The sequence below is a fragment of the Megascapheus bottae genome, chromosome 23 (assembly GCF_031878675.1).
Source record: "Megascapheus bottae isolate mThoBot1 chromosome 23, mThoBot2.hap1, whole genome shotgun sequence".
Lineage (NCBI taxonomy): Eukaryota > Metazoa > Chordata > Mammalia > Rodentia > Geomyidae > Megascapheus > Megascapheus bottae.
The window spans coordinates 5,994,664-6,066,752 of NC_143531.1; the positions used below are offsets into that span (position 1 = coordinate 5,994,664).

Below are 72,089 nucleotides of genomic sequence, written 5' to 3' on the forward strand. Positions count from 1 at the left end.
TATATTTTTATTGTAATTAAGAGAAGGGTTACATGATATTTGCCAGATAGAAGGTGCATTAATTCACATATATTGATACCCTTTATTCCTTATTAATTCTCGTTGACTTCTTTTTAAATTTTCTTCTTGCTTTAATACAAAGTTCATATTATAATATTAGTGTACAGATTTGGGATCATTTCTTTTACAATTACTCTACATAATTGCCTATTCTATATTTCAAGAGTGAATTTTAGATTTCATACACTAAATACATTTAAACTAAATGCATTAAAAGTATCTACTTTATTTCCTTCCTTCCTCCCTTCCTCCTTCCTTCTCTCCCTCCCTCTCTCCCTTCCTTTCTCTTTCTCTAAATTTCTCTCTCTTTTCTTTGTTTTGTGCTGAGCCTAGGGCTTAAACTCAAGGCTTAGGCACTGACCCTGAGCTTTTTACCTCACTACTGGGTTTTTGGTGGTTAATTGAAGATAAGAATCTCATAGACTCTTTAGTCTGAGTTGGCTTTCAACTGCAATCCTCCGCCTCCTGAGTAGTTAAGATTACAGTTATTAGCCACAAGTGCCTGACTTTTTATTTTTCTGGTGGGTTGGAGATAAGAGTCTCACAGACTTTAGGCTGACTTTGAACAGTGAACCTCAGATCTCAGCCTCTTTATTTTCTATGTATGTGGTACCGAGGAATCGAATCCATGTCTTCTTGCATGTTAGGCAAGAACTCTACCAATAGGCCAAATTCCCGGCCCGACTTTTTATTTTTTCCTGATTTTTTTAAAAGAATTTATTAATGTTGATTTTTACATCATATTTTAAATGACAAGTTTAACAAACAAGTGTTCAAGGAGGGAATCACTATTTACAATCACTGGGACTTAGTATTTAGAACTTAATCAAAATTAGGCTAAGGGTTTGTATGTCATAGAAACATATCAATTTAAGAAATAAAACATTATGTCTATAGAGTCATAGGTTTTTATGCCTATATAGTTATGTTTATATTTCCATTACCATGTCCACAGCTTTGGGTATGCAGTTATTGAGTCCTTGCTCTTGTACTCTTTCGATTTAATAGCCACATATTAAGGATACCATGCGCCTTTTGTTCCTTAGGTCTTGACTTGTCTCACTCAACATGATTCACTCTAGATTCATCCACTTCCCTGCGAATGCCATTATTTTATCTTGTCTGTTGGCTATGTAGAATTCCATTGTGTATATATACCACATTTTCTGTATCCACTCATCTGCAGTAGGGCATCTGGCTATTGTGAATAGTGCAGAGATGAACATAGCTGAGCAGGTGTCCTTATAATATCTTGGGTCATAATATTTAGGATAGATGCCCAGAAGTGGTATGGTGGATCGTAGGGAAGGTCTATTTTCAGTTCTTTAAGAAACCTCCAGACTGCTTTCCAGAGTGGCTGAACTAGTTTACATTCCCACAAGCAGTGTATTAGGGTTCCTTTTTCTCCACAACCCCGCTAGCGACTGTCATTGTCTGAGTTCAAATCTTGGCCATTCTTGTTGGGGTAAGGTGGTATCTTAGCGTTGTTTTATTTGTATTTCCTTTATGACCATGGATTATCAACATTTTCTCATATGCTTTTCTGCCATTTTAATCTCTTCTTCTGATAAGTCTCTCTTTAGTTCCCTTGCCCATTTAGTGAGTGGTATATTGGGTTTTCGAGGTTTCTTGAGTTCCCTGTAGATACTGGATATGAAGCATTTGTCAGATGTATTGTTGGTGAATATCTTTTCCCAGTTGGTTGGCTGTCTCTCTACTTTTGTGACTTTGTTTTTATCTGTACAGAAACTTTTTATTTTTAGGTAGTCCCATTTATCGAGTCTTTCTCCAATCTGTTGTGACCCTGGGATTCTGTTCAGGAGTCTTTTGCCTGTGCCTAGGAGTTCCAATGTCTCTCCTACTTTATCATGTAGCAGTTCCACGGTTTCCGGTCGGACGTTGAGGTCTTTGATCCACTTTGAGTTAATGTTGTGCATGGCAAAAGGCAAGGGTCAATTTTTAGTTTTCTGCATGTGGCTGCCCACTTTTGCCAGCAACAATAATTGAATAGGCTGTGTTTGTTCCATTGTATATCTTTGGCTCCTTTGTCAAATACAAGTTGACTATAGGTATGTGGTTCTATTTCTGGGTCTTCTATTCTGTTCCACTGATCTTCTGGTCTGTTTTTGTGCCAATACCAAGCAGTTTTTGTTATTATGGCTCTATAGTAGAGTTTGAAGTCTGGTATTGTAATACCACCAGCATTGCTCTTTTTGCCTAGAATTGTTTTGGCTATTCTAGGTCTTTTCTTGTTCCATATGAATCTTTGGATTATATCCTCCATTTCCATAAAGAATGTCTTTGGGATTTTGATGGGGATTGCATTGAATTTGTATATCAATTTTGGCAGGATAGCCATTTTCACTATGTTGGTTCTCCCTAGCCATGAGCATGGGATGTCTTTCCATTTCCTAGTGTCCTCTTTAATTTCTTTCATTAGGCTTTTATAGTTTTCATTGAATAATTCCTTTACATCTTTGGTTAAGTATATTCTAAGTATTTTATTCTTTTGGGGGCTATTGCGAATGGGATCATTTTCTTGATTTGGCCTTCTGTTTGTGTATTGTTGGTGTACAAGAAGGCTACTGACTTCTGAAGATTGATTTTGTATCCTGCCACTTTGCTAAAGTGATTTATTAATTCTAGAATTTTGGGAGTGGAGATTGTTGGGCCGCTCACGTAGAGGATCATGTCATCTGCAAATAGGGATAGTTTAATTTCTTCTTTCCCTATGCGGATCCCTTTGATGTCCTTTTCTTGCCTTATTGCTCTGGCTAAGGGTTCCAGCACTATATTGAAGAGAAGTGGAGAGAGTGGGCATCCCTGTCTAGTTCCTGATTTTAAGGTGAATGGTTCCAGTCTTTCACCATTTAGTATAATACTTGCTGTAGGTTTTTCATATATGGCTTTCACTATTTTGAGGAATGTACCTGTTATTCCTATTTTTTCTAGTGCTTTCTACATGAATGGATGTTGTATTTTGTCAACTGCCTTCTCCGCATCCAGAGAAATTATCATATGATTCTTATCCTTAGCTCTATTGATGTGATGTATTACATTGATTGATTTGCAAATGTTAATCCAGCCTTGCATCTATGGGATGAAGCCCACTTGATCATAGTGTATGATTTTTTAAATTTGATTCTGCATTCTGTTGGCCAATATTTTATTGAGGAGTTTTGCGTCTGTGTTCATTAGAGAGATAGGTCTGTTGTTTTCTTTTTTTGTTGGGTCTTTCCCTGGTTTGGGGATGACAGTAATATTAGCTTCATAAAATGTGTTTGGCATTGCTCCTTCTGTTTCTATTTCTCAGAAGAGTTTCAAGAGTATAGGTGTTATTTCATCTTTAAATGTCTTGTAGAATTCCACAGTGAATCCATCCAGACCTGGGCTCTTTTTGGTTGGCATTTCCCTGATTGCTTCCACAATTTCATTGTAAGAGATTGGTTTGTTCAATTTGTTTACCTCATCGTTGTTCATTTTGGGTAGCCTATATTTATTTAAGAAATCATCCATTTCTACTAGATTTTCTTGTTTCTTTGAATATAGGTCCTGGTAGTACCTATTCATTATGGAGGGAATTTCTTGGGAATCAGTTGTAATTGTTCCCGTGGGGTCTCTAATCTTGTTTATTTGAGTCTCCCCTTTCCTTTTTTTGATTAGTCTTGCCAGGGGTCTGTCTATTTGGTTGACTCTTTCAAAGAACCAACTTTTTGATTTATCCATTTTGTGTATAGTAGATCTTATTTCAATCTCTGATATTTCTGATTTTATTTTTGTTATTACTGTCCTTCTAGCTGTTTTAGAATTAACTTTTTCTTGCTCCTCTAGGTGTTTCAGTTTTTTTTAAGTTATTTACGTGCTCTTCTTCTGTCTTTTTAATATTTGCTCCTAGTGTTATAAATTTGCCTCTTAGAACTGCCTTTGCTGTGTCCCATAAGTTCCTTTGTGCTGTCTCTTGATTATCATTACATTCAAGGAAGTTTTTAATTTCTTTTCTGATCTGATCTGTTACCCAGGAGTTATTCAGAAGTGTGTTGTTCAGTTTCCAAGTGATTGAATGCTTTTTGACTTTGACTGCATTATTCAGAATTGGTCTGACTCCACTGTGGTCTGATAGAATGCATGGGATTATATCAGTCCTATATCTGCTTAAGTTTTCTGTATGAATGATTATATGATCTATTTTGGAGTGTGTTCCATGCGCTGCTGAGAAAAGTGTAAAAAGTTTCACCGTTGGGTGGAAGACTCTGCGTATATCTGTTAAGCCCTTGGGCTATGGTGTCATTTAAGTCGATGGTATCTTTGCTTCACTTTTGTTGAGTTGATCTGTCATTTGTTGAGAGTAGTGTATTGAGGTCTCCCACTATGATTGTGTTTGAGTTTATCTTGTTCTGTAATTCTACGAGAGTTTGGTTGACGAATGTGGATGCTCTCGTGTTGGGGGAGTAAATGTTTATAACTCTAATATTATGGGCATGGATTGTACCCTTTACTAATATGTAATGGCCATCTCTATCTTTAGGTACTGAATTTACTGAGAAGTTAATTTTGTCGGAGATTAAGATTGCTACTCCTGCTTTTTTGCTTGGTGCATTGGAGTGGAAAATTTGTTTCAATCCTTTCACTTGGAATTTGTTTCTGTCTTTGGCAGTGAGGTGGGTCTCTTGGAGGCAACATATGGATGGGTGGTGTTTCTTAATCCAGTCTGCTGCTCTGTGTCTTTTGATTGGATTGTTCAGCCCATTCACATTTAGGAAAATTATAGAGAAGTGGTCAGTGTCCATTGTCATTATTTATTTTTACTTCTAAGTTTCTTTCTCTCTCTTTTTTCTTCCTTTTGTGTTTAGTGAGTTATAGATATTCGCTTCTCTATGGGGGTTCTTGATGTTCTACAATTTGTTCTCTATTAATTAATATTTTTTGTAATGCTGCTTTATTGTGCACGTATTCATAAAGCTTCTCTTTGGAGTGAACTATTCTTGTTTCTCCCTCAAATGTAAATGCTAGTTTTGCTGGATATATCAGTCTGGGTTGGCAGTTGTTGGTCTTCAGGAAATCAATGATGTTTTCCAAGCTTTTCTTGCATTTAGAGTTTGCGTGGAGAGATCTGCTGTGATAAGAATTTTTTTCCCATTGTAGTATAGCTCTTTCTTTTTTTGCAGCATTTAAGATCAATTCCTTGGTATTCGGGTCTAGTGTCTTTACTATGATATATCTAGGTGAGTTCCTTCTAGGATCTTGCCTGTTTGGGGTTCTGAAACCTTCAATAATGTGAGTATTTTCCCTTTTGAGGTTGGGGAAGTTCTCTGCTATTATTTTGGTGAATTGGGGTTGCATTCCTTTGTCCTGAAATTCTGTGCCCTCCTCAATCCCTTTATACGAAGATTAGACTTCTCTGCTGCATCTGCCCGGTCCTGGAGTTCTCTCTGGTGGATTCTGACTGATTTTTCCAAGGTGGTGATTCTCTGTTCCAGCTCTTGTGTTTATCTTCCGTTCCTGATGTTCTGTTCTCTATTTCATCAATCTGCTGCTTAATGCCTCCATTTTTGCTTGAAGTGTAGACACTGAGCTGATCATGTCTGCTGAGAGGGTATTGAACTTTTCTTCCACTTCTCTTTTGAATTTGAAGAGTTCCTTGGAAATTTCTTGCTTTTGTTTTTGGAATTCAGCCTTCATTTCCAAAATCAGCTCCTTGATTTGGGTCATATTTCGTGTCTCTTCAGGTGTCATTTCTTGGGATGGTGACATCTCTCTCATCCCTTCGCTCTTGTTTCCCTTTGGGCTTTGTGTGGGACTTTGATTATTTATGTATGTTGTAATTCGTCTTTGTGCTCTTCTAGACATCGAGAACTGTTGTAGTTCTCTCTGGGGTCGGAAGGCGGTGGTCTTTACTTGGCTTTGGTCCGGTGGTTCTCAGCCAAATTGATTCGGCTCCTGACTAGGTCTGTTTGCAGTTTTTGCAGGTGTTAGGGCGGCTCCCAGAGTCTGTGTGCTGCTGCACAACTAGCTCTCAGCCCAATCAGTGGCCTCACAGTGGACTGTGGGATGGGTCTGTGCGCTTCACTTTCAAGGCACTGGGTGGATGGTTGGTTTTCCTGTGCTGCTTCCAGTGGTGGGCCCCCGGCCAAGGGTCTAGAGTTTGGGAATTTCCAGGGGCTCTCAGGTAGGCCAGTTGGTGTCCTCTCTAGTCCCATGGGCGGGGCCCAGTTGAGGACCTGGGCTCCAAGGGCGGAGCCACGGCTTTCTGGTTCTAGGAAGGTGAGCTTTGCTGCTGTCAGCCCTTCATTTCCCTGTTGTGTTTCCACAGCTTTGGCCAAGAGTCTGTGACAGTGGGGGGGCCCTTTGGTGCTGTCTTGCTAGGGATTTCCAGCTGGAGATGCCTGGCTGAAGATTTCAGGGGGATAGATGCTGGTTCCCAGATTCCTGCAGACCCCACCCGCTGTTGGAAGGCAGGGTCTCAGCCCCCCCCCCACTCTCCAGACCCAGTGGCCTGGGAAAGGAATCTTTTGGGCGGGTGAGCTGGGACACATCCGCCCCCTTTGGTTGGGTGCTGGGTCTTAGTGCCCACCCGCCTGTCAGTCTCGAGTCCTCCAGTCCGAGGCCTGGGGGAGGAGGCTGTTGGGAGTGTGGGGGCTGGGACACCTCTGCCTCCCTTGGTGGGGTGCTGGGTCTTAGCGCCCCACCGCCTGTCAGTCTCCAGTCAATGGCCTGGGGGAGGGGACTGTTGGAGGAAGGGACAGGATTCTATATTCCTTGCCCGCCCTGCTCCTGACAGTCTTTCTCAGGTGGGGTGGAGGGGTCTGAGTTAAGTTCTATTGCTTGGCACCAGCTCTGCTTTCCCGATGGGTTTGGGGACCCACTCGGCTACTCACTTCTCTGCGTTTGGCTGTGGGTGCTGCAAGGTGTTGGAGAATCCTTCACTCCCTTCGGATCTCCGCTGCCGCCTGTGGTCCGCATCTGGGTTCTGCTGCTTGCTGGTTTGGTCTGTGCTGGTTCCTGCATCTGGTTTCTGCTGCTGGTTCCTTAGGTGGTTGGGGCTGCCCGGCCCAGCGCCCTCCGCCTCAGCTTTTTGCGGCTCAGAGCCAGTGGCAAGGGGTGGGGGAGGGGTACTCGCGTTTGGAATTCTTTGAGAAGGTTGCATATAAGCTTTATCTGGATTTCTTTTCAGTTTCAGTCCTTCTCTGTTGCTTCTTGAGTTTGTTGTTGTGGATTTCTTAAAGTAGTTGGCTCATGGGATTCCCTGGTTCTCTCTTTTTGTGGGAGAGAGCTAGGCAGCGTCACTATTGTCTCAGTGCCATCTTCCGTCTCTCTCATTGACTTTTTTTGCAAACTTTATCATTAAAACTAATTTCAATCCATAAAATGTAGGAAAACAGCCTAGACTGATTGATTTGGTTGTTTCTTGTGTTATGTGGATTGGTTTATTCTGTTTTTTTTGTTGTTGTTTTATTTTGGGTTCTTTTGTTAGGTTTATTTCTTCAATAAATAATCATTTTGGGATTTGAAAGATATTGCATCTGAAAAATTTAGCCTTGTTAAGGAATTATAAACCAGACTACCTATAAAATAAAACTTCATATTTTTTGTGGGGATTACACCTAATGAAAACATTTTAACTAAATTGAGTTACGTTGAAATTAAGTGGCACCAAAGAAAATATATCCATCTAAAGTAATAACAAACAAAAACAACTGCTTTTGTTGTATTAGAAAAGCTATTGTTACCAATTCCTTAACATATACTTAATATTCCAAAACAAAAAAATGCCAGTTTGTCTTTTTTAGCAGTTATCACAACCTGAGACAACATAGTAATGTTTAGTAGTTATGTTTAATGATTTGCAATTGCCTAAATTTATTTTTAAGGGTCATTGATTATAAAAATTCTCCTCTGTAAAGAATTTAGTTAAATTGTCTGAAACACAGAATATTTTAGAGATCCTTTAAAGATGATCAGATTTGGAAAATGTTCAGGATAATGAGTTTCTGACTTGACAATTATTTCAGATAAAGATCTATTCTAAGAACTATCTAGGCTAAGGGTCTTGAGCTCTCATTTGTCTTTCATAATCAAGTATGACACTTTACAACTTGAGACACAATCCACTTTTAGATTTTTGCCGGTTAATTGAAGTAAAAGGAGTCTTAACAACTTTTTGGTCTCCACACCTTGATCCTTAGATCTCAGCCTCCTGAGAAACTGGAATTACAGGCGAGTCACTAGCATCTGGCTAAAATCATATATTCTGAAAACAAAAACAGAATATTCTGATAAGATAGTTGAAGTTTTCAAAGTGTGCAATTCCACATATTTGATTTTTAGCTTAATAAGGCAATATGTTAATTACTCATATGTCAAGAGCAATGTTCATTTTAGGGGCTTGTTTATTTCAATGTTTTCTGAAATGATTAAATTGGTTTGTTTTAAAAGAGGTACACCCCTTGATTTTTTAAGTTGAACCATTGTGGGCTTTATCTAATAAGGAACAACTCATTTACTTTCTTTGTGCCTTTTCAGGCTCAAATTCTTTACATTGTCAACCTGTAAAATGTTCTTCTCATCAGACAATGGTTCCATAAATGACTGAATGTCCTGCAATTGGAAGGTTTGCCTTGTCACAAATGAATGGCAGGTTCCTATTGTCAATGAATGAAATACTGCCTGTTGCCTAGTTCTCATAATAAGTACACAAAATGCCTTTCATTTCTGTTGTCCTTATGTAAAAAACAAATCTTCATTTTTATTTTTCAATGAATTTTATTGTGTAGGTAATGTACTGAGGGATTATAGTGAGATACAGGAGGTAACGAGAACATTTCTTGTCATTGTTATCTTTCCCTCATGCTTTCTCCCATTTTCCCTTTCTTCCCACCTCCTCCCCTATGTTGTAAAATTCATTTCCAACAAATATTTATTTTTATAAGAAAAGAATAATATTTAGAAATATATACAGTAATGAATAACCTTTGAAATGAGTTTTCAGTGGAAATAGGCTTGTTGTGAAAGATTTTTAAGTTTAGGTGCATAAAAGGGATTTAATTCATAAATAATTTGAAAATACACTGAAGTTATGTGCCACAGTCACTCTGAACAAGAGTTTTTATAATTTCTAGAGTGAACTACTATAAAACCCTGCTGATTTTATATACCGGTGAAAGATATGTATTGATAGATATATGAGCCTTGACTTTAAAAATATTTACACTCATCCTGGCCAGGAGTTTGGCCTAGTGGTAGAGTGCTTGACTAGCATGCATGAAGACCCAGGTTCGATTCCTTGGTACCACATACATAGAAAAACCTGGAAGTGGTGCTGAAGCTCAAGTGGTAGAGCTCTAGCCTTGAGAAAGTCGAAGGACAGTACTCAGGCCCTGAGATCAAGCCTGGGACTGGCAAAAAAAACAAAAATAAAAAAAAATATTTACACTCAGGCTCAGAGTTTAAGCTCCATAACCAACAAAAATACAATATAATAAGATAAAATAAATATTTAAGTGAAGTATAAATAAGTACAAAGCATTTTTTCTTGTTTTGTTTTTTTGTGAGCTGGTACTGAGTTTAGAACTGAGACCTTGTCACTCAGCTTGTGCTAGTTGAAATGAAGTCTCTCTCCAGTTAAAATGGCCACTGTCAACAATACAGACACTAAGAGAGTCAGGTGCAAATGTAGGTGAAAAGCTATCTATTAAAAGTTGGTGGGAATGTAAATGTGCTGAACCATTATGGAAAGCAGTGGGGGTCCCTCAAAAGAATGTGGTGGCTTTTTATTTATTTATTTTTTAGTCCGGACTGCACTTCAATTATGCTCCTCCTAGTTTTCCTCCTCAAGCAGGCTGGCCCCAAGGCAGAGGCCACCCTACCTGGTATTGATTTAGATGGAGTTTCACATGGATGCTGTTTTTCTCCTGATTTCATACTTCCAAGGAACTCAGATTTTATGTGGGAGTCACCAATTGTTTGTGTGCAAAATTATATACATATATATAATATTTTGTTTGTATAATATATTTATATATATATTGCCAGTACTGGGGCTTGAACTCAGGCCTGAACACTGTCCTTGTGCTTTCTCAAGGCTAGAGCCCTACCATTTGAGCCACAGCACCACTTGCAACTTTTTCTGTGTATGTGGCACTGAGGGATTGAATCTGGGTCTTGGTGCGTGCTAGGCAAGCACTCTACCACTAGGCCAAACTCCCAGCCCATAAATTATATTTTTAACTTCTAAAATTATGTTCACTTTTTTTGTGAATTCAAGGGAAAGTGCATGTTTGGAAATCTCAGAGAGGTGACCCAGTTATGGCAAGTCTGTATTGAACTCAGCAGTGACATGCAATTGTGTGAAAACAGGATCTTCTGCAGGGCCTGGCCAAGTACTATTGTCTCCATGAATTAATCCTTTCCATTTCACAATCCTCCCTTGAATGTCAGGCACTTTCATTTTTCTCCATATCAAATTTCAAAAGAAAATCTGTTGTTCTTATGTAAATAAACAGAGGAGGATGGCAGCTTTCAGAATCTGGAACAAGGTCTTCAAAATAGTGGAGAGTTTTTATAAACAGTTCAAAATTTCAGAGACAGAAGAAATATATTTGGAGATCTCATACACAGTATCATTAATATAACTAATAATAATGTCGTCTGGATATTAAAGGAGTAAATTTCAAACCTTCTACCAATTAAAAAATATCAAATTAATGAGATAATGGGATATTAATTAGTTCAGTTTAATGTCCTGCATTGTATTAGGATATCCAAATGTTGCATTTCACCTTTTAAGTATAGTACCATTGTTTTTTAATTAAAACGAACTAGAAAGAATAATGGTTCAATGAATAGGATGGTAGGATTTTTTAGAATAGGGTGAATTTCTTTTGACCAATACATTTCTTTGTACTGATACTCTTTGATTCTGAGAAGAATGCAGTCTTTATTTCACTTTTTAAATTGTTTCCACTATTGTCTTATCCTGAGCACCTTCAGTGTCCTCAAAATTTCACAATCTTTTCAGTGGCAATGAATTTCACTGTTGTTTTCTTCAGTGAACTACACTTCAGCTTTCAGCTAGGATTTACTTTCTCCCTGAACTGAATAGCACTCTTAAGACATTCATTTCAAATCCATTTATCTTATAACAAGCACTTACCTCCATTAAATATATTCTTCTTCATTCACTCCAGTCTCCCACTCCTCCATATATTTTTGGATTTCCTTTTGCAACTATACTTCCCCATCAAGATTCATCATCATGGCTGATCATTGCACATATACTTATCTCCAGTGCACTCCTCATACTCTTCCATTTCCACATGCTCTCATACTGGATTTCTCTAATCAAAAGGTTTCCTTGTCTCCTGAGTTCAGAAGGAAAAAAGTCCATAACTCTGCCAGGTGGGACAGATTTATGCATTGCAATTTCTGGTGGATTCTAATAATATTCCTGGTCTAGTCCATTATTTCTTCACTCAAATGACTCCTGGCTTGCTAGCACTACCCCTAGCTAACTGTGTGCACACAGTTTTCCCTTCATGGCATTGTGAACTTATTTCTGGCTTCTCAAGGGAGCTTTCCCCACTTACTTATTTGTGAGTTTATGAGCCAAGGTTCCCAGTCTGAATTCTTCAGGTAGCAATCTTCCCTCAGGTTGAACCCATCCACAGCCTCATCTCTAGCTGTGACTTGTATTGTCCAGAGTAACTCAGTGTCATGGAATGTCACCCAGGAAGTCATCATCAATATTCCCAGTATTCTTTTCCCTGGAAAGGGCAGAATGCTGCAGAAACCTCTTCTGAAGGAACATATTGCTCTCTTCGTGCCTCATGCATTTAGCCAAACACCGTGTAGGCATCCAAAGGCTACTTTTGAGGCTGGGAGATCTGGGTCCCATTCATAAAGCTTAGCAGTCCATTTAAACTTATAGTGCCATGAAGTGAATGGATAATTACCTTACCCATATTTATTCCTTTTTCCTCTTATCCCTTTCCTAAATCAAAATCTCTTCTCTAAGTCTAGTTACAAAAACCTTGATTTTATTTGAATTTTCGTAAGGCAAAATAAGTACAAAATACAAAGCAATTGAGCACATAGAAAAGTTGTCAGATCTATAAAAGTAATGACAACAGCAGCAATAAACATTGTTTGTTATATGTACTTGTCTATTGACATTTTTATCTTACTTTGAATCTGTATTTTAATTATTGGAGTTCCGGTTAAGCCTTTCAATTGCTGATATCCGTTCATTGCTTTGCACATTACATGAGAAAATATAATTTCACCATTTATTAAATATTCTATTATTCAACACACAAACAGCTTGTTATTTTAAAATAAGTATTTTGTAATTCTTTTTCAATATCCAAGGAATGAACAGTAAAAAAAAGCATATGTCTCTTGAATTGTAATCTTGACTTTGATGTTTATTTCATGGAAGTTAAATAAAATATATATATAATTATTTATAAGCGTAAAAATGATTTCTGAGAATGTTATTAGTTCTTGGAGCTTTTCTCCGAAAATAAACAGTAATCAATGAGATATGAAACTTCTTGAGTGTTATTCACTAGGAACAAATATCCTAATAGAGACTACAGAAAACACAATAATTAGCCGTAGGATAATATTTGTTTGGACACTGTTTCAATACTAAGATTAGTTATCAATTTTCCTTCAAATCTTTTTTGAACTCTGAGCAGAACATTCCTGGCTTTTCCTGGATGGAGGTCTCTTTGAAATCACGCATCCACAGATTGCATAAATGTTCTGTATTTCAGGGAACCTGGAAATTCACATTGAAGAATGGTGCAAATCATTAGCTTTGTCATAAGATGAAGGTTGATGTTCATAGTGAGTTTATGTTCACAGTGATGAAACAATGGCTCTCCTCATACATCCTGAAAACTCTTGCACACAGACGTGGGCACCCCTTTGGAAGCCTCAAGTCTCCTTGACCTTATTAGCTATTTTTGTCTATCCCTTTTATTATTCTAAAGAGTTGCAAATACGCCTAGTAGAAGTCACTGGATATTTAGAGACAACATTGCTCCCCTAAAAATTATCTAGATAATATTAAAATAAAATTTCATTCATACATTGAATAACCACAAATATTCCTATGTTAACTATGAATAATTTTTCTTTTTAAATTCCCTAATTTTTATGAATCTGTAGTTCCTAATTCTGCCTGATTGGACATAGATAGTCACTATATTTAGAAAGTATGAGTGGATTTCTTTTGAAATAAATTTAAAAATATTATATGTGACATTCTTATTGCTGTGAATTCTTTAAAAGATACAACATAGGGGCCGGGAGTTTGGCTTGTGGTAGAGTGCTTGCCTGCATGCACGAAGACCAAGGTTTGATTCCTTAGTACCACATAAATAGAAAAAAACAAAACAAATCAGAATTGGTGCTGTAGCTCAAGTGGTAGAACTTGAGCCTTGAGAAAGCCCATGGACAGTGCCCGGGCTCTAAGTTCAAGCATTAGGACTGGCAAAAAAAATAAATAAACAAACAAATATAAATACAACAATGCCAGGCTTTGGATCAAGTTTATAATCATAGCTACTCGGGAGGCTGAGATCTGAGGATCAAGGTTCAAAGCCAACTCTGGGAACAAAAGGACATGAGACTCTTATCTCCAATTAACCTCTAGAAAATGGGAAGTGGGGCTTGGCTCCAGGGTAGGGTGGTACCCTTGAGCTGAAGATCTCAGGGACAGTGCCCAGGCCAAGTTTTATCCCCATAACCGCCCCCCCCACACACAAAAATACAGCATAAGGGCCAGGAGTTTGGCCTAGTGGTAGAGTGCTTGCTTAGTATGCACAAAGACCCAGGTCGATTCTTCAGTACCACATACATAGAAAAAAGCCGGAAGTGGTGCTGAGGCTCAAGTGGTAGAGCTCTAGCTTTGAGAAAGTCCAAGGACAGTGCTCAGGCACTGAGCTCAAGCCCAGGACTGGCAAACAACAACAACAACAACAACAACAACAAAAGCAGCATAAAGCAACATTTATAGTATGGTAGTATAAAAACTGGTTTTCTTTTTACATATGGCCATTTCATTCTTATTTATTGAGCTAGCTATCTATAATCAAGTTCCTCGAATCTTGAAACCTGCTTAAGAATTTAAGAAATTGTTAACTTACATTAACTGATTTCAAAAGTTTCCATTGTGGATCCTTAATTTATTTACCACTCTCACATTACTCAATTGTTTCTGTTACTGTGTCTGTGTAATTCAGTGTACTCTTCAGTGAATTAAAGATTTTTCTGAGTCTTGAGGCCCACTTGCATTTTACTTTGTGTTGTAGACAATTTGGCAAAGCTTCCATAATTTTCAAAATTCTGTCTGTGTTGGGCTAATGTGTGTTGAACATGCAGAAATGGGCAATCATTTTGATGCAGATATTTCTTTTATTATGAGAGAACTTTTCTTGGTAGAAAGTATGAAGTCAGGGTCTCATATTTGCTGAAATTGCTTGGTTTCTCAGCTGGTACTCTAACATTTGACCTGTGCCTCTAGTCTGGCTTTTTGCTGCTTGTATTGAAGATGGAGTTTCATGGATTTTTCCACCTGGGCTGGCCTCAAACTGCAATCTTTTGGACTCAAACTGCGAGGTTGCTAAGGTTAAGTCATAAGAGCCACAGGTGAACCGCTGGAAAACTGATATTTCTTTCACCTGTACTTAAGGAAAAAGTCTCTTGAAATACATAAAAATGCTCTAGTGAAAAAGTCAGTTACCCAAAGGAAAGATGTTTTAAAATTCCATTCTCAAACACATGACATTTGGAATCATATCATCTATACTGTCATCATAAGATACCTAGTGCATTTCTGTAGTATAGAAGAAAGTTGAAATATAAATGATGGCACTAATATTGTCATTATCTGGCCATTATCTGTGTGTGTGTGTGTGTGTGTGTGTGTGTATGTGCTGGTCTTGGGGCTTAAACTCAAGGCCTGGACACTGTCTCCAAGCATTTTTTTCTCAAGATTATCACATTACCACTTAACCCACAGCTTCATTTCTGGCTTTGTGCTGGTTAGCTGTAGGTAATAGTCTCATGGACATTCCTACCCAGGCCGACATTGAAAGGCAGTCCTCACATCTTAGCCTTTGGAATAGGCAGGATCACAGAGGTGAGTCCCTAGCGTCTATCTTACATATTACTTTCTATACAGATTCATTTTCAAAATATGAATGTTATTTTCAATTAAAGTTCAGTTTCTAATTTCCAATTTTCGTCTGAACTGAGGCTGATTTTTTTCAATCTTTTATGTGTTATGAAGGCATCATAATTGCTGATAGGATTATGCTTTACATTTTTGAGAAATACTTTCTGAAAAAGAGCTGCTCATGATTTGAAGAATGAAGTGAACAAATGTCTGCTTGATTATCACAGTGTCTCAGAATCATCTGGGCAGAGATACAACACAGTTCACCTTGCTTAATTATCTTTGACCTGCTGTGGCCACCATACTCTCTGAGTGCCTGTCCCAGAACACCCTAACATTTACATGTGGAATTAGATCAAGCAAAACCTTAGTGAGGTAGAACCCCAGTCTGTTCTATGCTAATTGCCCATTCCTGGAGATATTCTCCATTTTTCATCTTAGTCCTTTGAACGTTCCACTGCCCAGTCTTGTCTGTATTTTTGTATTCCCAGATGTTAGTCGGCTCTTGACTTTGACAGTTGGGTGACTGGGATTTGAGCTAAATTATATCAATGACGAATTTTAAATAGCAGTTTAAATTGAGGGTAATATGATATTAAAAAATGGCTCTCACTTTTGGTAGTCCATGGAAAACTGAATAGTTCCTGTCAGATCTCTTCAGATAGCCAAATGCAAGTGGCTTAGGTCTGTGATCCTACCTAATTGGGGGTCTTAGAAAATAGGAGGAAAGTTCAAAGTCAGTTTGGAAAGGAGGCCAGTGAGACACTTATTTCCAATTTACCAGCAAAAATACACTGAAAGTGGAGGTGTGGCTCCAGTGGTGAAGTGCCAGCCTCGACTGTGAAAAAGTCAAATGAGGCTATAAAGCATGTGTTCTAGCTTAGTAACCCCACAAAAGTAGAGAGCTATGGAGGTAACAGGGAGGGAGGGAGAGAAGAAGAGATCTTAGGATCATGGTTAGAAGACAATCCAGGTAGGAAAATCTATGAGACTGTTATTTCACATAATCCAGCAGAAAGTTGAAAATAGAGCTGTGACTCAAGTGGTAAGGTGGCAGCTTTGAGTAAAACTCACTCAGGAACAGCACCCAGGACCTGTGCAGGTGCGTGTGCATGCACAGGTGTGTGAACACATCCCTGTACTGGGGTTTGAACTCAGGGCCTAGTTGTTGTCCCTAAGTTTCTCAGTCAAGGCTAGTATTCTGCCATCTGAACCACAGCTCTACTTTCAGTTTTTGGTGGTTAATTGGTGATGAGTTTACAAAGTCCATGGACATTTTTGCACAGGCTGGCTTTGAACTGAGATTCTTAGATCTCAGCTTTCTGTGTATCTAGTGTTACAGGTGCCCAACCATGCCATGATCAAATTTGAATATATATATATATATTATATATATATTAGGGCTTTAACTCAGAGCCTAATTTGCTAAGCCAGTGTTTTGTCACATATGTGATGCCCATATTCTTTAATGGTATTTCTATAAACATAAGTAAATGTAGATATTGATATAATCATCATTTTCCTTGTAACTTATTTCTGTTTCTTCCCTTTTAAATAATTAAACTCTGTTTTAAGATTAAGAGCCATGGTATAATCAGAATGGCAATATTTTATATAGAGTTAACATTTTACACATTTCAGCCAGTGTAATTAATGCTGTAAAATGCGCCTTGGTGGCTATCTACAAATTCAACGCAATACCCATCAATATCCCAATGTCATTTTTTAAAGAAATAGAAGAGGCAATTCAAAATTTCATATGGAATAATAAAAGACCCCGTATAGTAAAAACACTTCTTTTTTTATTTTTTAAATATCTTTTGCAGTAAATAATCTTATTTACATTGTTGCAGAATCATTTTACATTCTTTAGTCAGACATTAATAAATGCTTTACTTTTGTAAATTATAATGGAAAATACAAAGGAGGCTACTGAGAAAGTGTTCTTCATTCACCTGTCTTATGCTAGAGTTCAAGAACCTTGAAACACATGGACAATGTAACATGCTACCAGTAAAGGCTGAGGATGGATCATTTGCTCTGGCTACATGTGGGAGCCTTCACTGGCTCACACTGCACTCTGCTTTCTTGAGCAAACCTTCACACAGGAAAAAGACAATGATTCATAGAGTAGCACTGAACAATTTAAACACACAGTGTACGTGGGGAGAATGAAGCCCTCTCAGCACAGTGCCAAGAACCCACAGCAGCTGAAGTTTGCCTTACAGGACCACAGTGTAGTCAAGTCCTACCATGCCAGACTGAAACAACAACTCAGCAGTTGGGACAGACGGCCATCTGAGGTGGGCAGGAGGAAGAACTGTCCTTTCCCTGGCACCCACTTTGCAGCTGCATGGAACCTCGAGGACTAAAACAAGAGGAGAAATTGATGCATTGGCAGAGCCTACTGGGGGAGGGCAGACCTGGTAGGGTATGCAGTCCTCAGTTCCTGAAGACCACCTGTCAGAAAGGACTTATTCCAGAACCTCTGGGAATTTGCTGAGAGGAAAATTAATCACATCACAATTTGATGCAGCTTAAGACTTCATTTTTAAGCAGTAAGCATGGCCTTTAATTTTTTTAAAAAACTAAGATCACCATATTTGTTTCCAAGTTAAGAGTTTTACTACTGCAAGAGGAGTTCAAGTGTCTTACCCTGCCTAAGCCAGAAGTGAAGAATCTTCTACTGGCGGACAAAAAACTTCTTCCAGCCCTTGGGTGCTACATGTCACTGCTCATGTCTGCCTATGGCGACCTTTCTATGTAGAAGTGTTGTCACATAGTTGTGCTGTTGCCAGGCGGTCTGGAGGGCTCTGCAGGCAAAGGCTCAGTGCTGTTGGTCTGGGATCCTCCTATATCTGAGGTCCTGGCCCTGAGGGACCTGGCCCTGCTGCTTCCAGGCTAGTTTCCAGTGGACCCTTTTCCAGTGCTTGTCTGAGTCACACCACCGTCCCCTCCACATCTGTCTCATCTTCAGCGTAGCTCAGGATCAGGGTCTGCTGCTGGCTGCTAAGCCTCTTTGGAACTCTGATCTTGATGTGAATGTAATGATCACCATAACCGTAGCTGTGTATCCGAGGTATGCCTTTTCCAGTCAATCGAATCTTCTGGTCGGTCTGAATCCCAGGGGGAATCACCACGTTGATCGTCTCGTATAGACCCTGGGCTCGCGCTGTCCCCCCAAGAATAGCTTGAGCTATTGAAATTAAAAGGTTGGAGTGGATGTCTGAGCCAAACCTCCGGAATGTAGGGCTTTTAGGTGTGCCCCGAAATGCCAGCCAGAAAGAAATCAAGAAAGCCTATGATCAGCTTGCCAAGAAATATCACCCTGACACAAATAAAGATGATCCTAAAGCCAAGGAAAAATTCTCTCAGCTGGAAGAAGCCTATGAGGTCCTGGGTGATGAGGTCAAGAGGAAGCAGTATGATGCCTATGGTTCTGCTGGCTTTGATCCTGGGGCCTGTAGCTCTGGACAGAGCTATTGGAGAGGGGGACCCTCTGTTGACACTGAGGAGCTGTTCAGGAAGATCTTTGGGGAGTTCTCATCATCTTCCTTTGGAGATTTCCAGAGTGTGTTTGATCAACTTCAGGAATACATCATGGAGTTGACCTTCAACCAGGCTGCCAAGGGTGTCAACAAAGAGTTCACCGTGAATATCATAGACACCTGTGAGCGCTGTGATGGTAAGGGGAATGAGCCTGGCACCAAGCTGCAACACTGCCACACATGCGGTGGCTCCGGCATGGAAACTATCAATATTGGCCCTTTTGTGATGTGTTCCACATGTAGGAAATGTGGCGGCCAAGGCTCCATCATCACAAATGCTTGTCTGATCTGTAGAGGAACAGGGCAAGCCACGCAAAAGAAGCCAGTGGTGACCCGTGTGCCTGCAGGAGTCGAGGATGGCCAGACTGTGAGGATGCCTGTGGGAAAATGAGAGATTTTTGTCGCAAAAACACTTCTTAGCAGAAAGAACAGCACGGGAGGAATTTCAATACCAAACTTTAGACTCTATTACAGAGATATAATTATCAAAACAGCTTGGTACTGGCACAAGAACAGGCCTGAAGACCATTGGAATAGAACTGAAGACCCAGATATTAAACCAAAGACCTATGGCCACCTAATCTTTGGCAAGGGAGCCAAAAAAAATAGAATGGAAGAAAGATAGCCTCTTCAACAAGTTGTGCTGGCAGAACTGGTTAAGCACCTGCAGAAAACTAAAGTTGGATCCTTCTTTGTCACCCTGCACTAGAATTAACTCCAAATGGATCAAAGACCTGGAGGTAAAAGCTGACACTCTGAAAACTTTACAAGAAAGAATAGGAGATACACTAGGCCTCCTTGGCACAGGTCGAAACTTTCTTAATAAGGACCAAGAATCACAACAAATCAGAGAAAGGCTGGATAAGTGGGACTGCATTAAACTGCAGAGCTTCTGTATGGCAAAGGACATAGCTAGTAAATTAATTAAGAAGCCTACAGAGTGGAAGAAGGTCTTTACCAACCATACAATGGACAAAGGCCTCATATCTAAAATGTATCAACAGCTCAAAAAATTGAATCACTTCAAAACTAATCTCCAAAGTAACAACCATCCCATTAAAAGATGGGCCAAAGAGTTAGAGTCTTCTCTGAAGAAGAAACAAAAATGGCCTATAGACACATGAAGAAATGCTCAACATCTCTGGTCATAAAAGAAATGCCAATCAAAACAACTCTAAGATCCCACCTCACTCCAGTTAGAATGGCCAGGATCAGGAAAACGAATAATAACAGATGCTGGAGGGGATGTGGCCAGGAGGGATCACTACTACACTGTTTGTGGGAGTGCAAACTCATTCAACCACTATGGAAAGCAGTATGGCAGTTTCTCAAAAGACTAAACATAGAGCTCCCCTATGACCCAGCAATTCCACTACTTGGCATTTACCCAATCATCCAGAAACAAGGACATACTAAATCCACCAGCACAACAATGTTTATTGCAGCACTATTTACCATAGCAAAGATATGGAACCAACCTAGATGTCCCTCAGTTGATGAATGGATCAACAAGATGTGTTATTTGTACACAATGGAATTCTATGCTGCTGTCTGAAAGAATGACATTGCCCCATTTATTAGGAAATGGAAAGACTTAGAAAAGATCATATTAAGTGAAGTAAGCCAGACTCAAAGGATCTTAGGCTCAATGGTTTCCCTCATTTGTCATAATCAGTGGAAACCTTGGGCTTTCCTAGCAGAGATTTGCAATAGAGAAAAACTTTGATACAAAAGGCCATATAGTTTGTCACTAAATGAAAGGATCTCTAGGATATAAAAACATAAGCCATATAATGAATGATTGTTGTCCTTAAGGTAATATGTTATCTCTCATCTCTTTTGCTGTCCCTTGGTTATCTCATATTGTTACAGTATCTCACTTTGTTACCTTATATATTGGATATATTTGTATTTGGTTATTTGAAATTGGATAGGGAAGGGGTGAAAACAAGATGAGGGGTGGGTGGGGGGGAGGGTAATGGGTACCAAGACATGTGAAAGGGTATCAATGTATGTGAATTAATGCACCTTCTGTCTGGCAAATATCATGTAACCCTTCTATTAATTACAATAAAATATATGAAAAAAAAACAAAACAAAACGCGCCTTGGCCTCCATGCTCAGCTTTAGTGAAGTGGTTGAGAGTGCAAATAATAGGCACTTGGTGTGTTGTCACTGTGTGCACACTTATTTCCCAACCCTAACCTAAAAATTATTAAAAATGTACACCCTTTGCCTCTGTGGTGAAAACCATTTCTAATTCATAATTTTCTCTGAAGTCACCATGGAGGACATCAAGATAAGCAAGAAAACAGATGTTTAGAACTGCTGGGAATCAATACCTCATTATGCAGGTGTCTATTACGTTCTTGCTGTCTAAGAGGAAGAGTTTGAAAGTTAATTAATTTGTCTTTTCTCTTATCTAAGCAGACCCATCAGTCAAATCTTGCCTTGCACTCTGAATCAATAACTATCTCTAACACTGACAAGAATACAATCAACCAAGTTCATGCTGTCAATAGCAGTGCTGCTTTCCTTTGAAGCCTGTGGACTCATATAGAGAGTGTTTCCTTATAAGCTGAAAGGGCCTGTCACTGGAGCAGATGCATAGATTTTTACAATTGGTACTCTGCTGCGTGCTGTGTGTTAAGAGTCCCTGTGTTGGGCCGGGAGTTTGGCCTAGTGGTTGAAGTGCTTGCCTAGCATGCACAAAGACCCGGGTTCGATTCCTTGGTAACACGTATATAGAAAAAGCCAGAAGTGGTGCTGAGGCTCAAGTGGTAGAGCTCTAGCCTTGAGAAAGTCCAAGGACAGTGCTCAGGCTCTGAGCTCAAGCCCAGGACTGGCAAAGAAAAAAAAGAGTCTCTGTGTAAGTGTGAGTGCCAGTGATCCTAACCATGTGTGACCTCTCTGACTTGGTAGCAGTTACTCATGACTTTTTACCATGCTATGTTAATTCCCCTCTGCAAATTCTTAATTGCACAAGAAATTAATACCCAGAGCTGGTAGATCAGGTCTTTAATCCAGCTACATTGTTGGTTGAGGATCAGAGGATCACGGTTTGAAGACAGAATGGGCAAGAAAGTAACCCAGACATGTGTGTGTGTGTGTGTGTGTGTGTGTGTGTGTGTGCGCGTGTGCTGTTTCAAGAGCTTGAACTCTGGGCCTTAGCTTTGCTTATTTGTTTTATTTTGTTTAATACTAGGATTCTAGTACTTGAGCAGCAGCTCCACTTAGGGCTTTTTGGTAGTTAATTCGTGCTGAGGGTATCTTAACTTTCCTGGACTTTCCTGCTCAGGCTGGCTTTGAATCACAATCCTCAGAGCTTAGATTCCTGAGTAGTGAGGATTATAGGCATGAACCACTGGAATTAACCTCCAAAATCCCCGAAGTAAAGCCGTGTGGCTCAAGTGGAGAGTACCAGCCTTGAGCCATAAAGCTCAGGGACAGCAACAGACCCAGAGTTCAGCCTATCTTGCCCTTATTTTGCAGGTGTTGCAATCCTGGCCCTTTAGTTTTGCTCTGATTACTGATGATAGGTCCTTCAAGCATTCAGAATTAAGTGTGTCATCTCCTGAGTATGGTAGAGAGTTTCTTAGATTTCTGCAAATCTTGTATCAAATGATCTATCTAAGGATGAGTTAGACAACTGGCTACGTAGAAAGTGCTCTGTTCTGTGGATCCCACAGTGTTGTTTGCTGTTCTGGATAAAATAACAGAGGTTCAGTCTTTCTGTGAGGCTAAGTTTGGGCAGACTCATTAGCAACCTACTTGAAAAGATGAGTGGTGTTGCCTGTATCTGAATTTCTTCTTGTACACTCAAGCAATTGTGGGGACACAGAAGTGTACTTAGTTTTGCATCCGTTTTCAGGTTCTGGAAAGAGAGCACTGACGTACAAAAGGTAATTTTGCTGTCTTTCATGTTGTAGATGAATAAAAACTGCTTTCTGCTATCCATGAAACAAATGCTCAAAAAGAAGTACATTCCAGGAAAGAAAAGCCAGGTAAGAAACTCAGCCATTGCTAAGGAGGCAGAGGTCTGCAACCAGCTGGGTAATGAGGCACAGAAAATCCATAATAATCTTAATTTACTTCATCCTAACATCCCAATCTAGCATGAAACTGTTAAAGAAATAACATGAAATAGACGTAGTGAAGTTACTTTATCTTTTCAATATTTTGAATAACTCAAAGTGCTTTTGGACAGTTAAACTATACAGTTTTGCTTCTCTAATATCAAAAATCAGAGCAGGTTTGTACAATAAATCTGATTATGAAATATGTAAAGGCACTAATTATTTTGTGCTTTAGTACTCCTCCATGAATGGTTTTATGTACTGAGAATATTTTTTTTTTCTTTAACAGCTTGTAGGTGCTTGAAAGAGATTTCAATGTGAATTATGTGTTTCTCTAAATGGTCATATTCCCTATCGGGCTTTTGAGGATGAATAGCTCCTTATTATAACATTTCAGCATTCTCAATTATAAATTGCAATATTAATTAAATGTGTAGTGCTGTTGTACTACTATAATATAATTTGAGATACAGTTCTTGAGTCTTTCCGGGAAATTTATTCTATTTGTCAAGGCTTTATAGAATAGTTCTGAAAAGAGAATAAAGAAAACTTACATTAGTCAAATTACTCACAGAGACTTAAGGGAGACAAAAATGCATGATAAATCATGCTATTTATTATGTTAATGTGAATGTGAATGTTCTTATTAGTTGGCTATTCCAGGAAGTTATGTAGGCATACACTCATTGTGGATTAGGACGTCAACTTTCCTAAACAAAGTATAAAGTTTCATGATTCTGAATTTTGGTTAATACAAATAGCTAATTCTTCAATTTATTTCTTTGGAAAACATTATTGTACATAAGCATTAATGCTTGTTCAGATTTAGATATATGGATTTTTTTCCATATCCACATAGAAAAAGTTGTGACCTAAGTTTGAATTATGTATATATCATATTGGGACTTTGAAATTTTTAACACGGAGCCAATGAAATCTGAGTTATATTTTCCAATTACATGCATTGGATAAGTCCATTACTGTTTTGTTTAACTTATTTGCATTTTATGTTTTTATGTGCTTTTTATTTTTGTAGTCCTGGGTCCTGCAGTATTTGCTGGACCTTGATCTTGCTAGGCAAGTGAGTGCTTTTACTTGGATTTTTCTGTGTAATTTATTTCCTAGACAGGAAATTATTGAGCAATGCTGCTAATGTGACGTTTGGAAAAAATTAACCTAAAAATGTTGCGACTGTAATATTTCACACTGCATGGAAAGTTTGAGCAATCACTTCATACATGGATTTACTGAGCATTAAGTCTTAGTGTATATTCTGTATTTTGATCGAGAGCTTTGATCTAATTAAACATTTCCTCCTAAATTATGGGAGACTGAGAAAATATGGGTATTGAAAGTGTATGCCTACCGAGTGTATGTCTACATAAACTATTTTGTGAATAGTTTAATCTGACACTTGATCAGGATTTTATTTTGAAATGACTGCTCTAACATTTGAAGAAACAAAAGATGAAAAGCATAGCTATTTCATATGAAAGTCTCATTTATTTTTGGTTTACAGTTTCTGTGTTTGTGAGTCTGCACTGCACTAATTAGATGTACAGAGTTTACATACTATTGATAATTTCTGTTAGAATATAACATCAAATTAGATCCTTTACAAATTGTATGTGGTCAGACCAGTTTTCACACTTAAAAAAAACTACTTCTTATTTTGTGTAAAAAAATAGCATAATCAACAGGTTAATTAACTGCTACAGGGAAAATGACCTTCTGTAGAACCCTTTTGTCATAAAAAATAAGCATTGTAAGAAATGTAGCCTTTCCATTGTACTTGAGACTGACTGGCAGTTCTTATTTCACATTTATTTTATCTCTGCCATGCCATTCCCCATATTGATGGCATATCAAACTTAATGAGGTGGGTAGCTGGGGAAGTCCATACATTCACAGATGGAGAATCCATTCAGTGTGACTCATTACTAGCCAATTTTGAAGAGAAGGGTGATACTTCTTTCTGTAAGCATTGGCGATGAACCAAGACACCGATTACTTTTGTAAAGTTTTACTAATAAATTTTAAATTATCAGGTGAATCATCTGTCAGGAAATTTCACAAATGCATAACTTTAAAGCACATGATAGAATTAGCTTTCAAACAACGTTAGAAAACTTCCCAACTGTGGGAGAAAGAAGCTGAAGAATCTATATGTCAGCCTGCTCTGAAATTTAGGGAATTTCACTGTTCGTGACTGTAACTCAGTGGAAAATAAACAGTTACTTAGTATTCTATCATTTACAGGACATTTATAGTCAGGCAGAGTAGTAACAGTTAGATTTTTATCTTCCACTATTTGTGTCAGTAATGAGGATAGTACTATTATATTCAACATAGATACAAATAGCTTCCAAAGTGTAATGAAGATATAAATAATCATCATTGGCCTGCTACTAGTGAATAAATACCTATAAAATATGTATAGAGATATACACAAAACCTTTCCTTCAAATTCAGGAGAAATAATGCTAATAAATGGAAACTGTATTTGTTTTTTTCATATATTTTTATTGTAATTAATAAAAGGGTTACATTATATTCGCCTGATAGAAGGTGTATTACTTCACATATATTGATACCCTTTCTCATGTCTTGGTCCCCATTTCCCTCTCCCCATCCCCACCCCTCATCTTGTTTTCCCCCCTTCCCTATCCAACTGTATTTCTTAAATTACTGCCATTATAATTTAATGACACAAATAATAGCACATAAAATATTATTTTCCATTTTATTTTATACTTACTGAAACAAAAATTTACAGAATCTACATGTAAGATACAGAACCTACATAAAAAATGTCAAAGTATCAGCTCTAATTTGTTTGCTTTTTTCCAAATAAAGAGCTGAAGTCAAACCTTTTGTCCATTTCTGAATTGTATCATTGATATTTTTGCTATTTAATGTTTGGAGCACTTTGTATAGTCTAAATGTGAATTTTTATCCGTTGAATAGATGGGGAAGATTTGTGTCCCATTATGTGGGTTGTCTCAATTCTGGTAATTCTGTCTTTTCATGTGCAGAAACATTTAAATTTGATACAATCCTATTTGTTAATTCTTGCTCTTAGATCTCCTTGCCTCAAAATTACAACTATATAAATGGCTGATTTTTTGTTGTTTTATAGAATCACTAAACTTGATTATGGATAGTTCAGTTTATTTTTTAAAATATACAGCTATAATTGGGTATGTTAATATTTCTCATTTATATAGTATATAAAACTTGTTGAAGAAATATTCAATATGAATCTGCTTACAAATTATATAAACTTTTTTGATGCTTATTGTAATTTTCTCATTATAATGTGACATTGAAAATATTTTAGGTAGATCAGCTGTGGTTCCTGTTTAATCTTATAATAGAAAATATCTTTTGGAATATTAAGTTTAGTATTAGAGTTTTCAGCTGTGCAGGAGTGGCTTACATTTGTAATCCTAGCTACTCTCGAGGCTGAGATCTGAGGATTGAGATTTGAAGGCAGTTATTCAGGAAAGCCCCTGAGACTTACATCTCCATTTAAGTATTGAGGAACCAGAAATGGAGCTGTGGCTTAAGGCATAGAGCATTAGCCCTGACAAAAAGATCAGCAACCAGGCCCTGAGTTCAAGTCCCATTTTTACACACACACACACACACACACACACACACACACACACACACACACACACACACACAGTCTTCAACTAGAATTAGGAACAGAAAGCTGTCTCTCTAGTGATAGTGTTTAAAGGAAATAAAGAATAAAGTATTATTAACACTACATTGTGAAAGGCATACGGAAACTGGCAGATTGGAACAACTAGTTTTAATTTTATTGTGTTTTACTAATAGACAATACAATAAAGGACATATATATATATATTGAAATTTAAAGTTTGTAACATATTGGCAAGGACAAGAAAACAATGATGTGTTCATTTTTTTTACAAGAAAAATGGCTTAATCTTCCTACCAGCTTTGTCACAAATCCCTTTGTGCAGAACATATCAATCTGTGAATGTCACTTTCGTCAGTCACACTTGGCTTTCCTCAGGCTGTATCTGGTACCCTGGGGACTGCAAGGCAGTTTCTCCTGCAGAATGTAAGAATGGTAGAATTGAAACCATTGCTAAATTCACTGTGTTGCCCCACCTCAGTTACTTCATGTCATTGTGTTTCTGTTTATCAGCCAGGAAATTATGAGACAAAAAGACCCTATTTAGAACTGGAATTTTTCTCAAGCTCTTAATTATTCAGTTTTGAACCATATCTAGATCTGTCTGAACCTGTAGCCAAAAGGAAAAACATATGTAAACATATATATATACACATACATATGTACACAATACATATATACGTTGATATGTATACATATGCACATCTGTGAATATAAGTTAAAGATTACAATCGTAAAACTCCTTAAATTAAAGTGATAGCTTCTTCTTCAGGTAATGGTTGGAATGAATGAATTTTTATTATTATTATTTTTTTATTATACAATTTTTTATTTAAAAAAAGTTTTCAAAGAATACATTTTCTCATTAGCAATCCCTATAGTGGGAAGCCATTTTACTTACTTTTGAGGATGAAATGTTTGGAATCTGAAATATTTTAGTACACCTACAAGGGAAATCTTGTTCCTAAATTTTAGTACATCTATTGGGGAAGCTCTGAGCTTCCCTTCAAGGATTTAGAAATCTGTGAGATAAAGCACCTTCGAATTTTGAAGTTTCCATAGGACATGTGATCATCAGTTCCAGTTGCAACAGAACTGAGAGACACTTCCAAAATTTAAATACCAACCAACTTTCTGCAAAGTCTTAATTCACAAACAAATAGGGTTTTCCTCTGTCCATTATTTCCAGGACAAAACCAAAAGTATAATCATGTATTCATAGCAGTAAGCTAAATTTTTTAAATGAGATTGATAAGTTGATAAAAGAAAAAAAAACTCAAAACAAAACTACAACTGAAACAACCCTGTATACTACTGACACCATGAGTTTTGTGAGCTGGGAGACAAAGCATTCATTCACCACAACACAAAACACAGTCTCAGTTTCTTAGATCGAATTCCTCTCAAATCTTTCCTCCACATCAAATTCTGAGTAAAATAACCATATAATCAGGAGGTTTATACACCAATGGACTCATCTGTTATTTTTTACTGAAAGTTGAATGGCATGACAGAGCAGACAAAGGTGCAAACAATCAACTCTGAATGGATGGAGAGGTCAGAGCTTCCACAGCATGGCCACCGCCATGCAGATGCCCACATCGTGATAGTTGAAATAGCAACACCCAGCAAAGGTTAAAGATGAGAAGAGCACGAGGGCTGTCCTGGCAATTTTCGGCAATGTGTCCCCATGAACATAATCAGTAACAACTTGTCCAAGGCTGCAGCCAGAGTATAGTCTATCTCAGAGCAAGGATTCAAATATGCAGCTGGAAGCAGGCCTAAAAGGCCAATAGCAAGAACCCTCTCACCAGTCCAATGGAGAGATGCAGCTGTGGAACCAGCATATCGGCTTGGTGACAGGTGAATTTGTTGTGTTCCACACCAGCCTGGCGTAGGTGAATCCTGGAGAAATGCTGACACAGAAGCAGGTCTAATCACTGGGGCTCAGACAGAGCTCGGCCTCCCTGGGCACAGCAGAGGACACTCAGCCTTAAGAGTGCTGCCATCTTGCATCTAAGGACATGAATGAATTTTTAAACTAATTAAAAAAATGGTTTTGGATTCAATAGAGTACTTTTTCAATTCATTAATTAAAAAAAATTTTTGCAAGTCTTGGGGCTTGAACTCAGGGCCTGAGCACTGTGTTTGGGCTTTCTCAAGGCTAGAGCTCTACCATTTGGGCCATAGCACCATTTCCCACGTTTTTGTATGAATGTGGTACCAAGGAATTGAACCGGGTCTTCGTGCATGCTAGGCAAGCACTTTACTGCTAGGCCAAACTCATGGCCCAATTAATTTTTTTAAAGTAGTAAAAAATAGCAAAATGTTTTCTATCTATGCAACTGCAAATATTTTCAAAGTCATTTCATAGTCTCTTCAATGAATAAGTGCTTAAAACTCATTGGATTAGCAGAAAATTTGGGAAATGAATCTTGAGCCCATTCAAAGTTGTGATTTTCTTTTCATACCATCTTTACAAAACACATCTCAAGAACACTTTGCTGACATTAAAGGGTCTCTGAGAGAGAGAGAGAGGAAGAGAGAGAGAGAGAGAGAGAGAGAGAGAGAGAGAGAGAGAGAGAGAGAGAGAGAGAGAGAGAGAGAGAGAGAGAGGATATTCTCTTCTAGGAAGCATAAAAAATGTATCAAACCTTTAAACAACAGAAAATTGTATTTCCCACTCTTAGAAGTAAACCCCAAAGGTGAACATGAAAATCTTCCATGAAATATTCTTGAACTGTCCTTTCCACAATTTTCTTCTTGGTGCCCGGGCACTATCCCTGAGCTCTTTTGCTCTAGGTTTGTGCTCTACCACTTAATCCTTAAGCCACAGTTCCACCTTCAGCTATTTGGAGCATAATTGGAGATAAGAGTTTCTTTCCTAGGCTGGCTTCAAACTACTGTCTTCTGAACTCATCCTCCTGAGTAGCTAGGATTACAGGCATGAGTCACCAAACTGGGCCCAGCCTGGCTTCTGATGACTACTTTCTCCCCATAGTTGTTGTTTGTGCTGCCATCACTCTGAATCTTCCTCCATGTCATCACCACTCTTTAATCTTTCTCTCATCACTAGTCCTCTGTCTCTGACTCTGTCGCTTTCTGTCTCTCTATCTCTGTTTCTGTCTCTCTCTCTTTGTCTCTATTTTAGACCCATGAAGAAGAACCAAGTCTGTTGTTTATTGGAAAATGAGTGGAAATGGAAGCCATCTTGGTAACAAAAATAAGTCAAACTCAGAGAAAATGAAGCCTGCTTCTTTCATATACTGAATCAACATTATTATTTACATTTTTTGATCGATTGTGGGGCTTGAACTGTGGGCCTGAGTGCTGTCCCTGAGCTCTTCAGCTCAAGGCTACAACCCTACCCTTTGAGAAACTTCTGGTTTTCTGGAGGCTAATTGAAGATAAGAGTCTCACAGACTTTAGTGCCCAGGCTGGCTTTGAACTACGATCCTCAGATCTCAGCCTCCTAAGTAGAGGTGTGAATCACTGGCACAGGCTCTTAATCTACATTTTTAAAAATGAAATAAAAACAGGAGGAGGCTAAGACCAAAAAGGCAGCCAGTAGAAGGGAGAAGAAGCAGAATGAATAAAAAAATGCCTGTTGTCCAAATTCTTCCTCTTAATGTATGACTTATTTATTTGTTCATTTATTTATATATTTGCAGCACCAGGGATTGAGCTCAGAGCCTCTTACTTGCTATTGTTTGAGTTGTACCTTGACTTCATTTACTTTTACTGTGTGTTTCAGATAGGACTTAGTAGGGGAAGAACTAAAACCTTAATTTATGTCTACCTCTTGACTACCTAGGACCATAGGCCTGTGCCACCTTGCTTGTATAGGACATACGGTCTCACTGATTTTGTCAGAGCTGGATTAGAACTGTCATCCTGCTGTCCTTGCCTCTTGAGAAGCTAAGATCACAGGTGTGAGCTGTCACCTCCGTCATTTCAGATTTCTTTACTGTGTTTTGATGAAGCATGCTTCTGCCCTTAACCACACTGAAAGAGAAACAATGTATATTGTAAAAATTGTAAAATGCTGAAATCTATATTTTTTTGCCAGTGCTTTCCTGAAAGCAGCACATTATGTACTTTCAACATTGGAAGAAATTCAAGTGCCAATTACATATTTCATATGTTTGTACATATTAATTATGTGATTTTTGTACTTCTAAAATGACTGTTCTTTCAGTTCAATCTGAATGCATTTAATATTTTTTGTACTATACTCTCCAGAATTGGATGAATTTAGAAATAGAACAAATACTACTTTACTGATGAGAGAAAAGCCAAAAAATCAATGTAAACAATCTTTACAGGAGTATTAACAGCAATAGATACATCATTGTAAACTTAATAGTATTTTTTGTTATACTTTGAAGAATCGACAGAAAAGAAGATGCCCAAATGTTCTTGCAAATAGGTTTCAAATGGGAAGATTGACAAAATTGCCTCCTGAATTGAATGATTGAATTTTTTTTCAGTGAAAAAATGATTTGATGAACCTGTGTGTTCATGTTATTACTCATTTTGAGTTTGTGTTATTTTTTAAGAGTTTACTAATATTGATTGTTTTACATCATATTTTAAATGTCAAGTTTAACAAACAAGTACTCAAGAATGGAATCTCTATATGCGATCACTAGCACATAAATTTAAGAAAACAATAAAATTAATCTGAGAGTTTGTATGTCTTAGAAACATATAGATCTATAAAATACATCAATATGTCTATAAAATATATATCATAGATTTATATATCTATATAGTTATATCTCCAAGTTCATATCAATGACCTTACTACCTAAGTACTGAATCATCGCTCTTGTACTGTTTGGATCTAATAGCCATATATTAAGGGGACCATGCACCTTTTGTTCCTTTGGTCTTGACTTATCTCACTCAACATGATTCACTCTAGATTCATCCACTTCCCTGTGAATACCATTATTTAATCTTGTCTTTTGCTATGTAGAATTCATATATATATATATATCACATTTTTTGTGTACATTCATCTGTAGTGGGGCATCTGGATTGTTTCCATAGCTTGGCTATTGTGAATAGTGCAGAGATGAACATAGCTGTGCAGGTGTCCTTATCATATCCTGGATTATGATGTTCAGGGTAGATGCCCAGGAGTGGTATGGATTGGTCATAGGGAAGGCTTATTTTTAGTTTTTTGAAGAACTTCCACACTGCGCACCAGCAGTGCAGTAGGGTTTCTCTTTCTCCATATCACCACCAGCACTTGTTGTCCGAGTTCAGAATATTGGGCAATCTGATTGGGGTAAGGTGGTATCATAGGGTTGTTTTTATTTGCATTTCCTTTATGACCATGGATGATGACCATTTTCTGAGAGGAGCTTGCCATTTTTATCTCTTCTTCTGATGTCTCTCTGTAGTTCCTTTGCCCATTCAGCAAAGTGATTTGTTGATATATTATTGGTAAATATTTTCCCCAATTGATTGACTGTCTTTCTATTTTAGTAGCTATGACTTTGTCAAAACTTTTTATTCATAGGTAGTCCCATTTGTCAAGTCTCTCTCCATTCTGTTGTGACCATAGGACTCTATTCAAGAAGTTTCTCCCTGTGCCTATGAGTTTCAGTATCTTTCCTATTCTTTCATTTAGCAGTTTCAGAGTTTCAGATCTAATATTGAAGTCTTTGATTCATTCTGAGTTAATGTTCATGCTTAGTGACAGCTTGGGTTCAATTTTTAGTTTTCTGCATGTAGGTGCCAATTTTCCTAGCACCAATAATTGAAGAGGATCTGTTTATTACACTGTATATCTCTAGCTGTTTTGTTGAATATAAGTTGACTATAAGTCTGTGATTTCATTTCTGGATTTTCTATTCTGTTCCATTGATCTTCTGGTCTGTTTTTGTACCAATATCATGGTGTTTTTTGGTTACTATGGCTCTATAGTGGAGTTTGAAGTCTGGTATTATAATACCACTTGCATTTCTCTTTTTGCCTAGAATTGCTTTGGCTATTCTAGGTCTTTTGTTGTTCCATATGAACCTTCAGGCTATGCCTTCTATTTCAGTAAAGAATGTCCTTGTGATTTTGATGGGGATTGCAATGAAATTGTTTATCAATTTGGGAAATATGGCCATTTTTACAATGTCAATTGTTCCTATCCATGAGTATGGGATATCTTTTCATTTCCTGATATTCTCATTGATTTTTCTTTGTGCTTTTATAGGTTGGGTGTTCTTTTCTATTCTTACATTAGTGCTTTGTAAATAGCAAGCATGATTATTTTGCCATAAAAATATGCTTCAAATGGAAAAACAGTCCTCTGAAATTATTCTAATGCAGTGGCCATATCATACTGGAATCTTTTAATATTAAGTTTACTAGTATCTTTTAAAGGTGATAGCTTTTCTTGAGTTTCCTTATTGCTTATCTATCTATCTATTGATCTACCTATCTATTGCCAATCCTAGGGCTTGAACTCAAGGCTTGGGATCTATCTATCCCTTAGCTCTTTTGCTCAAGTCTTGCTTTCTACAACTTGAACCACACATCCATTTTATGCTTTTTGATTGTTAATTGGCTATAAGAGTCCCAGAGTGTTTTCTACCCAGTCTGGCTTCAAACTTTGATCCTTATATTTCAGCTTCCTGAGTAGTTGAGATTAGAACCCATGAGCCCCTGGCAACTGGCAACTGTTCTCTTTTATAACTTAGCATAAGTACCATTTTTTCTTATAAAAATACATATGCTGGGGCCGGGAGCAGAGCCTAGTGGTGGAGTGCTTACCTAGCATGCACAATGCCTTGCATTTGATTCCTCAGTACCACATACACAGAAAAAGCCAATAGTGGCATTGTAGCTCAGGTGGCAGAGCGCTATCCTTGAACAAAATATCCAAGAACATTGCCCAGGCCCTGAGTTCAAGCCCCAGGACTGGCCAAAACAAAACAAAACATATGCTAAATTTTCCTTCACTTGAGTTTGAATTTACAACAGCAAATCTCAACAATTTACTCAACTTATGGCTTTTAAACCACCCCTGTAGCATTCTAAATTTTCTTACCAAATGTTCATTTCCTTCAACTGTACTCATTTTGAACCTACTGCATATAACATAAATAACAAAGATCTTTTGTATTGGTGGAGTTTTCCATTTGCTTGGCAGGAGCCGAGTTGGTGTCTTGATTGGCAGGCATTGTTCTAGCGGCTTCCATTCTCATGGATCCTACTCTGGCCAATGGTCCTTGCCATGTTCTGTTGTTCTGTGTTCTTTCTGCCTGTATTACATGGATGGAAACAAAAGTTTTCACAGGTGACAGATGCTGAAGTAAGTTTCATATCTCACAATAAATACAAACACTGGGCCTGGCATACTATTCCAGGAGCATGAAGATTCACTTTGACCAAATGAGTGAATGAATCCACTCACTTACCAATATCTTCTAAACAAGATAAACTGCAGCAACTTATTTAAATTAGTTTTTTTGAGACAACTATTTTTTCTTTTTTTTTTGTCAATTATGAGACTTGAACTCTGGGACTGGGCATTGTCCCTGAGCTCTTCAGCTCAAGGCTACTGTCCTACCCCTTGAGCCACAGCACTATTTCTGGTTTTTTCATGGTTAATTGGAGATAAGTGTCTCATGATCTATAGTGTCTGAGCTGGCTTTGAATCACAATCCTCAGATCACAGCCCCTTAAGAAGCTAAGATTATAGGCGTGAGCCACCATGCCTGGCTATGTTGAGACAACTCCTCTGTCCCAGAAAAGAAAGTGGATTGTCCCATGATTCTTTGTTCTGCCAAAAAAAATAGAAAAGAAATGTGTGGAAAGTTGTACAAGACAAAAATGGTAAAGACTGTTATATCCTCAACAGCTAGAACAGTTGTATTCCTTGCTATTCAAGAAGTTGTGATCTGAGAACTGTGGCATAAAGTCAGTCTGGGGTTTCCAATTAAGTACCAAAAAGCCAGAAGTGATGCTGTGGTGCTTTGGTTCAAGTGGTAAAGCATCAGTTTTGAGCAAAAAATAATATCGTGTAGTGCCTAGACCCCGACTTCAAGGCTAATACAAATTTGTATGCACACAAACTGTCACACACACACACACACACACACACACACACACACACACACACACACACACGGAGCCAGGTTAAAAAATAGTTCTCAAGTTTGATGGTTTTGTAATCAAAACAAAAATAGCTGCTCTATTTTATTACACGCCGCTATATTCAAGATTAGATTCCATCTCAACTCTTTTTCAATGTTTGAAATGAGTTTTGTGATGAAAATTTCATATTTTCCTACAATGAACTGTCATCTCTTCACTTGTCATCACCATTTCTCCATTTCCCAGGGGTTCCCAACACTGAGCTCCCTTTGAAATGTAGTCTCCTCTCCTATTCTCTTAGCTCCAGATTTTTCCTAAGAGAGGAATATGAGATTTTCTAGGTTTTTTAAAATATGTTTGGCTTATTTCACTTAGGGAGAAGAGAAGGATGCCAGATTAGCTTTGCTTTGAAATATGGCCATTGTCAATGGGCTTGTGGAGAGACTGAAACATAAGCCCTAGTCGAGCCATGAATATTTCACCCTTACCCCTGGATATGTCTCTTTGGGTCAAGAACTAAAGGACAGAAGCTACTCCTTTGATTCCTTTGGTAGTTTCTGCACTCAGAATGTAGGCATCCTGCTTTACTAACCCCCCTTTGCTCTTAGCCTCTTGGCAACTTATCCAAAAATATATAGATGCCTAGCAGATACATGGCCCCAAAGTCTAAAGTAAAGCTCACATTTCCCAATTTCCTCCTTTTCCTGGATCTTCAATCTATAAATCTTCACTAGACCTTGACTATTTTATGTCTCAAAAGAGATTTCTTATCCACACATACTTGTTCAGCACACTTGATCTTCCATCCTGAGTGTCTTTTCAATTGCCCACAGATCTGGTGCTTGAGTCACTAACTTGTCTCTTCTTCATTTATCAAAAAGCCTCCTTCTGCATGCATCCCCCCCCACTCCTGCCCCTGGATTGGAAAAGGAGAAAAAAAATATGTTAAAGTGGAGAGCTCCTTTAATGAATTAATTAAAGGAGCCTCATACAAGTCAGGTAATTTGCAACAAATCAACTTGTTTTTAAATTTCCAAATTTCAAAGTCTGAAGTGGGGCATCTGAAATTTATGTCAACAGAGTTTTCTTGCCACTTCAGGCCCTTCCTGGCTTCTTTTAGCTCCTGGTGATCATAGCTCACTTTAGTGTGCTATTATATAATTCTGATCTCTACCTTCATATGTTTCTCTGTGTTTGCTTTTAGTTTTCATCTGTTGTGGGACTTCAGGGCCTGCACACTCTCCTGAGCTCTTCTTCTCAAGGGTAGTGTTCTACCACTATCAGCCACAGCTCCACTTCTGGTTTATTCAAGGCAACAATCTCATGCTCTTTCCTTCCTGGGCGGGCTTTGAATGGTACTTCTCAGCTCTCAACCTCTGAATAGCCAGGAGCCACTAATACCTAGTAAGTTTGAAATTTAAAGATGTTAGCAGAGCTATTCTATCACTTAAAGCCCTCAGAAAAATATTCTTCCTTGTTTCTTTCCACTTCTTGGCATTCATAGCTTTCTTTTGGTGGGCTACTACATAATTCTCATCTCTTAACTGTGCATGTTTTGCTTTCTTTGCTTTTGTCTTGTGTACCGGTATGCTGTTTATAAGTCTACAGTGGGATTTCACTGATTTAAGTGCATATGCTAAGACATTATCTAGAAATGACATAAAGTTCTTGATGGACATGAATTTTAGGACATTAATTCAGTGTTACATTTAGGGGCAGGCTTTTAGCCCCTTTATGTTTTTCCTTTCAGTTGTTCTCCAAAGCCTTATGGAAGCAATTATATTGAGTTCATTTGTAGCTGTTATGGAATAAAAAGAAATAGTGTAATTCAAGATTTCTTGCTATGAACAGAACTAGAATTCCCCCTACAAATTTCTTTTCTTCCAAAATAGATTGTGATTGTATGTCATGTCTGACTCAGTATCCAATATGTACTAAGAAATGAAACAACAAATATTCAATGAACAATGGTGCAAAGGAATTAATATTACATGAAAGAAATAGTAGCAGTGATCTTTATGTTATGATAGAATCTATACTGTTCGGTAAAAGCAAGAAGGTGAACTTAAGAGAATTAGGAAGAAGAATTAGGATTGTAGTTATTTTAATAATATAGAAATGTAAGAAGCCCCCATTAATATCATGGCATGACAATTATACCATAGACAATGCAAGATATAAGTTTCAACTCGTATTCAGGGATATCATCTTTAGATCTTTTTATTCTATTCATGGCTGATAGTTTGCCAAGATACTGCTTCCTTAGATTTCTGAGATAACTGCTATGTCTAATCCTCACTCCAGAAATATTTCTCAATATTCTCCTAAGGCATTTAAGTTTGAAATCAATTTTCTAAATGATTTTAACATGTCAAACCTAAGTCCGGGTGCAATTTAGTCAGCAAATTGTTAAATTTGACCTAATTTGCCTGTAGGAAATGGGGTAAGGCTTTGGCTCAAGAATATCAATTCTTCTTTTATGCATTGGATGCTGGAGAGATTTGTGCTTTAAGTATATTAAGTGGGTCTTTTTCCTCAGTATGAGCTGAAGACAAGAGTAAACATGTCAAAAGTTTGAGCTGAGCTGGAAAATGAATCTGACATGCAACGAAGTGGTGGTTAAGACAAGTCAACATGAGAACAAGTCAACTTCAGTCACTTTTAAAGTCTATAGTGTCTTTTTTTCTCCCTGCATGAAAGGTACCAAGTGTAGGTGGAAAGAAGAGTCCAGTAGTTGAGATACACATTGCATCGGGACTGAGGGAGTCTGGAGCAAGAGTATCCTGAAATGCAATAGGGCTACAAACTGACAGGGATATGAAAGACCCTTGAGTCAGTGAGAGGAAGAATGCTACGAGACCTCTCTTTATGAATTATTTTTGTAAAGATGATGTACAGATGGGTTGTAGTTATATAAGTAAGGAAATGAGTAAAATTCTTATTGAATGTGTCTACCCCTCCGTCGTTTTCTCACACTATCTCTTCATTTGGACTCAGCTCAGGAACCTGAGGCCTTGCTCACACAGGCTCTACCTGTGCCAAAGCACCTGGCCTGGGAATGTTGCTATATAGAAGTGAATGCCTGAGACCTCAATGTTCACTTTCTGCAGAGATCCTAATACATAGTATAAGTAACACATTTGGTAAGAGAAAGGTAGGTTTTGAGTATGACCTATCTAAAGAACCCATGTGTTCCAGCACACAAATAATAACATGCACACATTGGTGGTCTAGAGTCCCACATTTGTCTATAACTAAGTGTAAACTAAGATTCCAATCATTCTGTTATTGTTTGAACATGAAATTCTCCCCAAGGGTCCCATGTGTTGAAATCTTAGTGTCCTGTGGAGGGAAGAGGTGACATTATTTGGGGATATTCTGAAAAATTGAGAAATGAGGCCATCCTAGGTGAAGAAAGGGTAGATCACTTTCAATCCCTCTTTCCTTTCTTTCATTCTTTCTTTTTCTCATTTCTTTCTCTTTTATTTTGCTTCGTCTTTTCTTTTTGTTTTCCATTTTCTTTCTCTTTCTCTCTCTCCCTTTTGCTTTCTTTCTCTCTCTCTCTCTGGTGTTGGCAGTCTTTCAGGATATTGCAGTGTCACACACTAATAAGGATGCTAGTTCCAACAGAAACTCACCAAGTTAAAGTTCACTTGTTCTGAAAGGGATGCTATGGACAAGAAGGCAGGATGGATAAAATGCCCAATTGTAGCAAAGCGTAGGTTCCACTCCAGTTGGCCAGCAAGATCTCCAACAGGGAAGCCCGCAGGCGTTCACCAGAAGTCTGTTATGACTGGGATTCGTGCTGACTGTCGGATCAGCCCTGAATGCATCCACACACGCTTCTCAGAAATGCTGGTAGTTCTATTCTATCTAGAAGGGAATGAGCGACGAAGTGGTTCAGGAGTCACGAGATGGGAAGTTTGAGGGGAGGGTTTGTCTTAGACCACATTGTTGGAAATGTCTCAGGATATTGGGTTATCACATATAAATAAGGGCATCTAATCAAAAGGAGCTCAGAAAGGCAAGTTTTATTTTTCAGAGGGGTTGCTACCAACAGGAGCCAAGCAAGAAGCCTCCTGAGGTGTGGGGACTGCCCGGTTGTAGCCCTGATGCATTGTTGACCTTAGTTCTGATTAGTCAGGATTTTAGTTCACAACCATATTTGATTGCCAAATTTGAAATTATAAGTTTATCTGAGCAATGAACCAGAATACCAGGGTACCTGGCCAAACTATCAGAAAAATAAAAAAGAAAGAAAACAAAATTGCTCTACCACTTGAGCCTACCCTCAGCCCTTAGAAAAACAATGTTTATAACGGGTAGCAGCTAAGATAAAATAGCTTCTTGTAAGATGGCAGCTAACTTTAAAATGGAAGTGTTTATGACAAACAACCACATTGACAGAAAAGATTTTAACTCTTACATCTGGCTTCTTCCAGTTTCTCCACTTTTTCTCTTCCAGGAAATCATGAACTGGGCAGCTCTGCCTTCCTCTCAAAACAATAGATGCAGCCAACTACTGAATAAACAAATGACACTAGAATAAACTTAATTTTTCCTTCTTTAAAACTGCTCCTTGGGTATTTTCACAGTGAAGAAAACTACACTAAATCCTATTTCATTAATGTTATAATAGCCTCCTAGTGATACATTATTACTGTGTATGAATAGACAAAAATGACTACGGGGACCTTATCTATGCCTGACACCAGTGGATCACACCTGTAATCCCAGCTATGTGAAAAGGCTAAGATTGGGAATTCAGAGTTCCAGGCCATGCTGGGGGAAGCAAAATTCCCAAGACTCTATGAAGGGGTCCAGTGGCTTGTGCTTATCAGTATAATTTATGTGGATCACTGAGATAGAAAGGATTAGAGTTCCAGCTGAGTTCTGGCAGAAAAATCTGAGTGATTATGTATCCACAGCAGGAAGTCGGACATAGTGGTCAACAACTGTCATTCCAGTAACTTCAGGAAGTGTCAAGATGGTAGGGAGAACACACCCAGGTGGGAAGAAAGAATTTGTCCTAAAAAAAGAACCAGTGATAATATGAGCTGGATCTTTGATTCAGCTATTGAGCTCCACATGTAACAAACACTAAACCTGGAATTCAAAGCCCTGAAAATCTATTTGAAAATTGAAACAAAGATAGCGTCTGTTTTTCACAAATGTATGGTGTGAAGAGCTATAATATACATGCAATTCTCTTGGAATAGTAAAGCTACAAGTCCCAACATTGAACAAAGAAGTTTAAACAGCTCATGTACAGTCATAAACAACTGTACAATCTAAAGTTGTAAAACATGATAATTATATTTTAGATCAGATTGTCATAAACCTTTCATTTTTCATTGCTGATAGTCTATTCATAATCAAGGTTTCTCCTTGCTATTTTTAAACATTCATTCCCATGAATGTTTATGTGACCAAAGAAAATCAATAGGATTCACGTATTTAAACAAAGGGCCCAAATATTTACAGTTCATAGGTTTGGGTTTAATAATGCTCATCTGTTACGTCTATTTAGTATAGAAGAGAAAAGTATACAAAAAAGTTCCTTTCCACACTAGGAAGGGAGTGTACTTGCTGTTCTCCAGGAAATCACCTTCGGATTACTTTCTGTTGGCAAAACTAAGGTCATGTCTACTCAATGCAATTCTTAACCCTCTGTCACTTGTGTCCATAGAAAGGTGGGTCCATACTGAGCAAGTATCGCCTCAGGATTCCAAAGTCACGAATCAAATGCTGCCCCTGTGAGCTTCCTTCTTATATTAAGGTTGGAAGTACAGTGGCTTTGCTTTATGTGAAATACCAGAGAAAGCAATTTTCAACGGGACTCAGATAAAACCTGGTATGTATTTTGGAAAACATTCAGGATGCTGGGTCTGGGAACCAAATAACACAAAAGCAGCCTACCTGTGTGGTGTTATATTTACTGTCCACACAGGGGTATGCACTTCATTTCATTATGCTTCAGTATGCTAAAAAATCTAAAGGCAGAAAAATTTTAATTTCCTTGCCCTATTTTCCAGGCTGCTGTAAAAATCAATGTTGATGATACACATATAACCTTATCAAACTAGGAGAATAAGTGTAGGAAATGAGGAAATTTACATTTAATAGGAGATAAAGAAAGTACTTTATTGAATACCCCTCAGGCTATCAGGTTTTATTTTACCTTATTCCATTCACTGTTGGATACCTTAGTTGTCTACATGATCCAATATGAAATATGGCAAGAGAAGTGATCCATATTATCACAGAAAATCCCATTGCTATTATTATAAATTATTCTCCTTCATAATGCACTACTAAATTGAGCTTTAAACATTGTGTATCATAATTGGTCATGTCTTTCTTGATTGTGCTAATGAAGGGAGCATAATTACTAAATAATGTAAGAGAACATATTGAATTTAGTATATAAGGCTAGTAACTAATTTTTGTAAGTTCCACCTTGTATTATTGAAACTTTTGGTTTCATAGTGTTCTATGGTTGTGTTGCTGTGGGGTCAACCTAACAGTCTTGAATGTGTTGTGCCTCATCTGATTTTGTGTATTTTGTGTGATGATGCCTCTTCAGGTGTAATGACTAAATCAAAAAGCCATCTCATTCAGGAACGAGTGATTCATACTTGTAAAACATATGCTCAGGAGCCTGACATATACTGGTTCAAAGGTAGCTAGGGTAGATTTTGCTAGACAACTTCTCCAAATTTACTAGTAAAAGTATGGCTATAACTTAACTATGGTAAACAATGCTGCAATGTCCCTCAACAGATGAATGGATCAAGAAAATGTGGCATGTACATACAATAGAATTCTTTTTTTCTTGTTTCATTTTTATTAATATTATTTTTAATTGTAATTAATAGAAGGGTTACATTATATTTGCAAGATAGAAGGTGTATTATTTCACAAGCATTGATACCCCTTTTCATGTCTTGGTCCTCATTTCCCTTTCCCCACCCACTCCCCTCATCTTGTTTTCCTCCCTTCCCTTTCCTATTTCAAATAAACAAATATATGTGTATATATATATATATACACAATACAGATAACAAGGTAAGATACTGTAACAAAATGAGATAACCAAGGGACAACAAAAGACATGAGAAATAACATAGTACATTAAGAAAAAGAATCACACATTATATGGCTCTTGTTTCTATATCTCATCCTATATGGTCTTGTGTATCTCGTTTTGCCCTATTGTAAACCTCTGCTAGAAGAGTCCTAGGTTTATAGTAATTATGACAAATGAGGGAAACCACTGAGTCTATGCTTCTTTGAGTCTGGCTTACTTCACTTAATATGATTTTTTCTAAATCTTTCCATTTCCTTACAAATGGGGCAATGTCATTCTTTCTGATGGCGGCATAGAAGTCCATTGTGTATAAAAACCACATTCCATTGTGTATAAATATCTTGTTGATTCACTCATCAACTGAGGGGCATCTGGGTTCGTTCCATATGTTTACTATGGTAAATAGTGTTGCAGTGAACATCATTGTGCTAGTGTGTTCAGTATGACCTTGTTTCTGGAGGATTGGGTAATTGCCAGGTAGTGGAATTGCTGGGTCATAGGGGAGTTCTATATTGTCTTTTGAGGAACTGCCATATTGCTTTCCATAGATGTTGAACGAGTTTTCTCTCCCACCAACAGTGCAGTAGTGATCCCTCCTGGCCACATCTGTTGTTATTAGATTTCTTGATCATGGCCATTCAAACTGGAGTGAGGTGGAATCTCAGAGTTGTTTTGGTTTGCATTTCTTTTATAGCTAGAGATGTCAAACATTTGTTCATACATGATAGAATTCTATGCATCCTTCAGAAAGAATATTGCCCCATTCATAAGGAAATGGAAAGACCTGGAAAAAAATCTATTAAGTGAAGTAAGCCAAATGCAAAGGAACATAGGCCCCATAGTTTTTAATGTACTGTGTAAACATATTATTTCTTTTTTTGTGTTTTTTTCTTTATTTTAACTCCTGTTGTCACTGTTTTTTTATTTTGGTACCCTGTGTCTTGAATATACTTTTATCTGATTTGGGGAAGGGCAAGGGAATAACGAAATGGTGAAACAAAGGACAAAGGTGAATCAGCACAACAGCCATACTCACAAGACACTATGTTGGAAATGATCTTTAAAATTTGTTGAGGAGGGAATATCAATAAAATAAAATAAAATTTGAGAAATGCATAACTAAAGGCGTGGCTCAATGTTACAATGCCAATCTGGCGAGTGTGAGAGCTTGAATTCAAATCCTACTTTTTCCCAAACAAAAAATGACAATGATGATAACAATACCAAAAACAAATGCCCCAAACATGAACAATATAAGGAAATTCTCCTTCAGAGACAGATACAGTGACATATTCCTGTCATCTCAGCTAAGTAAGAAGCAAAGGCAGGAGAATTACACAGTAACATTAGCCCTAAGCAATAACTAAATTAAATAAAAAGGTCTGAGGATGTGGCCCATAATGAAGCACTCACCTACCAAACCGTCAGTCCTGATTTCAAAGTATTATTTTAGGAAAACAAAACAAACTATAAACATCATTATCTTCTCTAAATATTTTTCATTTATTTGAGTTCAAAACTATGTTGAATAAATTTTTCAGTAAAGTCCTAAAATGAGCTGTCTTTGTAATATTGTATACTTTCTTCTGATTTTCCGCTTTTTCACATCCACAGAAAATGAATTTCTTGGTATAATGCACCTATGGCAGAACCATGCTATTTTTTCCTACATCCATGGAAAAATGGAAGCTATTTTTATACTTAAGCTTCCAATTTCCAGCTTTCATAAAGAAAAAAAATTACAGATTAGCTGATTTAGCTAAAAAGTGGCTGCCATTAAGCATTTCTGTATTCACTGGGCTAGAATATGGCAAAGCTATTTGAGAAAATCACATATAATTTCAGTCAACTTCTAAAGCAGGCAACAAATAATGTAGTACTCTCAATCAATAGAAGGTAAAAAAGCACCCCAACTCTATCCTAATAATATATTCAGCATTAGGTCATGCATTATATGCATTCTCTATTATTTTATGTACACAGAGGCATGGATATGTATTACATCATTTCACATGTGATGAGCTATAATTGTTTTTTTTGTACTGTGTTTGTTTTATTTTATCAGCTTCCTTTGTTAAAAGACAATTTAGTTCTCTGTAGATTGTGTTAGGAGAGATTACAACAAAAGCTTACATTGCAGACAGTAGAAAGGATAATGTAAGCCATGTATCCTGACTCTCTTCCCTTATAGGGCCTCTGAAAATGAGTTAATCCTCATTCTCTTTCTTTGAAGGAAAAGAGCGTTGGGAAGAAAGACTATGACTTTCCTGTGTTTCAACTAGGCCTTGAGGGAGAAAGCAAGCCATGGGCCATCTTTTCAATATTGTACATATAAGGAGTCATCTGCTTATTGCAGAAAAACAATATTAGGGTGCACCATTGGTAAGTGTTGTCATTTGCATGTTGGAAGAATGCAAACTGAACTGAGTCTCTACTTAACAAATTATCCTTTAAAAATTCCCCAATGGGGAATTCTCCAATAGTCTCAAATATTTCTGATGGGAATGTAAACTGGTTTAACCACTAGGGGTCAGTATAGAGGGCTCTTCAAAAATAACAAAACTCAGAAGAGATAGACCCCAAGACCCCACCAAACCACCATTGGGCAAATTTTGAAATACAACACAATTGTATGTAAAAAAAGCACAAAAAACTGCATTTATAGCAGTTGATTAATCCAGAAGGAAGAAGATGGGGAAAGAGAAGTGCTCTGGTGTGGAGGGAGATGGGAGGGTTGGTTATGTGGGGAGAGGATTAAAGTAACAAAGAGGATATGGTTGAAGAATCATTTGCATGTGCAAAAACAGAACAATGGAATGGATTGAAATTAGCTTAGGGAGGGGAAAAGGGAAATGGATAGACATGAAAGGACTGACCGGAATACAGGTAGACATGTTAGGAAATGCCAAAAGAAGATTATCTCCTATTTAAACAAGGTATACTAATAACGATGCAAAGAATCCACTTTTTGTTGCTCAGTGGAGTTTCCATTTGGATTCTCACTTCATAGATGGCAACTGCAGGCAGTCTTAGCTTGGAAAACCAACAGAGGACAGGGAAACAATGTGAGCAAGTTCCGTTTATCCCCACCGGAACACTGACTTTGCCATGGGAGATCTGGACATTCTTAAAACCAAAAGAAAAATCCTACTCTCAAGAGCAGATTTTTCCGTTTTCCTTTTTAAATTTGGCATAAGATTTAATCAGGGGAGATTTAGATTACCTATATGATCTTCTAATCTGATCACTTGAGTGTACGCATCAGAAAGAGGAAAGAAATTAAGACCACTATATGACAGGCAATGGAATATTAATTTTTACCTGGTTTATAAAATGATATAAAGTCAAAATTAAAGTGAATTTAATTAAGATGCATAAAACATTGGTTAAATAAATTTGAATCTGATTACTAACTTTTCATTGTGGATATTAATGAGGGGAATATTTTCTCAGAGGATTTATAAAATATCCTGGGTAATTAACTGTGAACTCCAGAGGGGTTAATAAGAATAAAGTGTGAAGGCTTAATTAGGTTTCTCATGAGTAAGTTTTAGGAGAAATCAAAATATTTGATGATCCACATATTTCAATAGGTGTTCACTCATTATGAGCATTAGCAAACTTTTTGTATGAGTAAATAATGTTCTAGAGACTGACAGATTTCAGCTATGAAACAGAAAAGAACTCCAGATGTTACCCTCTCAGAAAACTCGTGATGTGGCAAACACATGAAATATTAATGAGTTCCACTAAACATTGTGAAGAGAGCACGGAAATGCAGATAGAAATCAATGAATGTGGAAAAAGAAAGAGCTGGATGGTGACCAGTTTGGAGTGATTATTGAGAAAGAAGATTGGGAGTCTATATTGCAGCTGGGATTTGAAGAATGGAGAACAGTAATTGATTTGATAAGAGCAAGTTTAAGAAAAATTTATAAAGTCATTCAGTTGATATGGGAAAGAACTCAGGGAATGGTGGGAGGTGAGTTTGAGCAGGGGTTCAAAGGATGTACAGAGATGAGGCAAAGTGAAGGGCAATAGCATGGAAAATTGTAAAAAATAAAAAAGCTGATCTTCAGATGAACAGTTATGTTACAGTAGTTAAACTCCTAAAGACTTTTCCACACAGGTTAACCAGTATCATGCTGTTGAAACAAAACAAAATAAAGCTTGGTAAGAATACAGGGAACAACTTTTTAGAATGAATTAGCAGGGACAAACATGTATGGAGAACAATTTTGTACAGTTCATACTTGGTGAATACGGTTTACCCAATTAGAGTTTTGTTCCTTATGGTGTGGCAACCTGGTGATTCTGAAAGGTTCAGACTATTCAGAGGTTGGGTTCTGTCCCTGAGATTTTCAGCTCAAGGCTAGCACTTTAACCATTTGAGACACAGCACCACATCTAGCATTAATAACACTTTTATTAGCATTTATTATATTTGGTGTATAATGACAACACTGGAAGTACCACAGATAATCCATTAGAAGCAACTTAACTTTCTTCTACTTTCTTGAAAGAGTTAAGGGGAATACTTAATAGATCTACCTATACCAACACAGTTTTACTTGAATTTCAGATGTTCAGGAGGTGCTTTTAGCTGCCTATTGAAGACAAGCTTTACTTGGTCTCTTAATAGAGCTAGTGCTAATCACATGCAAAAATCACTGAAGTAGGAGTGTTTGCAGTCAATGAGAGAGAAAAGAATAATTTGCTCATGAGTTATTAGACATGCTGATGGGGGAGTTAATTACTTCAAAGCTCTTCCATCTACAGTCCATACATTTCATTATTGGGAAACTATAATACTTTTACTTGAGTGTGTAGCCTATAAACAAGAATTGATTATTTTAAGAGTAATTTTCCAAATAAGTACCAGCCAAAACTTGGAGGTAGTACACTGACCACTCCCATCAGTACTCAGTCAACTTTGCATCTTTTTTTAATGATACATTTTAAAAATAACTATCTATGGAAAATGAGCATAATTGTCCTCCATTCTTTCATTTGTGTGAATTTGTACACATGTGTATTGAGTCCTTATAATGTCTCACTATCCTTTACAATGCAGTTTTTCTAACAGATGATTATATACGATATTGTTTATGGAATGATTAGCTTTTATAACATGAACTTAGGCTGGTTACTTTTTAACAATTTCATTTCTTTTTATATATATTTCTTTTTTAAATTTTTTATTTAATATTTTCATTTCAACAAAATATCTTTTAATTTCTGTAACAAACACCTGTCAAGTCACCAGTATTATTTTTCCCTCTGTAAAATGGCTACTGGACTTTCCACTTATAGCACACCCATCTCCTGACTGCTGAGAACCAAAAAGACATCCAACAAATGGCAAATAGCCACGCAGGTTATGCACTAACTATTCTAACATGCTGTGCTCATGTGAATACTCAACTCCCATCTGAGATTTTCCTACTCACCTCGATGTCTTTGTTTAACATCAGTTACTTCCCTTCTCCACTTTTGCAATGTTCACTGACTTTCATAAATGAATCTCAAAATATGCTTCCAGAATGCACATCCTTAGGAGACCATACTGTTTTTATCCTGCAAATAAATACATGCAAACAATATAAAATGCTTCATGAACATTAATCAATCTGTCAACACTGAATAGTTAGATTTACACTATTGACATCTAGCTTATGGACTTAATTAGCAGCAAGCATTTGGAGAGGGGTGGTAGAAATATTCTGACCTTGACATATTAGGTGAAAAAGAAAAGAGAAGTTAGTGTTTGTTAGTAGAAAGCAGCAACTACCCCCAAGACTAAAGCATGGGTCAGGATTTCTCCAACTTATAGCAAATTATAGCAGCTGGGCAAGGAAGAATAGTGAGCCTGCAAGACAGAGCAAGACAGAGCCCTGAAAAAACAAAAGAAAGCATAGAAAATAAACATTGCTTTTCAACTAAGCATCCATTAAGTCAAAAGAAGGGCATTGAATTATGAACACATTTTTATGTCCATTACCAACTGAAACTATGATCTGAAAGAATTATTTAATTAAGAAGCCTTTTCTACTGTCTCTAAATAAAAATCACATCCTTCATAACTTTGTTGTATTCTCGATAGCTACCAATTAATGGATGAATGCACTAGGTGCTGGTATTTTCTGTAAAAGATTCAAGATAAAAACTAATAATTCAGATTGTGGATAGTACCTTTCCATTGTTAAGACTTGGGTTAATAATGTAATGGGAATATCCTAGAAAGAGTAGTGTCCTACAGCACAGAGATTTTCAGCTTGGAGTTTGTGTGGCTGTCTTTTCCAGGAGACATCAGTCCCAAAGAATGAGTAACAAAGAAAAAACTGAAAAGAATTACACTGGAGAACAGTCACTACATGACTGAATAATACATTTTTACTTTTGAAATAGAAGAAAGAAATCATTTTGCCTTTTTCATTACTGATTACCACTGTAAAGGTAGATATCATTAATTAAATCTATTTGTAAATGAGGAAGTATTTCTACTTTGATTTTTAACATGGTCTAGAAAGTTTTTGTAAAAGAAATGTTGCATAACAGGATTCCAGCCAAATGATTTGAATCAAATCAATACCTTTGCTGTTGAGAAGAAATAATCATTATGGAATATTTTATTTCTTGGCACAGCATATTGAGGCATAATGAATAAACTCTCTTTAAACCAGAATTTAATAGATTTTGGAACTTTCAGACTACCATGCAAAATAATACATTCTTTCAATAAATATAATGCATTCTTTTAATCTAAGGTTACAAAAAGCTTGTGAAGCATGACTCAATTTAAAATAGAATCTTTTCACCATTATTGTTCTCATTCATTTTCAATTTTACCTAAGAATAAACTCAACATTTCACTAATTGCCCACAAAAATGGTTTGAAATTACATAAGCAAGGAAAAGTTCCATTATGTTCTCTATTATATAAATGGTTGGTATAGGAATTGGACTAAACACACTCAAAGTGATATTGTAGGACTCTGGTTTCTTATTTTTATTACCTTATATGTCTTTCCATTATTTTGCATTTATTTTGATTGCTAAATATGTCTTTATATACCCCATACTAGGGTAATATTTGCTTTTGTCATTGTGTTTATAAATTGTACTAACTTTTACAGACTATCTATACATTAGCATGCCCTTGACTATGAATGTACAGAACAGTAGAGAACAAGAATGGAAATACCACACACCATTGTTATTTTCTCAAAAGAATATTGGTGGTTTCCAAAGTACTCTACAGAGAACATTGCAGCCTCCTTTTTGCAAGTAAGAAAAGTGAGAGGAGGGCTGGGAGTTTGGCCTAGTGGTAGAGTGCTTGCCTAGCATGCAGGAAGAACTGGGTTCAATTCCTCAGTACCACATACATAGAAAAAAGCTGGAAGTGGTGCTGAGGCCCAAGTGGTAGAGCTCTAGCCTTGAGAAAGTCCAAGGACAGGGTTCATGCCCTGAGCTCAAGCCCAGGACTGGCAAAAAAAAAAAAAAAAGAAAAGAAAAGTGAGAGGAATGAAATAATTGAAACTGTGTGTGATAGAATATACCTGAAAGATGGCTAAGGAAGGAGAGGTATGAGTGTGAGGCCAACTTGGGCTGTATTAGGGAGCCCTTATTTCAATCAATTAAAATCATTAATCAGTCAGTGGATAATCAAATAGACAAGAAAGGGGTCTTGAGTTTAGCCTAGTGGTAGAGTACTTGTCTAGCATGCACGAAGATCCGGGTTCAATTCCTTGGTACCACATACATAGAAAAAAAAAAGAAAAAGAAGAGTCTCAAATAGACAAGAAAGAAGAATCAACAATCAGTACCTTTCAAGCCAGGTTATTAGTGCCTCACACCTGAAATTCTAGCTGTTCAGGATCTGCGGATGGTGGATCAAGGCCAATTCAGGAAGGAGTCAGTGAGACACGTAGCTCTAATTGACCACTTAAAAACTGGAAGTGGAGCTGTGGCTCAAGTGGTAGAGAACTGAGCCTCTCGTGCGAGAAGCTCAAGGTCAGAACGTAGGCCCTGAGTTCAAGCCCTAAGACAGGGGAAAATTGATTTCACAGGTTCGGTTGCTTATTTATCATTAGAATCTAAACCTTGGAGCTAAGTGTTGGTTCAATCTATTATCCTGTAATCTTAACTACTTAGAAGGTAGAGCATATTGGGACTGTAATTCTAGACCATCCTATGTAGAAAAGTCTATGAGATAATTTCATAGTCATACTCAACTTATACCTGGTTTCCTGCTTCCAGCCTGTCAGGCCAATCACGGACAAAACTGAGACTGAGAAGATTATGGTTCCCGGCCAGCCCTGTCAAAAGCATCTGCAAAAGAGGAAGCCTGAAATGAAGCGGACTGAATTTCAGGAAGCTGACATCAAAAGAAACAATCCACAAGCAACCTGGGGCGGGGCAAGGGTGAGAGGGGAGAGCAAGGAACAGGGCTTGAACTGTTGCTCAGCTGTACTGTAGCAGTTCAAAATTTACTGCCCCCCAAAAAATAGAAACAATAAAAGTAATACAAACTTTGAGCTTCAATGTCTTTAAATCTAATATCATTCTATGGCTAATTATAACTGTTAGGACAATTTAGTATTTGTCACATTGCTCTAGAAATCATTTGGGGAAAATATTTTATGCATTAAGTTATTGTGGAGAAGGATTATCTTAAATATCACACATTTTGTTGCTCATTGTTTGAATTATTTCAGTGCAGGATAATTTGTAGAGTTTAAATAAACCTACCAAAGTGAGAGACTATTTTCTTAGCTTTAATGAACTTCCCAACTCTTCAGAATTAATTCTGCTAAACACATATCAAGAGATTTGCTTCATTATCTTCTCATTTAAATCATCGTCAATGACACACCATTTAATAGGGCTTGCTGTGCAGGTACTGACAGTTAAAATTCTGTATTCATCCCAAGCATCTCTAATTTGACTAACATAATAAATCTTATTCATGACAATGTCACTATCTATTAGAAAATTTAATAAGCCATCATTTCGTCAAACTCAGCACTGGTATTATTATTCATTACCTGGAGCAACCTTCCCTATGAATATTCAATATCACATTTCAAGACCAACATTTTGCTCTTTCTAGTCATTTCAAATGATTTTGATATTGTATTTTTGTCTCTGTTTTAGAATGTTATTTGAGATAAAAGTACTGTTTGGTTTTTACTCTAAATCAAATATTACATTTTTTTTCTCCAGTCTCAAATTCTCAGATCACAAATAGCTTTGCTTTTATTCTGAGCCACCCCCACCATACACACACATGCTAGTCCTGGGGCTTGAATTGAGGGCATAAGCAGCATCCCTGAGCTTATTTTTCTTAAGGCTAGCACTCCACCACTTGAGCCACAGTTCAACTTCAGGCTTTTCTCATTGTTTAATTGGTGATCAGAATCTTACAGACTTTTCTGTCCAGTCTGGCTTTGAGCTGAGATCCTCACATCACAACTTCCTCAGTAGATCTGGTGAAAGGAGGAGACATGACAGCCTGGCTAGAGTGAGTAAAACTTAACAACTCTACACAAGAATGCATAAAACACAAAGATATGACTTGATAGTTTTAAATGAGGACATCTTTGCCCCTGGACATTGAGATGCTATCATCATAACCGCCTCAAAGCCTATGGACGGGGAATATGGACTTTCACAACAAAACCAACTTTCCATGTTTATCAATGCTGAACACTTGTAGCTCATTTTCAATTTAAAAAGAAATAATAAAAACTTTTATCTAATTCTTTGGATCTACAGAAATAATGCTTGAAAATATGACTTCAAATATTGAAATATTTCATAAGCCTTTTAGTATTGTAGATCACATTTAATTTGAATGATCAAAATATTAACTATTACAACTATCAAAAATATTATAGTTGAATTAGACTGAATAATATAGTATGTATTTGTATTGTTAAATACAAATCTATTATGATATAAAATGCTTTCTAAAATTGAATACAACTGCAAATAAAGAATATTATTTGCAGAATCACTCAACTATATGCCTTCATGAATAACATATTGCTTGGGCCATATTTAATTTTTTGCCTATTCCAATAGCCAACAGGATAAATGTTATTAAAATACAATAAAAATCCATTACAGTGTTTAAATGCCAGGATAAAGAAAATGTGCATACAGTGAAGGCACAAAATGTGAGCAACAAGTATTTAAAAATGATATAAAATGCATTGTTTCACTGAGGTGAATTTTTCTTTTATAAAAAATTTATTATTTAGCAACAACTTGGAATTCTAGCATATTGTAGTTACTATCTAAATGACTTAATTTTAAGATTGAAGGTGCATGTTTGACAAGTAATCTAATTTACATAACTTTTTATATCATTGTTTTCTTAGTAATAATGAAAACAGTCATTGGAAAAGCTGATAATTTAATCTTAATTTTTCAAAGGTCACCCTGTGGAGAGAGAGTATTGATCATGTATATCTTTGTGGTCTTAGTAGAAGAAACACAATCATCCTTTATGTTGAGATCAACACAGCCTACTTCTGAGTTTAAATCTTGATGGAGACCAGAAAAAAAAATTAAGCTACTGGTGATAGCCTCAGTCCCAAACTTACAGCAATTTTGCCTGCTGTTTGTACAATTTCTTTATTATTCAGGACATTTGCTGAATAATTGACCTTTTCACAACGGGAAATAAAAAATCTAAATGCCAAATCTCAGACAAGCTGTGTCATTTTCAATCAGTCTCACAGTGTATAGTTAATAGTCTCCTGGGGGAATTATTCTCCACCAGAAATTACAATGTAAGTCCAAAAGTGTAGATTTTGGGGGGGGGTAAAACTGAGGTAGCCCAGAAATTACTAGATGTGTAAATTAGTCTAAAATACTCACAAATATCACCTAACTAAAGTGAATAGTTTCATCTAACCAAAGACAGGAAAGGTACGCCTGCCTGGAAAAAAGATTGCTCTGAGGGTCTGTATGTATGCATAGAAATAGAAACAAAGGATGCAACAAGTAACATCTTGAAATATCATGATATATATAGTAAGAGTACAAACCATGAACCTAAGTAACCATTTTTAAATTAAATATTTCATTGTAAAGGTGATTTTCAGAGGAGTTATAGTAGCTACTTGAGTCTGGCAATGAGTACATTCATTTTGAATAGAGTCACATCCTCCCCCATTCTCTGTATTTCACCTCCCTACTACACTCCCTCACAAAGTTGTATAGTTAATTTCCAACATAAAGTCTAGTGGTTTTCACTGCTGAATTGGTTGACACATTGTCCTGCCATTTCTGTGCTTCATCTTCCCTTCAACTTATATACAAGATAAAGGGTACATAAATAAAAAAAATAGTGACAGAAAGGAATAAACAAAAACAGGAAAGAAAAAATGAAAAGAAAGAAAAACAAAATTGCAAATAATTTAATAAAAATAACTCTTTATTTCTTGGAGTTCATTTTGTTAAGCATCATTTACATAATCATATGCCCAGAGCTAATGAATCCTTGGGATCCTTCCTAAGAATATTAATCTTTGGTCTCACAGTGTGAATGATTTGATTGCTGTATAGTTAATCATGTCCAGGTGTAATTATTTGTCTGTGCTATTCAATTAAAATGGCCATTATCATTAAAAATAACAGAAATAGTTGCTGAGGGATGTGGACAAAAGGGAACTCTATTACAGTGTTGGTAGGAATGTAAACTTGTTCATCCACTCTGGAAAGCTGTATGGAGGTTCTTTAAAATCCTCCTGGGCACCTAACCAATTGACCATAAACCAGTCCACATTAAAGTGACCAACACAACCATGTTCATTGAAACATTGTTTACCATAACCAAGATGCCCCTCAGTGGAAAAATGGTTCAAGAAAATATGGTAGGTATCAAAACAACTCTAAGATTCCACCTCATTTCAGTTAGAATGGCGAGGAACAAGAAATCTAATAACAACAGATGCTGGAGGGGATGTGGCCAGGAGGGATCACTACTACACTGTTGGTGGGAGTGCAAACTCACTCAACCACTATGGAAAGTAGTATGGCAGTTCCTCAAAAGATTAAACATAGAACTCCTTTATGACCCAACAATTCCACTACTTGGCATTTACCTAATCATCCAGAAACAAGGTCATACTAAATCCATTAGCACAACAATGTTCATTGCAGCACTATTTACCATAGCAAAGATATGGAACCAACCCAGATGCACCTCAGTTGATGAGTGGATCAACAAGATGTGGTATTTATACACAATGGAATTCTATGCTGCTGTCAGAAAGAACGACATCGCCCCATTTGTAAGGAAATGGAAGGGCTTAGGAAAAAATCATATTCAGCGAAGTAAGCCAGACTCAAAGAACATAGACCCATAGTCTCCCTCATTTGTCATAATCAGTAGAAACCTTGGGCTCTCCTAGCAGAGATTTACAACAGAACAAAATCTAGAGACATTAGGCCAAATAGTATGACACTAAATGCAAGGACCTCCAGGATATAGAAACAAAAGCCATATAATGAGTGTCTGTTGCCCTTAATGTACTATATTATCTCTCATCTCTTTTGCCGTCCCTTGATTATCTCACATTGTTACAGTATTTCATCTGGCTATCTGATACATTGTATACATGCGTATTTGGTTATTTGAAGTCTGATAGGGAAGCCAGGAAAACAAGATGAGTGGTGCAGGTGTGGGGAGGGAAATGGGGACCAAGACATTAGAAAGGGTATCAATGGATGTGAAGTAATGCATCTTCTATCTGGTGAATATAATGTAACCTTTCTATTAATTACAATAAAAAATATATGGAAAAATAATTAAAAATGAGGTAAGTATACACAATGCATTTCTATGCTTCCATCAAAAAGAATGACATTACTCTATTCATAAGGGAATGGAAAAATTTGGAAAAAAATATATTAATGAAGTAAGCCAGATCCAAGGAAGTATAATCTATGTGGTTTCCCTGATATGTAATAACGAATATAGCCTAACCATTTGAATTTATGCTTTGCCTGGTATTGATCTTTTTCTACATGTAATATGTAAATCAGACACTAATTAATTCTGGATCAGAAGCCAATAAATGTATGAATATAGCTACTGAGTGATAATTCCAGACAGTACATTGGGAATATAGATAGTTGTTAAAAATATAAATTTTGAAATTGATGATTTCAGCATTATTTAATGTTAAATATTGAATTAAATAAAACGTAGAATACAGGTATTCATTTTGTTTTCTTTTATATTTTAAAAATCTTTTATTCTCCAAAGAGATAGGATAAATCCAGCTCCCTAGGTATATTTAATAATTACATCCAAATATGAAAAATGGCTAATACTATGTAACACATACTCAGACATTACATTTGACCTCATCAGAGAAATTTTATTAGAATTGAAATATATAAAATGGTATTTAATAAGACATTTGCTCCATGTCTTTAACATTGTATTTGAAGGAAGTGACCAGAATTTAGCCAAGCATTTATCCTTGCCCACATTATTCTTTACTATTTTTTCTCTTTACTGTTTTTTGGTTTGACATGATATTTCTGTGTTGATATATACTCAGACTGTATTTCTGAATCAGGCATTTTGTTAAACTTCATATTTTAAAATATAATGTTGGCCTTCTTTTCTTAGATGTTAAGAAAGGAGGGGAAAAAATGATTCAAAAATCCAGAACTCAGCCGGACGTGGTGGCTCACGCCTGTAATCCTCGCTATTTAAGACACTGAGATCTGAGGATCAAGGTTCAAAGCCTGCCCCAGCACAAAAGGACCTGAAAGCCTTATCTCCAGTTAGCCTCTAGAAAACTGGAAGTGGGGCTTGGCTCAAGGGGTAGGGCGGTAGCCTTGAGCTGAAGAGCTCAGGGACAGCACACAGGCCAAGTTCAAACCCCAGAGCCACCCCTTCACACACACACACACACACACACACACACACACACACACACACACACACACTCCAGAACTCTGAAAACTAACAAGATAATTATCAGATTGTATTGTATTGTTTTTGTTTTTAATTTAAGAAAATCTATTGAAGTATGGATTATAGAGTACAACAAACATACTTACATCCTCTTCTTTGCAGGTCTGTCTCACCCCTGAAAGTCTTCAGGTACATGGAAAAGGCTAGATGTAGAATTTATGATAAGTCATAAATCCAGAACGCTACCACTGTTTGATATATCTCCTAGAGCCTGAGGGAGTTCCATATATAGGAAAACCCTAAACATAATTAAATGAACAAGTGATTGCTGAAAATCCAATGATTGCTAAAAATCTAATATTCTTCATCCTTTAAAATCCTGTGTCTAATAGGAAGGAAGGAGATATGGTCTAAAACTGATTATTGTAATACGATCCATAGATGAAATGAGGCAAAGAATTAAAGACTAGAATTGGTACAATAATGTATCCTGGATTCATTGCATAAAGTCCCTTTGTTCCAATAAGAAAATATAAATCTGAAAAAAATCCCATACTGATTTTTAAACAAAAAGCTTAAGAAGATATTCTTACCTTAAGCAGAATAAAATTTAATGATCTGGAAAAATTCAAAGTAATACATTAGAAAAACATTTTAGCAATCAATCCCCCCACCCCTGCCAAAAGGAAAAAAGGCAAGAGAACTATGATTAACATTTACCGAGCAACCCACTACAAAACTACTAATTATGTGCAAAGAAATGCTCAGTATCATGATAATTATGTGTGCTTATAAATCTCCTTGTCCCGATTCACTTCTCTGTCATTACAGCTCACTGATTTCTTCTCAGCCTTTATTGAGCTAGGTGCAAAGAATTTTCTACCCACTTACATTTTATTTTATAAAATGAATGTAATTATCACCTCAGTGGAAACTATGAGAATTTTTTAAAATAACCTAACTGGAGTGAGGTGACCCAATTAACACATTGCTCTGAAACTGAATTTTATAAAAATGTTTTGAGCATTTGAATAATTTGGATTGATAGGTTTTTCTCCTCCTGAAGTCTTTGCATCTTTCTCTTCTCCTTCTCACCTTCTGGAACTCCATTTGAAAATCACAGACAAAAAAATTACAATTCCTTTATAATTGATGCCATCTGCAGTGGCAGATTCCTCTTTAAATGATTTTGTTCAGTTTTCTCACCTCAGCATTTTGCCACAGACATAGGTCTAGAAGGCTTAGAGTTGCCTGGAACTATCTGCTCAATGTTTCTATTAAACAAAAGGTAACAGAAGACTAACACATGCATTTATTGTAAAAATCCAGCCCTTCAGCTGTCTTCTCTAATGATATACTTCTCATTAACATGTATGTTTGACCACATGAGTCATTTTCTAACTACAGAGTAAGGAATTGGCCAAGCTCATGAGAAACAATTTAAGTAAACAATTTAAGATGGATTCCAAGAGACATGCAGATAGATACAAATGTCCTTGTGGTTTCAGAAACAGAGTTAGCTATGGTTTCCCAATTGATAGGTTTGTAACTGCCTTTTTAATCATGAGGGCACTGTGTAGGTTTCAGGAATAAACAGCAGTATGTCCATCCTCTGGAATGCATGATCCTATCTTATTCCTATCACATGTCTGCATGTCAGACTATTTCTGCACTCATTCTGGAATTTCGGCTTGTTTCTTCTTAATTGTAAATACTGTCTAAAAAATCACACTATTTACTTAAATGTTATATGTTCTTACTCATTGCTTTTTGCATTTCTGACAATGTCTCCTCAAACATTGATGCTGTCAATTTTTAATATTATTGTTCCATTTAGGAGTTTAGGTAGTTCTGTTTTTCTTGGTTTCATTCTTGGATTTCCACCATCCTCACTCTTAGCATTCCATGGATTTCACCTTCATCTGAATGCTTTCCAACCTTCTTCCTAATAAGCAGAAAAAAACCTCGGCTGAAGGAAGTATGCATCATTAGAGCTATTATAAACACAGTAAGATCAAGGCCATCTGTCCATTAACCATCTATATTATTAGAATACTACTGTATTCTAAACAGTGTTATAACACTGATTCTTACCTTCTATGAGTTTGCCATGATAATAGCTAACTGGCATCAGGAATGATTTCATTGAGATGATTTATTTTAATTAATAGAAGAACATTCAATATCATTGATGTGTATTGTATTCTATCTGCATACATATATAATAATTACGTGTTCAAATAACTCCAAGAAACTTAATATGTGATATTTGCAAAAAAAGATTTTGAAACTGATGTTTATTGATCCATAGATGTGACCTATAAAGTCACCATAAATTCATTTACCCTCCCTTTTAAAAACAACCCAAACACCTGAATTTCTAAATGAGTTTATGCAATGTAGCACAAAGATAGGCATTATCTGTGTCTTCCAGGCAGTTAAGAGTGCAACGTAATCAGCTAAACCCACAAGCACATAATTCTGCTTCATGTTATAATGGATTCCTCTTTCTGCATTCTGAATGATTTCTTTTATTTCTTTACTCTATATTCACAGAGGCCAACTGTGTTCAGCTTGTAGGTTAGAGGGACACAAATGCCTGAGGCTTTAAAAAGCATAGTCTTCAATCTGCTTATATGTTCCTCAAAACTCATTTTCCTCATAATAGTTTCATTTGGAAATTTGAGTAAAAGACAAGCAAAGTGCTGGCACAACAAACTGCAAGTAACATAAAAGTACAACACTAGCAAAAAAAAAAGTCACAAATGGGGAGAGACCAACAGTGCCTTTTATCTCTAAGGCAGCTTTGGAGTTGGGCAGAGTTTTATGCAAAGATTTAGGTCAAGAATGATATTTTTTGTACAGTTCACCTTATACATAAAGCCACATTTATTTAGAAAAAAGCCAGGATAAAGGATCATGATTCCATAAATTCGAATTTAGAGACATTCATTAAGTATAAATGCAAACTAAATAATTATGCTTTCTAAAGAGATTCTGTAGCAGAATAGTAGGAGCTAAGATGAGCAATGAAGCAGATGTACATACTGCTACATTTAGTGAACTAAATCCACTACTTTGGCTTTGCAGGTCTACAGAAAGGCATCTTAAGAACATACCTCACTATATGTTTAATTACATGAGTGTGTTATTTTAAACTTTCTTTTCTTATTTACATTTCTACATTTATTGTTCCTACATTGATCAATTATTCTCAACCTTGGGCTTGTGATGTATGTTAGCATGATCCCCTTCTGAGTTGGTAATAGAAATGCTCTCTAATTTTACTTCAGCAATTGAAATACATACATCTTCTGTAACAAACATAGAGCAATTTGTGGCTTGCAATGTCAATTTAAAAATTCCAGAATAATTCATGCATTAGTGGTTTCTAATCCTTCTTATGAGGATTACAAGTAAGAGGCTAAGATCGGAGGATCACCGTAAAAGTCTGGACTGGGTAGTAAACCACCAAAAAGCCAAAAGTAGATTAGTGGTACAAGAAAAGCACTAGCCTTGAGCAAAAAAGTTCTGGGGACAGTGCTTTGAGTTTGAATGCCAGGACTAGAGCATAGATGAACACACACACACACACACACACACACACACACACGCACACACAAACACCACATCCCTACAGTAAAATTTATCTCTCCCAGTTCAGATTTTTAGAATATTGCATTCAAATTTCAAGTATGAAAATTTATTAATAAAGTTTAAGAATTCAGCAAAAGAAAGCACAGAGCTTATTTCAACATGAGGTTCAGTGTATTATTTAAAGAACATTCAAGAATTATGTCATTACATCTATAGACACTCCAATCAGGGTCTTTGGAAGTTAAGAGCATATTTAATTACTTTATCATTATCACAATAAAAAAACAACCATTCCTGAGTTTCTAATCAGTGTCCAAATTGTTTACTCAACTCAAGGTTTAAACTGAAGCTTTATTGTAATTGTTTTCAGGTTCCTTTAAACAAATTTTAATTGGCAAAAATGCACGTATTCAGCTTGAACATGTCTTCAATTAGCCAAAAAGTATGGAATAGCTTAATTGAGTTAATTGGCACAATTATTTGTTATTTGGGGGTTAGAACACTTAACATTTTACTCCATCTCCAACAGTTTTTAGGACTATAATAAAATGCCATTAGTTGCTTACAAAAATGTACTGTTTCTCAGGTCCTGACAAACTTCATAATTCATATATTCTTCAGTCCACTCTTTCTTTTCAATTCACTTCTTGATGAAACACAGCATATCTAAGAGCTTACAAAATTGCTCCCCATTTGGCCAATGTGAATCTCTTCAAGTTGATTTTAGGTATGTGCAGGCAGTTCCAGATAAAAAGAAACCATTTTCTTCTTGCTTGTGGAAGAAATGGTCTCCTTCTCCTTCTTCACTTCTGCACCAGCATTGTCAGGTGTTTCTTAAGTAATGGGTAGAATAGATTATTTGGATAAAGCAGACTAGGTGCTAGTTAGGGCAACATAACTCTGGCAGTCATTTGCGTTTTTAGGGTTTTTAAATATGTATATTGAGATTTTTTATTGGTGACATCAGTTAAGCATTTAATTCATCATGATTTTGGATATTATAGCTGAACTATTTTCCTTAAACACCACTAGCTCACTCCTGTACTCCTAGCTATTCTGGAGCCGAGGCCTAAAGATGGTGATTCGAAGCCAACAGAGGCAGGAGGGTCCTTGAGATTCTTCTCTCTAATAAATTTCTGGAAGTGGAGCTGTAGTTGAGGTAATAGGGGCTTGTACCTTGAGGAAAAAAGCTCAGGGAGAGTCCTTAGGCTCAGTTCCATCCCCAGGACTCACACACACACACACACACACACACACACACACACACACACACACACACACACACACAGAATTGTTTTCCAATAATGAAAACACCAATTACAGTTAGATTCCTTAGTTCCTTAGTTGGGATTTCTTTTTTAGTCCATACTGTTTCTTAGCTAGATCCACAGGAAAACCTCCCTTGTTGACTTGAGTTTTCGTCCATTCTGTCTCTGTGTGTCACACAAGTTTTTTTCTTTATTTGTTAAAAGGTATACACTTCATTGACATATTTTTTCACATATGGATCCATTTTAAGTTATTGGCATGAATGCCATTTAGTCCTATTTGCAATACTATTGAACTCGATTAATTTTATAGCTTGAGTTTCTCTACAACTGAAACTACATCAAGAAAATATGCAGGTGGCTCATGCCTACCATCACTGTTTGGGAGACTGAGATCTAAGGAACACAATTCAGGAAAAAAAAACAACAACATCAACAACCTTGAGGCATCCAAATTCAATTAATCTGTGCAAAACAGGAAGTGGGAGAAAGGCCTGAGCAAAAAAGGTGATCCAGAGCTACCAGCCATGAGTACAAATCTCAGTATCTTCAGAGAAAAACAAACACATGAAGATAAAATGGTGTATTTGAATAATACATGAAGCAAGAAATTAGTTATTGTAAGTGGGTGGACCTGGAGAACTCACTTTAAGCAAATGAAGCTTCATATATTTTTTCATATGTGGAAATTAGGCCTAAAAGCTATATATATATATATATATTATTTCCTTTACTTGGCAGTATTGTTCACTGTCATTACTGTTTATATTCAGTGCCTAAAAACAGCAGATACAATCCTCATCATGCTATCCTTGCTGAAGATGATGTGACACCTACAACTCTTATTAGTGACACACATATTTATTTTATCTCTGTGTTATTAATGCCCCATAGCATAGAAATACAGGATGGAATTGTGCTTGGCTAGTTATTTAAAAATGGAATTTCCAATGTGCATGTCAGACACTGTTTTCATTTGAATTAAAATTCTGACCATACATTCATCCATTAATCTCCCTGATTCTCAAATTGAATCTGATTTTTTTATACAGAAAAAGCTTGTTTGTAATTAATCTAGAATTGTTTTTATATACATCCTTTTGTCTGAGATAGCAATTAATGATAGCCATTACATATCACACCTCCATCCCACTAAGGAAAACACAAAATCACAGTAATAGCAAAACCATTCAGGAATCCTATCCTTTAGATTTCTAGTCCATGAAGGGCAACCAGTAAATGTGAAAAATGACAGTGGAGAAAACCATCATGAACAAAAGAAACTTGCTATAAGTAAACTAAAATTATGATACTCAGAAAACATAGAAACAGACTGAAATATAGAAGTATATCAAAAGGTTAAAAATATAAATGACATTAAATATTTAATGCAATGTATAAATATATAATACATAAATGGTGAATTCTACAAAATTATTTTATCATTTATATTTAAATATAATCATCTTGAAAATTATTGATTTAGTTTTTATTCAGCTTGTTTTCAACAAAAGCTACCATTCTGTTAATTGCCAGAATTATTACACTAGTAAATAAATCTGTTAAAAGTAATGTTGTAAGACTGTGGAATTGGCTAAAGAATAGCTATAGTAGAGACAATTCATTTTGAAAGTGGAAGAGTCTAAATTCAATTACCATTATTAAATATAAACAAGCAAACATTCAAACCAAACAATGGGCAGTATGAAGAAGGACATTAGAAATTCATGTTAAACCTTTATCTACTGTGTACTGGTACTAATTAAATGCATTAAATTATACCTCTATAATATGGCAATCCAAATCCATCTGCAAAATTGTTTCTTATTTTGTGTCTGAATTCAAGTCTATTTAACTTTCCTAAGTGAGTGCAAGATGTTAGAATGTTGAGCAAAGAAGAAAAGAACACTTGATACCTAGTAAAAATATAATTGTCCCTGATTTTTTCTATTCCTTATCAAATCACTATAGTAGCAGCCAAAGTTTAAACATCCCTGAAGTAATACTTCCAATTTTAATGTATCTCCATATATCTTATTCCCAAAAGCACTTAGGGCTTGAACTCTAGTCCTGGGCACTATCCTTGAGCTCTTCAGCTCAAGGGTAGCGCTCTACCACTTGAGCCACAGAGCCACTTCTGGCTTTCTGGTATTTAATTGTAGAAAAGAGTACACACACTGTTTTTTTATATAATTTTATTGTAATTAATAGAGGGGTTACATTATATTCACAAGACAGAAGGTGCATTACTTCACATACATTGATACCCTTTCTCATGTCTTGGTCCCCATTTTCCTCCCCCTACCCCCACCTCTCATCTTGTTTTCCTCTCTTCCCTATCCGACTTCAAATAACCAAATATGCATATATACAATATATCAGATAACCAGGTGAAAAACTGTAACAATATGAGATAACCAAGGGACAGCAAAAGAGATGAGAGATAACATAGTACATTAAGGCCAACAATCAATCATTATATGGCTTTTGTTTCTGTATCCTGGAGGTCCCTTCATTTAGCATCATTCTATATGGTCTTATGTATCTAGGTTTTCACACAGACATCTATGCCCTGGGTCTAGGAGATTGACCTAGTGGTAGGATGCTTCCAAAGCATGCACAAAGACCAGGGTTCAATTCTTGGTACCACACCCATTGGAGAAAAAAAAAGCTGTCAGTGATGCTGTGGCTCAAGTGGTAGAGTACCTTGAAGAAAGCCAAAGGACAGTAACCAGGCCCTGAGTTCATACCCCAAGTCTGGAAAAAAAACAAAAAACTTTCATGCCAAGGTCCTCAGATTCAGCCTCTTGAGTAGCTAGGATTATAGGTGTGAGCCACCAGTGCCTGGTTACAATTCTTATTCTTAAGGGGTTAAAAATTAGAAAGGCGTTATCACAGCACAGATAAAAATTCTTGTTGAAACATCTCTCATACAAATCTATGTTTCAATCTACTCCATCATAACTTTTTTCTTATATAAATTTTAGTTAGATAAAACATACATGTTATTGGATTTAATAATAATGATACTTGCTGAGCTCCCTTACAATGTATATTTTGCTAAAAATATATCTGATCTGTAGTGCTCTTAAAAAAAAAAAACAACCTGAGCATGGTGGCTCACGCCTTTAATCCTAGCTATTCAGGAGGCTGAGATGTGAGGATCAACGTTCAAAGCCGGCCCAGGCACAGAAGGACCCAAGACTCTGATATCCAATTAACCCCTAGAAAACAGGAAGTGGGGCTTGGCTCAAGAGTAGGGTGGTAGCCTTGAGCTGAAGAGCTCAGGGACAGTGCACAGGCCGAGTTCAAGCCCCATACCCCCTCACTCCAAAAAATAGATAGATAGATAGATAGATAGATAGATAGATAGATAGATAGATAGATAGATGATCTAAATGCATGTGTGTTGAATAGTTTTAAGGAGGACATCACACAACTACAGTTGTGAATAGGACAAAAGTTTTTTTTTTACATCAAGCTATTTCATAATTGTTTCCTGCAATGTAGTCCATGTCAAAAATTCAGAAAAACAATAGTGGACAATTTAAGTTCATGGTATATATTTAATTCAATTTCTATTTTTTTCAGACCCTATTAGAATGATTAATTTCTTCAATTGATACCTATCTCTGAGAGACTCTGGTTGGCAATTTGTAAATTCAAGCAACATTATATGTATCGGATACTTGTATGTATGTAGAAAGTTCATAGTCTAAGGTTTAAACCCAAGATTTAAAAAATCAAAATAATGAATAAGAAAAAACTCCTGCTGTAAAAGAGAAGGAAGTTTACTGGGGCATGGAAGAAAAATGTTTTCATAAGAGAAGCAATCTAAAGGCAACAGCAGTCTCTAGAAAAACTATGACACAGTCTATAAATCTTTACCGTTCATTTTTCCTTATATCTTAAAAAAGAGAAATCACTGAAAAATAGTTCATCGGATATAAAATACTCACAGGACAAACATAGCTTTGAGATAGATAGATTAAATATTTTGTAATTATTTTCAGGTATTTTAATTTCAAATAGCACATATTATTGTTAGGGGAAACAGAAAACATAGAGGAATATATTTACTTGTGTGGTATTTTATCAGATCTTTTTGCCAGAAAAGTGATCCTCAGACTTCAGAGGTGCACCTAGTTAATGCAGTACATTCATCAGAATTTCTTAGAGAAAGAGACCAAATAAGGTTCTTTGGAATACATAAAGATGATATTTCTTGCTTAATTATTTGCTCTAATGAAGACTTCCAGTACTTAGAGACACTTAACTTTAAGACAAACCTTCTCAGGTTGCAAGTGGGTATCAAAGACATTTAAGAGAATTAAAAAAATCAAACTAAAAAAAGTTTAAGTAAAGATGAGATGTATAGAAATTTTAGAACACATTAAAATTTAGGCTACAGGACTGGGATTTTGGTCTTGTGGTAGAATGCTTGCCTAGCAATGCATGAAGACCCAGGTTTGATTCTTTGGTATCACATACACAGAAAAAGCCTAAAGTGGTGCTGTGGCTCAAGTGGTAGAGTACTAGCCTTGGGAAAGCCCATGGACCGTGCTCAGGCCCTGAATTCAAGTCCCAGGACTGTCCAAAAAAATTAGGGTACACTTAATATAAACATGTAAATGAAGAGTAACTTTGAAGAAATACTTAAAAGACTGTAAACCACTGGGTTCTCCTAGCGAGACTTACAATAGAACAAAACCTAGATACATAAGGCCATATAGGATGACATTAAATGAAAGGACCTCCAGGATATAGAAACAAAAGCCATATAATGAGTGTCTGTTGTCCTTAATGTACTGTGTTATCTCTCATCTCTTTTGTTGTCCCTTGATTATCTCATATTGTTACAGTATTTCAATTTTTATCTGATATATTTTATATATGCTTATTTGGTTATTTGAAATAGGATAGGGAAGGGGGGAAAACAAGATGAGGGGTGGGGGTGGGGGGAGGGAAATGGGGACCAAGACATGGGAAAGGATATCAATGCTTGTAAAGTCATGCACCTTCTATCTGGGAAATACAACGTAACCCTTCTATTAATTAGAATAAAAAATATGGAAAAAAGACTTTGAACCCAAGATTTCTCCATTTATCTAAGCAGAAATACAAACAAAATGATAGCTTAGAACATGTAAGACAAAATTCATAGATTAAAAATAATCCTTTCACAATGTTTCAGTCATTGAGAGAGTAAAATGAAATCAAATAAAATAAACAAAGTTATAAGATAAAATTTCAATGACCATGTGAGTGACAAAATGTCCTTACCCCATTCATTTTCTAGTTCTTAACGAACTTGTTGAGAAATTAAGGTAAGCAAAACTAGCTTGCCCAATAATTGCCCAATAATTTGATATGTACTGTATACCTCTTTATTGGTCATTATTTAACATTTTGGGCTATTAAATTCAGTTTGCCTTTTAGTGTTTCAGTGGATTTCAATCTTTCAAATGCATGTATAAGTTCTAGTTTAAGTGGTAAATTTCCAATGATTGGAAAAAAAATCATTTAACCACTTTCCTCAGTGAAATGAGGGGTGATTGTTCAAGATGCTCAGGGTCCAATGTGAGGCTGTTAACAGGGTGGCAATAAAATCATGACTAATGGTGGTACAGAAGACCCTCCACTTCTAAGCACTATCTATTGGACAAGGAAAAACTTTACACCATGAAAACTTGCATTTGCATAAGAGTTTCCTCATTTAATCAGTGCAATGAGGAATCCATACTAAATATAGTTACCATATGCTATTATATGTTCATTTGCTTCAATTATCCTGTTTCAAATAGGTTCAAACAGATGACCCAAAGTCCTCCAGAAGAATGTCAGTTGCATAATTGAACCATGGTACTTACTTAGTAAATGCATGTAAGAAGATAATGAATGGAGATCTCATAGACATCATTTTACATTTTCTATCTCTTTATCTCTTACTAAAGGATAAAATTTGGAAAATGAATATTACAATGACTGCCCTGAAAACTAAGGTGACTTGGCTCTTCAGAATTAGCAATTTGAGCATGCAGTCATCTCACACCATCTGTTTTCTTTTGCATGTATTAGATTGTGCAAATAAGATTTGCTTTCTGGGAAGGGGTGGTAATAAAGAAGTGCGGAAGCAGTAAGAATCGAGGCAAGAATTTGTTTCTGGTGTTTTGATATTTAAAATTGTTTAGAGTGGTAACATACAAAAAGAGAGGATAGCAAAATTGACTATTTAAATAAATTAATAGAAAAAAAACATATGAGAGGGGGATATAATTAAAAGATGTTTCACTTTATTATATGGATTTTGTTTTCTTTTGTCTTTTGTTGTTTGGCCCACTAATGAATACAATGTTTGTGTAAAATTTACAAGTACTTGTGACTCAAGAAATCCTAGTAGTTCTTATTTTTGCTGATTCTATAATTTGAAATAAAGTGACTGGTTTGATGCTATATTGTATTAATTACTGTCACCTGGAATTCTGGAGTACAAGAGAAGGATATTGAAACTTACTGATTTTTTTCAAATTTTTTAATTTTAATTTTTGGCTAGTTCTGGGGCTTGAACTCAGGGACTGGGCACTGTCCTTGGGCACATTTGCTCAAGGCTGATGCTCTGCCATTTGAGCCTCTGCACCACTTTTTGCTTTTTCTGTGTCTATGGTAGCAAAGAATCAAACTCAGCGCTTAATGCTGAAACCCTCTATCACTAGGCCATGCTCCTGGCCCCAAACTTACTGATTTTAAAAAATCATCTTTGGAGAGACTCCATTTCCTCCCTCCTCCTCCCTCCCGCAATGTCTCCTTAATTTCAAGATGTCTCATTTCACTTTCAAGTATATTTCCTTTGATTATATCATGTTATACTTATTTAGATATTTGTAAAACTCTTCTAGAAATAGAAAAGATAAAAGTATCTACCTACAGATAGAAGTGTTCTATATATTGGATTTGCAAAAATTGGCATTAGCTGTATATGTACTTCTCAAATATTTTTGAGAAGTTTACAGAGGAATTTTAACTATTTTTCAACTGCCAGACATTTAATTGTGATAAGCAGAAAAATTTAAAACATAATGTGTGTCATACAATATCCCTGTTTCATTTTCTTTTTTCAAGTATTTTGGGAGACGAAAATATCCATGTAAACACTAGATGGCTTCCTCACATTTTACACAGGAAGAGGAGAGCCAAATAAATAATATCTAGGGCTTTCTCATGGCTGTAGGACATTGAAAGATAAAAATGTCAAGCATATAAAATAATTTTAGGGGGAAAAAAACAAAAAAGCTTTGATTTTCAAGTATTTGTCCCAGGATGTACATATCAGATGCAAGTCAGGTAATGGTATTTTTTGCTTAAAAATATTTGTAGACACTTGCTCTCATTAATATGTGGTTATATTATAGACAATGTAACCACACTAGAGAAATTTACATTCCAAAACAAGATTCATCCATCCACTCGATCTAATATGTTATATTTTTATTCAATATTAGAAATGGCTTCAGCTTATGAAATTAGATTTGATGCTTGGTTTTACTAATATATGTGGAGATTCTAGATGAGAAGAGAATTATATATACATGTATGTATATATACATATACATATGCTTTCCTCTAAATGACAGCCCAAACACTTTAGTGATTCACCATCAACACCTACAGCAGTAACACTTCAATGTAAAACAAAATGAAAGTACAAAAACACTAATTCTAAATCAAAATCTATTCTGTATTTTACTTGCAATCCTAAAATGTATTTTTCTTGTAGGCTTTTACAGGTTATATTAGTTATATTGCCTATATTTGCATAAGTTTTCAATGAATTTGGCTAGGATTCATCACAGTTATTGTTACTAAAAGAGATATAAGTGATTTATACAAATTTACTGAATGGGTTCAATTAGTAGTACATTTTAAATGGTTGCCAGTCAAGATGACATTTAGCATATAAAAATTTGAAAAGTCTCCTGTGGGCATGTGACACTTTAACAATATAAATATTGGTTTTGAATAGTGTGTTTAAAGCAAAATATCAACTTTTGAAGATGATGAATCATGATATGAAAATTGCTACATTAACATTGGGAGCAGTTGGTATCATTAGAAAAGTCTGAGTCCCTCAGGTACAGCTATCACTGAACACTGACCCTTATTTCTCCACAAAATGGTCATTTGAACATAACATTAGCATCAGAGCCAAGTCATGAGGATTCAAAAGAAAACAAAGAAATTGAAAGTTTAACTCTTGAAAATAAATGAGTGAATATATCAATATTATGTTTTTGAATTTTTCATTTTCTAATAGAAGTTGGAAACATAGCAAAAATTCCTAAAGATGCTGATTAAAGCAGTAACTATTATCTGAATATATGAGATTTTATATCAGAACCCTAAGGTCATTCTAGTTGCTGACTAAATTCAAAAAGTCATGGAGGAAGCACATGAGAAAAGGTAAAAAAGAGAAAACTAGGGCTGACTTCTACCAAATGGAAAAGGGCCTCTGATAATTACAAAATCTGTAATTAACTGAGCCATCATAATATCAAACAGGAATTAAGAAGAAATAGAAGTCATATGAAAGATAATCTAATAAGAGAACATGACACTCTTCAATTGAAGGGAGATACTTTGGATAAACATGCCAACTAATCTGTCTGATGGGTACAGCTCTCCAGGTTGGCTAAACACACACCGTTTCATACTCTGATTGTAATAAGGAAGATCAGGGAATCCCCTCAGTATTCTTCACATACTTCCAGTTCAGTGTCTTCATTGTACCACAATGTCATATTTTAGATTAATGTATTCTGAGCTCCATCTGATTGTCTGAATAATTTTATTGGAGTAATAGAGTAGCTAATGCTTCCTACTTGTGTTCTGGCATCTATATTGATTTATGTATCTGAATAATCACACATAGTCCTCTGAATAAAGGCAAAGGGCAAATTCTTTCTCCCTTTGACACATGAAAAAACCAAGTATCAAAGATATGAGAAGCCCCCAAATTGTCTTACTAAAAATAGCAAGATAAAACATGCTCAATTTCCTCACCATTCGTGTGCTGAAAGTTGTGTGATTGTGTAGTTCCTGCCCTCAAATGTATCATTATCGAGACACATCTGTAAGTACAAATAGCTTCTGTTTTGCATAATGGAACTGGAAATGGCAGCAATATGGACATCCATATGTCCTAACTCTTTCTGTTCTTATTTTCATTCTCCATGAAGCCAAATGACCACATTGATGTGCATTACCATGGAATCTTATTACCAAAAGCAAATGTTCACATATTTATCTCCGGACATTCACAGATTCTATGTAATGTGTCTTGACAAGAAAGCATATGCAGCTTAGTCATCTGTAGTGATCCAGAAGTTTCCAGCAAGGACAGCCATGTTAGATTATTTTTATTTGTTTACTTTTGCCAATCCTGGTGCTTGAACTTAGGACGCAGACACTGTCCTTGTACTTTCTCAAAGCTAGTGTTCTATCACTTGGACCACAGTAACACGTCCGGATTTTTCCATGTATTTTGTTCCAAGAAATCAATCGAACCCAGGGCTTCATGCATATTAGGTAAGCACTCTACCATTGGGACACACTCCTGGCCCCAAATATCTTTAATCTAGTTCTGTTTTCAATTGCCATATGAGCATGAGGAGTGATAAGGTCATTTTGAGTAGGCTTTATCCTCAAGGTAATCCTTCGGTCAGAATCTCAGACAGTTTACTTTCTTGAATGCAAGCAATACCTACTTTTTTGCCTATCCTGGGGCTTGAGCTCTACCACTTGAGCTACAGTGAACCCAGGGCTTCATGCATATTAGGCGGGCACTCTACCACTAGGTGAAAGTCTTGGCCCTGCAATACACATTTTAAGGACATTTTTTTTTGAAATTCAGCTATTAATTAAATTATAGGGTCCAAAATGGGATTTGAATTTCTTTGCATATCAGTTTAAGTTGTTCATTAGGGAGAACTGAAAGTGCAGAGACAATGCTAGTTAATTAGATTCCTGATTACATAGTTTACCATTGCTAGGAAGGAATATTCATACCTAATATATTATTACACCTGAAATCATTTGGTAATATTATCTTGACTCAGGGCCTCCACATTGCTATATCATTAATATATAGCTCCTGTCATTTTTTTGAACGTGCGTGTGTGTGTGTGTGTGGGTGTGTGACTGTTGGAGCTTGAATTCAGGGTCTTGGGGTGTTCTTTAGTTCTCATTCAAGGAGGATGGTACTTTACCACTTAAACCAAAGTTGCATTTCCAGCCTTTTGGTGGTTAATGGGGGGAAAGAATTTCATGGATTCTACCACTCTACAACTCTGCCACTTGAGCCAAGTGCCACATCTGGCTCCTTCTGAATAATCTCACAAACATTTCTCCCTGGGCTGACTTCCACCTCAGAACTTAGGCTGCTGAATAGCTAGAATTACAGAAGACAGCCACCAGCAGCACTTGGCCTCTGATTTTATTAGGCTGAGTAGAAATATTTAAATAAAATTAAAATCCTTGCTGTCTAAAAAGGAAAGTTAATGATTTCAGTACTTAATTTTGGATTTAGGAAGATGAGGGACAGCAGAAGATGTAAAGCAAAATAGTTCAAGGATAGTGGCAATGCTCTGAGTTCAGGCCCGAATACTGGCACAAGAAAATGGCATGTAAAATTATTTTTGTACTAGTTCCTATTATTTTATTCAATTAGTAAAACAGTGTTGCACAAATTCCCAATTTGTAGAAAAATTCTCTTTACATTTTAAAAATTAGATGTTTTAATGGAGGATATATCTCTTTTTATTTGACAAAACCGCTTCAAAAATAACTTATTCTCAGTAAGAAATAAAGACAGGCAAGAACCCATGAATTCTTAGAGTATAAGTATACATTTTCCTTTTCAAACTTTTAAATTTGTTATTATAGTATATGCTCATTGAATATGCAATCAATTATTTCCTAAAGAAATGCATCTGGATTTAGAAATTAATGTATTAGTATAACTAAATAAAACTCTCCATGAAGATGACTACCCAGTGAGACTAAATTCTTATATGAAACAATAAAATATGCCATGTCGATGTGATTGCATTTGAAGTTACATTTGAATGCAAAATGCCCAACTGTGAAAAATGAGGCCTCCCTTCCCTATAAAAATAAATTAGGAAGCAATGCTCTGTTGGCACAGCCTTTTGAGATTCTCAGTTCATAACTATTCATGGTAACATAAACAGCTGTTGTTGTTCATACCACAGGCTGCCTGGTAGTGTTGTTTTATTCAACATTAATTCATTTCCAAAGTGAATGTGGGTAACTTGTTTTAGGATATAATAAAATCCAGTTCTGATGTACAGATCCTGAGGGAAATTATACAGTAATGTGAGCTCTATAACTAACTTTTTTGCTTATGAAATCAAGGACCCTACTACAATTCCAGGAATACAGAATGTATTACCCTGAAAACATCATTTCCATCTATCTTAGGATCTCTATAAATCACCCAGAAGTTGTCCTTAATAAAAATATATCTTCCATAATT

The 72,089-nt window shown here is 36.4% G+C and overlaps 2 pseudogenes; one reads left to right on the plus strand and one right to left on the minus strand.

The window, feature by feature from the left end:
* The first annotated feature begins 18,463 nt into the window (after window positions 1-18,463).
* On the plus strand, window positions 18,464-23,169 carry LOC150047262 (dnaJ homolog subfamily A member 3, mitochondrial pseudogene; annotated as a pseudogene).
* A 4,856-nt stretch (window positions 23,170-28,025) lies between these two features.
* On the minus strand, window positions 28,026-28,544 carry LOC150047263 (succinate dehydrogenase [ubiquinone] cytochrome b small subunit, mitochondrial pseudogene; annotated as a pseudogene).
* Between the last annotated feature and the right edge of the window lie 43,545 nt (window positions 28,545-72,089).